This window comes from Corvus brachyrhynchos, unplaced genomic scaffold, assembly GCF_000691975.1.
Source record: "Corvus brachyrhynchos isolate BGI_N302 unplaced genomic scaffold, ASM69197v1 scaffold315, whole genome shotgun sequence".
NCBI classification, from domain to species: domain Eukaryota; kingdom Metazoa; phylum Chordata; class Aves; order Passeriformes; family Corvidae; genus Corvus; species Corvus brachyrhynchos.
Genome location: NW_008237903.1, coordinates 1,001,476 through 1,063,785, shown reverse-complemented (window position 1 = coordinate 1,063,785; position 62,310 = coordinate 1,001,476). Strand labels below are relative to the sequence as shown.

The following is a 62,310-nucleotide window of genomic DNA, read 5'->3' as shown; positions in this document are numbered from 1 at the left end:
ACAAGACCTGCTGCTGCTGGGGTGGCCCTCTGAGCCTGCCCGGCACTTGCCTTGTTTGTCCAGGGGTTTTGGCCTCCAAATCTGACGGCCTTGGAGTATATCAGGAGGTGGGGCAAGAAAAAGGGGAAGCGATAGGCGAGTCACTTGTGAGGATGACTTTTTTGCTTCTGAGGATTAACCTCTAACTCGGAATTTGGGGGATACGGGAGGTGGAGAACTGGGTGAGAACGTGCTGAAGGAGGATCCTGCTGCTAGGGGGCAATATGTAGCAAGCAAAACCCCACTGAAGGCGTTTTATCTCAGTATCTTATCAAACTTTTTCTTCAAGAGCTTAAATCCAAAAGCTATCCAACATATTGCACACGCCAACGTTCTTTTCTGCAGAAAGATCATATTATAAACAAATAATCAACCTTTACCTACAGACTGTGTGTGTTTCTTTTAGAATATGTATAAATATGTGTGTGTGTGCATGGTTTTCTTTATACACATCCTCATTACCTGCATGATTCTATCCTAGTTTTGGATTCTATCCTAGTTTTTATAAAGAAAAAAGATAAGGGCGTGGACATTTAAAAGCCTTGAATCACATGGTCTTGTAACTCTCCTGCTGCTTCCCTTTTGGGAACAGCTGGGACAGCTATCTCAGAGGTCTTTGTGACTTTTTTTTGTTCTCCCACTTTCTTAAACATACTCCCTAAAAAGGAAAAGAAGAGGAAACAAGAAAAAAGAAAAACAAAACAAGGGAAGGCAGTTTCAGTGACATTACTGGTTTCAGGTTGAGCAGGGAAATAGCTCTTCATTTGTTTAGATATACTCGTGCTGACTTGATGATGCTCATTTTAGAACTAGTGCAGGGTGTTTCTCTAAGAGTTGGGCTGTGTGAGTGCAATTTTTAAATTCATTTTAATGATAAAAATAATTTTTGCTGGGGAATATTCAGTGGCTATGCATAATTATGATTATAATGGTAATGGCTGATTGAGTCATGGAGAAAATACATCGGCTTCCACAGCAGGTTTTTGGTTCTGTTTCACCTGGTCTTCAACATCCAATGAAGAAGCATTGTCTGAGTGAGGGAAGGTTACAGCACAGCATGCCAAATTTCAGTGGTGGAAAAGCTGTCATTAATTAATTAGTGTTAATTTTTGCAAGATGAGGTTGGGAATTTTAACAGCTGCGACTGAAATTTGAACAGGGGAGGAAGTGGTTTCGAGTTTGAGGGATTTCTTTTTATTAGTTCAGTCTTGTCTCCCATATTGTTCAGAGTGAGAGCCTCAAGCATGGGTTTGACTCCGTGTCCCAGGAATATTAGGGACTTCTGCTGACTCTAAGTCAGTGGGGTTTTGAACAACATCAGCTGTGGATGCAGAGGAGAAAGGGTGGATTGGTTTTATGGCTGTGTTGAAACACATTGAGTGCTTCTTCAAGTCTTTGTTGTAGTGTCTTCTGCTTAATAAATAGAAGAGAGTGGGTTAGTCAGCATTAGAAGGCAGCAAAGGCAGCGTTTTCACAATGCTCTCCTCTTTCAGCTCCCAGCAAAGAGATTAGGATGTCAGACTAGCTGAATTAGGACATTATTGCTCTTTGCACGCCTCACCTTACCTCTGCTATCTTGCCATAAATAATTCTGAACATGAATTTATTTTGTGATTAAATTATTGTCCTTGTTTAATACGATTAACATAAAATATTCATGGTTTTAAGTCTTCGAAATGCTCTACTCCATGTAAAAAAGAGGTTTTGTGTTCTGCAACAGAAGGCTTTGACCTCTGCCAAATCAGCACAAGTGAATTGGTTGTAATCCCTGGGTGTTTGTAATTACCAAAGTGGTTTGGATGGCTTTACTTGGTATTAAATCCTGACATCATCCTTTAGTGCAGAAATCAAATCTGGTGTAATTAAGATTATATCAAGAAAGCTCTCCCAATTCACGTATTTTCCAGTGTGATCATAATAAACCAAAATGGTATGATTCACTGCCTACCTGAAGCACTTGTTCTTTCCAATATTGCCAGGCTACTGATGTGTAAACACAAATGTAAATATCTGCTTGTGTCGGGGGAGGGAGGGGCGATTGTTTGGGCTTGCACAATGGTGCTGAATCATCTGAGCAGGTCTCCTTGCTCTGTGCTGGGACTTCACAAACACTGCTTGGAAGTGCAGCCCCAGAGCACAGGGAGGTCCTTCGGGCTCAATGAAGCTTGTGATTTTCTCCTCGGAGCCTATTCTGTCCCTAAACAAGCACTTTTCAGTTCACAGGTCCATTATTCAGCTTCACAGTCACTAAAAGGCGCTTCTCTTCTAATACCCTCTGCAAAATGCTGACGTAACTGGGCTTTACTTAGTACACGTGTGAAAAAAGAGGGGAAAAAAGGAGAGGACTTTTACAGCACTTAATCCATTGTTTCTACAAAGTTGTTTCTGGCCTCCTTCCGAATAAAAATGCAGGTTGTTATGCTTATGAAGTTCCAGAAGCTGTATTATTTTATGAGTATTTTGCAGCCACAGAATAAAGGCTTGAGTACAGAGGATACAGCAGCTGACCACACTTGTTTCAGTTGCCCTTGTTCAGGGAGCCTGCCCGTGTGTGTCTGTGTGTTGGGAAAAAGAGACCATACATAGGTAGGGAATTACTACAAACATTCCAGCTGCTGCCATGAGCCAGCGGATTTTTGGCTGCATCTCTGTATTACCCCCAAAATATCCTCTTTAACTGTTACAAATTGCTGTTCAAGCAGCTCGCTGCGTTTGGTGGTGCTGCCCCAAGATCTCACGAGTGGTATCTGTTCTGGTGAGAATTATTGGAGAGTTTTGAAGGAAAGCCAAGGAGAGCAGCCCAGATCTGCAAAGGTGTGGGTGTTAGATGCTGTGCACATGAATGTGTAAAGGGCGCTTGCTGCCCAGGTTTTACGGTAAGGTGACGATGTTAATGAGCACTGGAGTTCCTATGAAAGCAGCTTGGGGCGGCAGATTGCCCAGAACTGAAATGAGCAACAAGCTCGTGGCGTCGGCAAGTTCCAGAGAAGCACAACTGCAGATTCCACAGAAGCATGGCTTTCATAACAGTAATGTTTACCTTTCTCTGGCTGATAAGCTCAGGAGGTGTGCCGGGGCTTCGCTTGCATCTTCCTCCTCTGCCTGCTGCGGGTGTCCGTGCTGGCTCCTGCCTCGTCCCCGCGAAGAGCCTGATCACCAGTGCAGGGATTAGTGCAGTGCCCTCCCAACACTCACATTGGGTGAGGTTGCTTGAGGCCAGGTGTGGTCAAGCTCTGACCTTCTCCAGGGATGGACGGAGATTTGTAGCTTCACTGGTTTCCTTCCCCATCGTGTGATCACTCTTGTTGTTAGAGAACTGAGATTTTTTTAATGTTTGGTCATAATCTCCCTCGTTGCAACTTATGTCTGTAGCCCCCCACCCTTTCCTCATGCACCTGTGAGAAGAATCTGATGCCTTAGGTTTTAACTTTAATATTTTTCAAATCCTGTACTGCCCAGTGTGTAACTCTGGAGTTCCTTGTAGCTGTTCACTTCTGCTCTCTCATGCTTGGTTAAACATAACAAAGCCTCTCCAGGCCTGCTCTCCAAGGACACCCAGACTGTCCTAGGCCCAAAAAGTATAAACCAAAAGCCTTTGAGAGGGGGGCAAGCTGAGGGGAATTACATCATAGAACTGAAGCTTTAATTGGAGAATTAACCCTGCTATGCAAATGAACCAAACCTATAAAGGTGTGAAGAACTCATGACCTGCTGTCCATCTTGGGGTCCATCTTGGCAGTGGCCTCTGGCTCCCCAGGGGTACCTCTGAAGGCCTTTCAAATAAATACCCACCTTTATTCCCTTGTTCTTGTCCAGTCTCTGTTTTTAGGTGGCGTCTCAAGGCATCAGTTCTTTCTGGGGTGCTAAAGAAATAAAAAATATGAAAGTTGAAACCTAAGGCATCAAATCTGGTCCTGCTGTGTCTCTGCCTACTCAGCTGGTAGGTGAAGGCAGGAATGGGAACCCCTCATTTGCCTTCCTTTCTTTGGCCTGCAGAAGTGGGGGACTTTTTTTGGGTTTGCATTTTTCCAGCCTGTCAAGACCCCTTGAAGTGGCAGCCTTGTCCTCCACCTTATCAGTCCTGCTCCTCAGTTTCACATCATCTGCAAACTTGCTGGGGAGTGAGATTTTCCTTGTTTCTTTCCTCAACATTATCCCTGAACTTCAGCCAGACCCAGACAGGGAACTTGGTTGCATGTTTTTGTTGTTTGGGAAAGCTAATTTAGTGTCCATAACCTCTACAATACTTGCTTTATCTTCACTCTTCAGACGAGCAAGCCCCGCTCCTGTGTGGTTTAAAAAAAAAAGGGTACAATGCTGCAGTCTTTTATTTCAATGTCAAAATTAATAAAATCTTGGAATACTTTGCCTCCTGTTGCTTGTATAAGTGCCCATATGCAATCAACAGTTTGCATTCTGTCACTTATCTGGTCGCTCAGTTCGTAATGAAACTCTTATATTAAATCCTTTAGCCTATCTGTGTACTTAAACAGTAAGTGGAAACAGTTCTGTCTTCATCAGAAGCAGTTTGAGAGGGAGAACCCCCCCAGATTTTCAAAACTGCTTAAATAAGAATGGTTCAGTAAATCAGATGCAGAATGTAGGTACTTGAGGGGAAACCCTTGACTTAGTTCTTCAGCATGAACAAGTTAAAGGAGAAAACGCCTTCTGAAAAGGGGAAAGAACTGTGGCACCTATCCTCATCAGCAGTTTTCCTCTTTCCCCCTGCTTTTTTCCTTCTCTTGCCAAGAAATACAATCATTCCATGAGCCCACAGAGTGAAAACATCCTGAGACACCAGTGCAGGATAAAAGTTAACTGAACACTCTTCCTCTGGAGGAGGAGGAGACCCAGGTAGGGCTGAAGAGGGCTGAAGAAAGCTGAGAAGGGAGGCAGGGAGAAGGGGTGGGAGCCCTGCCCAAGGGCTCATTGGCAGGAGAAGGCAGGCACAGGATACATTTCAGCTTTTGGGTGGCTCTGGGAGGAGCAAGTGTTGGGATTAAAGTGTCTTGATAAAATTGTTCCCTTTCTTCTCAGACGCAGACAGCGAGTTTCATGGGGTGGATTTTCTGCCAGAAGATCTCAGTGAGGCTCCAGTGGAGACAGGAATGAGGGTGAACAAGAAATACTCCTGCCTACCTGCTGAGGAGAAGGGCATCCACATCATCAACATCCGAGCGATCGAGGACATCGGCTATGACCAGCACGAGAGCACAGTGAGTAATCACGGGCCTGCTGGGCCAGAACAGGCACGCTGCACTTCACCCCTCAGCTCATTTCTCATCCTCTCCACTCCCAGGATGCTCTGAAATCCCCTCCCTCCGTTTTCCCAAGGTGCTGGGAAGGATTGCCACCGGGCACTGTCCATGCTGGTGTGCTGGGGGTTGTTCTTGGCTGTGTGAGAAAGGGAACCTGGTTTCACCTGTAGCATAAAAAGGGGCTGACTCTTCTCAGAGTAAGGAATCTGGCAACAAGGCTGTGCCAACCTTCACATCTTCTTGCCAGTGCAGAGGAGAACAGAAGAGAATGCCTAAAATTTTATGCAAAAGCCATTGTTGACATAGGTAACATTAAACTGATCCTCTGCAGCACACAACAGAGATCAGATTTCCAGTGTCATTTACTGCTCCTCAGTTAAATTCCTTAACGCAGATTTTAGAGGAAGTCAGTAATATGAATACCCATTGTGATTACGAGTTGGTTATGTAATAACCAACCTAAAAACGAGTTTATTAAGGTGGAGTGGGCTATACAAGAGATTCACTGGGGAAGGAGGAACCTGAAAAAGCAGCATGTGATTTATTGTGCTTGTGCTTAAAATTAGGATGGAGCATGGAGGAATGATTCTGTCAGGGTGTTAAAATCCTCCTGCTGTGGTGAAACTGAAATGTCTTTTCTCTGTCTCATTCACAGCTGAAGGGACATGGCCTAAGTCAATGCAACTCCATTTAAGCACAGCAGCACTGCAAGAGAACAGGGGGCCCATGAGTACCTTTCAGCATTTATACCCCATCCTTAAAATAATCTGACCATTAATTTCTTTAAAACAGAACCAAGTTTTTCGGCTGCTTCCTGTTTGCAGTGGGATATAGCTATTCTCACGTATTAATGAATCTGTTGAGGCTTTAGTAGCCACAGTGGTGGTTCAGCCAGGTTTTTCAGAAGCTGCTGTTTAACTAATTAGTAAGATTGACACATCTTAAAGAAAAATTAAACACAATCCAGTTGGTTGCCATTTGTTAATGTTTTGTTTCTGTAGAAATTTGCGTAAGTGAGTTGCCTGCCACAAGCAGACTGTCAGCTTGCTTTGAAAAAAGTGTTCTGAATTCACAGGTACGTGCCATTAATCACAAAGCAATTGGAAAGCAAGAGTTATCAATGGTCTTTTACATCAAAGTTATGCTTAAGAACTAAATGACAATATCTAGAGAGGGCACGAACATGAACAGCCTGTGCCCTGAAGAGTTTGGCATGGCTAAATAACCTTCCCTGTTTTCATGGAACAGGAAATAGAGGCAAGAGGACAAAGAGTGAACTCCAAGGTGGCACCAAATGCTGTACTATTTTATTATATATTTATTAACTTGATGCAAAGGGTTTAGGTTAAATGGGAAAGAGGAGCAAGATCCTAAAGGAGAGAGAAGCAGAGAGAGAAGCAGAGAGCAAAGGCTATCTAGAATAACTTACATTCCCGTTGTATGTATGAAGTAAGCAGGTGTGCACATCCCAAATAGATGTTAGCATTTTGCAACTGATGGCCTCTTGCTCTCTTTTGGAGCACAAGTCCTTTTCCTTTCACTGAGGATGGACATTCTTCTATAGACTTAAAAGCCAGAAAATTTCCTTGGTTGCTGAAAAGCCACTCCTGTGATGAGCCTTTTTTGTAAAAACAAAGGCCAGTAACTAGTGAATTTTCTTTCTTTTCTTTTTTTTAATAGTACGTGGATCTCCAAGGGTAGAATTGTGGATTATGCATGAGAAGTGTTATACAAGTAGAAATAAATTAATTGTTAGTACCTTTTTGTTTGCTTGCTTGTTTGTTTCTACACTTGGCCTGTGCAGTTTTCAGATAAATGCTTGGAAATGAAATTATGTTTTGAGTCTTACCTTTCATGTATCTTGCAATGCTTACCCAGCATTTACTCAGGCTGGGAATAAAGCCATTGCCACCAAGAGATTGCATAGTGACATGGGTTTTATAAGTGGGAAAAAGAAGTGGTGAACTCAATAAGCAGTGACCCCACTTCCCTGGCTACTTTCCATGCGCGTTTTTGGCCGTGCTGCAGGACCAGCTGGCTCCCTTCAGTCTGTATCTAAGATGATCTCTTTCTCAGATGATACAGACTTGCAATGATAGATAAGAGAAGTGAGAAATGTTTCCACACGATATTAATCTATTTGTCAGAATTGCAACATTGCACATGTCATGGGTGGAAAAGGACAGATGATCTTAGTGGCGATTAACCCCCGAAGGAGAAGCTCAAACCCACCAAGTAGCTGACTTATGAACCAGTGTGCTGCTGATTAGATTAAATCCCAGTCATTTAATCTATTTATTCCAGACCAATAAAACCCCAGCTGGCTATCAGTAAAATTAAAGGTGTTAACTTGCAAAAATTTTTGGAGTAAGTAGCATGGGGGGACTCCTCCCACCTGCTGCCTGTCTGGAGAGAGGGCATCGTGTGCTCCAGGGAAGGAGCTTTGAGAGGAGAGGATGGTCTGTCTGGTGCTTGTGCTGGGGTGTGCAATCATTATTTTTCTCTCTCCTTCTCTCCACACCCCCATTCCCCACTTCCAGTTATTAAATTCCCTATCCAAAAATCCGGATGCTGACTGCAAATACGGGCTCTACTTCAGAGATGGCAAGAGGAAAGTGGACTACATCCTGGTTTACCACTACAAGAAGTCCTCAGCCGGGAAGACTCTGGCCAGGAGGGCTCAGCAGAATGATGCCAGTGTCCGAAGCACCAAGCAGGACCAGCCCCTTCCAGGGAAGGGCGTGCAGCTGGAGATGGGGGAGAGTGAGACTCACATGGATTACCACGAGGACGACAAGAGGTTCCGCAGGGAGGAGTATGAAGGGAACCTCGTGGAGGCTGGGCTGGAGCTGGAACGTGATGAAGATGTAAGGATCCATTTAAAAGGGTTAAAGATAGAGAGGGTAATTGGTGGCCAGGCCCTGGGGGGTGCTGAGCCGTCCCTGCGAACCTGGCTCTGATCAAGGTTGCACAAGCTCAGCTCCTGCAGGATTTGATTGCAGTTCTGGCAGTCAATGCCATCCTCACCCAGTGATTTAGTTGGCTGCACAGGAGTGTGACATGGTATTGTAAATGCCCCACTGAGGTGAAGTTCCTGGCTTTTCTTGGCCAGGATTTGTGGCACATCCGCCATTGCAACACAGCTGTGTTGTGCTATCTGGAAGTGAGGCTTAAATTGCTCTGAACACTGATCCCAGTTTGGTGGGTTTACAGTATGCAGTGATTTGGATCCCCTGGTAATTCCAGTTCTGAGAAAAAAAAAATCTGATACAGGCAGCATCATCTTTATTCCTCAATATAGGCTCGAGGAGAATTAAATTTGTTCAGGAGGCTCTGGTCCACGCTCCTGCTGGGGCACGTGGGTCTGCCTTACAGTTTGCTCTTTCCATTCCTAGACGTGAACAGTACAGCTTGTAACGTCTTCCACCTGCACCCTGAAAACAGGATATTCTATTAAAAGCCCATTAGACGGTATAAAAAATGATGTATGTGAAGTGCTGCCAGTGTGTGATTAGCAGAAATAGACACAGCAGTATTAATTTCAAAGAAAGCTGCTACAATTATCTGACCCAACCAATGTGCCTCAGACTCCTGAGAGAGAGGGTAAACATTTATGCTGGTTTTATTTACAGGATCCAAAAGCTGAGGTAAACATTTCAACCTGGGAACAGCCTGCTAAAAAATAAATCTGTCACCTATTCCTCACAAATTGCAGACATTTATATCTTTTATATATTATGTGTATGTCATATATATATTTAACATGGTTCAATGCAACAAAACCCCAAAACCTTTCCCTGCTCTGTCTTCCAGTGAAAATCAGACTTGCTTTCTGTCCAGCTTGCAGGTTCCTGTAGGAAACTGGGAGTTGGCAGGTGCCAAGTCATGGATATTTAAACCCTTTGCCAGATGGGAGATTCCACCTATGACATGTAATATGATTTCAAATGATGCAGAAGGGCACAGGGGTCAAGCCAGGACACTGTAAAAGAGAGGGAACCCTGTCCTTTCAGTGCAAGACACCAAACCACATGAGGAAAGTCTAGCGATGAAAGCAAGACTCGGGGATTTACATCAGCTTCCACATCCAGCACATCCATGCAGGGGGAAAGATCTGCAGTCAGTTGGGCCTGAAAAGCCACAAAGCTGCTTTGGAGACCTCACTGATTCCAAAAGAGCAAAGGCTTCTTAAACAGATGGTGTTTAATAAATCACTTAAGCTCTCTTCAGTGAAATGGCTGGATGGTCACACACAAAGAATTGCGGTCAGCGGCTCGATGTCCACAAATAATTGATTAAAACAAGGCCAGGTTGGACAGGGCTTGGGGCAGCCTGGCCTGTCCATGGCAGGAGTGTTGGAACTGGATGATCCCTAAGCTCCCTTCCAACCCAAACCATTCCATGGTCCTCTGAGTAACCAGTTTCTAGAAAGCTGGTGAGGATATAGATGTGTGAAAGCTAGTTATTGCAATAACTGAATTGGTGCAGCAGCAAGATTAGAAAGATTCATTAAAGTTCATTTCTCTTCTGTTTGCTGAATGCCTCCTGGTTGGAAATTGTTTGTCCAGGGCCTTTGGAACGGTTGCTCCAGGGGGAGCAAACATGGGCGTATGTGGGAGTGCCAGGAGCAAACATCCATGTCCGGCCCTCTAGAACGCAGCTCAGAGAATTACTGGGCTGCAGGCAAACCACCAATGTTGCCATTAACTTCTATCCTCCTTTTTCTTTGTTCTGTGGAGTTATTCCTGCCAGTTTTCCTAATTACAATGCTTTAATGGAGATACTCACATTTGATTCTGAGGCTGTTGCTCTGAGGTATGAGCAGCTCTCAGGAGGCAGCAGGGGCTCTCTCAGCAATTACAACACACTCACCAAATCACACCATTTTGGCTGGATGCCTCTGCTTCAAATTTAACTAGCTCAGCCTGTATTTGTGTCCACAGTCATCAGCTTTTATTTCCCAAACAGTTTTTATCTGTTTAACCTTGTGGTAATTACTCTGGGAGACAATAGTGTTTTTTGAGTCACGTTCCATAGCAGTTCAGCACAGTGAGGTGTTCAATGGTTGTCCTGTTGTTAGAAACCAACTCTCTCAAACAAATGAGATTTATCATGGTGGCACTGATGGACTGTTTGTTCCTTAACTATGTATGAATCACAAGGGGTAATATATTTAATTTCCTCTCATCAGTAACATTTTCCCCTGCTTTTTTTTTTTTCCTGTTAAGACTAAAATCCATGGAATTGGATTTGTAAAAATACATGCACCGTGGAATGTATTGTGTCGAGAGGCGGAATTCCTTAAGCTCAAGATGCCCACAAAAAAGGTCAGTCCTGGTCTTCTTGTTTTCCTCAAGAAGGCATAGTTTAAACATTTGTTCCTCTCAGAGCACCTTGCAAATGCAGACTTCTCTTTACACGAGTACTTTAAAAACAATTAACTAATGTGCACCAAAAATGAAAGTCACAAATGTACTTGCTTGGGGCAGCAGAGAGAAAAAGTGAAAGGAGGAATGGAAATGAAGAATTTCTGGCTGCTACCACTGTCTGTACATGATGAGAGTGATTTCATCCTCAGTCTGTTTTAAAAGAAGAGGTTGCAATTGATGGTGACATTTGTGTGTGCATTTTGGACACTTTTCTCTCACCTGAAGACTGCTGAAAATGAACACAAGGATAAGAATTTGTCTCGCCGGGTTTAGTGACTATTCCTATACACAGTCAGTCATGTTTGCAGGAGCTGGGGCCACTCTACCACAAAATAAATTACCTTTCAGAATATTTGAAATATCATTAAAGGAATGACAGTGTATTTTCATCAATTCTAAATCACCCATGATTGATAGATAGATAGATCGATAACTACCTGCTCAGTGAGCACAGCTCATAGATGGATTAATATTTAAACACAGACTAAGTGCAGGTCCCAGACTGCACAGGGAAGTCCATAATGGAGCAAGAGACAGTCTCCAAGCCCAGCATCATTTATTACAACACTAAAACCACACTTTCGGTTTGGATTTCATATTAATCCCCATTATTGCTTCACTTACCAGGGATTTTAATCAGAAGCACAATTAGATAAAAAAGTCTGTAGCAATCCTGTGGTTCCCTAACCCTTGGTTTGACTTTCCCATCCCTGTCTTTCTGGATGATTTCAAGAATGTAAACCCCACTCCTCAACAGTTTATTGTGATACATTTATCTAATTGCTGGTTTATTCCTTGCAGTCCACTCTGACCTATGGATAACCAAAAAGCAGTGAAGTTTTACTGGTTTCTTGGGGTTTTTTCTCTCTTTGCCCCCTCAGATGTATCAGATCAACCAGACCCACGGTCTCCTGAAAAAGATTAATTCTGTAATTCAAAAAATAACAGAGCCCATCCAGCCAAAAGTAGCAGAACACAAACCTCAGACAGTGAAGCGCCTCTCCTACCCCTTCTCCAGAGAGAAGCAGCACTTGTAAGTGAATTTCCCTAAATATCCATGTCTACAGGTTCCAGCCTCCCTGAGAGCAGCTCAGGCACCAGGGGGTGAACGGGAACATGAACACCAACACTTTGGTGGGCATTGCTGCAAAGAATATTTCCATTTTGCAGTAAATGTACTTCTTGGGGGATTTTGGGGCTTGCTGTTGAGGAATGAGTCTTTGTAGAGAAATCTCTGTGTGTTGTAGCTGCTGTTGTGGCACATAATGCACATCTGTATAACTGTACACTTTATCTGTCAGGCTGCCAAAGGGGATTTATAATGTGGTTTATAATAGTGTGGTTTATAATGCTTGGTAAAACTTGCAGCCAGAGATGTGGGTTGATGAATTTCAGAATAATTTAATTTATCTGGTGTGGGCAGCTGACACAGGTAGTGCCAACCAAGCCTTGCCTTTGAAGTGCTGTGAAGTCAGAGGTGGCTTTGCCATCGATCCCAGATCAGCAAGAACAGCTGTAAATGTGGGTGTAGGGGAAAAAATCATGAGGCAAAGCCCCGCCAAAGCTTCTCCTGCCCTGGATTGCTCTGCTGCTGCTCTTCCCTGGCCAGCATCCCAGAGGAGTCACTTTGAAGGCCGTGTTAATGGATGTGCCAGCTGGAACAAACAACAATCCCAGGGCAGGATCCCTTCCCTGCACACGCAGGGATTTTAGTGCTTCATCCAGAGATGCAGAGCACTGGTGGGGTTGGGCCAGTCAATGTGTGTGACATCTTGGCCTGGCCTTGGGCTTGCAGGAAATGTGTTTGTGTGTTTGCTGAGTGTGGGGTGTTCCTGGAGGCTCAGAGAAGGTCCAAAAGATGCTCCTGAGTGTAGACATGGATGGGCCTCACACTGTTTGCAGGTGGCTTTTCCAGTGAGACCACCTGTGTCTCTGCTGAATAAGGGAGAAAACAGCAGCCTCACAAGGAAAATTAAAGATTATGAGGGGAAATTCAAGGCCAGCAGTGGTCAGGGATTCAACTTAAAATGAGCACCAACATTCTCTTTTGTGCTGAGAAACCTATAAAGACATAAAAACAGTGAAATGTGTAAGCAGCCTCTTTAAACTGTATGAGCTGGGTTGGACTTGCTTTTTAACAGGGTTTCTACAAGCTGTTCTTTAATGTGAGCTCTGAGACATCCCCAGGAGAAATGAAAATATTGAAGGGGTCAACAAGAACAGGAAATTACTGACTACTTTTTTTTTTTCCTGACCTAATGGGCTTCCTTCTAATCTTTTAACAGATTTGATTTGTCTGACAAAGATTCCTTCTTCGACAGTAAAACGAGAAGCACTATAGTAAGTTCTGCCTATAAATAATTTATGGTGGTTATTGCCTCAGTGGTGGTGTTAACAGCTTTAGAACAATGCCTGTTCAAGTTTATCTTTCTTAACCAAATGCCAAGGATCTCCTGTGCCATCAGGTACTGAAATTATAAAGAAAGCACTTCCAGATTTAGCACTTCCAGAGTAGTGTTTGATGCTAACAGGTCGCTGCCTTTTGGAAAATAATTTGGATCTTCTTTCTAGTTCACAGGTAATTTTCTTAGTAGAGATATCACCAGCTGGGAATATTTAGATGTTACCACTGGTTCTGCCCACCAGCTGCCTGCACCCATGACTGGTTTAACTTTTTGTAGCTGTACATTGTTCTTTTTGCAAAATGCTGGGAAATATCCCGAGACAAATTCCAACGAAACAGCCGGGTATTCACAGGGAGTATTATTTATAGTTTTAGGGGGAAATTCTCTGTAATGGTATTGAAAGTGTTGAGGTTGATGGCTTTTATCTGACTTCCAGAACATAAAATAGAGCTGGGGAAGAAGGTGTAGCCTCATTTGTAGCCACCAAGGAGGAATGGAAAGGCCAGCTCATGTGACATGCAGGGCAGCTGGAAGGGGCTGTGCCAAGCAGGCCTGGCTGCAACACATTTCAAAGGATAACGGGGACTCTTTGCCCCATTCCCGTGCTCCTAACTGGTGCCTTGGAATGTGACTGCCAGCGTGCTTTTATCTTATACTTAACATCAGCCTTTTGGGATGCCAAGTGGTTTCCAAAAGAGCTTATATCCCAGTCATAGCTGCCTTTCATTGCTGTGGTGATAAGGGGTGTGAGATACCCCACTTCCCTTTCCTGCTCTGAAATTCCAGTGTATTCCACAGGGCAGTTCCCCTCCAGCTTGAAGTGCAGGGGTTTGATGTGAGCACAGGTTATGGTGGCAAGGTGAGCTGGACCAGGGGAGGCAGATGCAGGAGCACAGAAACGGGGAAGGAAAAGGCAAACATTGATTCAGTTTATTTGCAAATAAAACATTCAACTTGAGATTGGGAAACCAAAAAAAAAAAAGCCTGGGTTTTGTTTGTAGGCTTTCTTTTATATGTCCGGATGTATGGTAAAAAATCCTTGTAAGTGCAAGGAACTTAACAAATGAAGAGTTAAATTTCATGGCAGGCTGAGCAAGGCAGCAAGACAAAATGGCTCCATGGGACAAGAGGATGAGCAAGACTGACTGAAAAATGGACTGAAACGGGAGCTCAGAGCAGAGGCTGAGAGGAAAGGGAGGGACAGGGGTTTTTTAAACGACTGGAGGAACACTGGGCATATAACAATAGTGCTGCTGCTGTGCTGCTTTGTGTGAAATCCCTGTAAATCACCCAGTAATGAAGAACATATTGAATGTTTCCCAACACCATTTTATTCTGTGTGCACTGCTGTTTGTATTCTTCTTTCTTAAAGTTCTCCCCTGCCTTTCTCATATGTATTTTTGAACCGCAGTGCAAATATTGACCCTCCCGCCTACTGCAAAATGAACAGGAATCTAGTCACTACCCGTGAGTCTTTGATGAATAGAAACTAAGCCAAAGACCTTTTAGTTATTAAAAAAGAAAATAAAAAAAAATATTATATAACTGGAAATCTCTCTGTGACAGCCCTTTAACTCACTGGGGTTACAAGACGACAGACGGACGAGCTGTGGGACTTGCCCTGGATGCCCTCACTTGCTTCCTCCAGTGAATTGAGCAAGAGTCGAGTTAGCACACGGATTAGGGAGCTGGGAAACAGCCCCCAGCTCCCCGGACAGGCCAGGCACTGGGCAGGAGGTGCCTTTGCTCCAGGTTTCCCTGTGCTGCCTGCTTGCCTCGCCCCAGAGCATCGCTGCACGGCAGCAGCCGAAAGCTGAACCTCGCGGGCAGCCTGCTGAGCTGTGCAAAGGTTACTCGACAATAAATGCAATAAATCCCAAAATAAATACATCTGTTTTGCCACCGGGGTCAGGCAGGCTCAGAGATGTTAAGGTCAGCCTGTGTTAGCCCAGTTTGATAAACGGCTGCGTGCTGTGTACACGCTGTGAGCCCGGAGCTCTGCTCGGGTCCTTGGGATGGAGCCAGCCTGCGCCCTCGGAGGCGAGGGAAGAGCTGCTCCAGGTGGAAGAACACCCCTGAGCTTTGATCAGTGGCTAACATGAGCAAAAATAGCATTTCTGTTACACCAGGGGGTAGATGTAACCCTGTTTGCCCCCATCAATTCCCTCGGTGGCTGACTATTTAGCTAAGCTTTTCTCTCCTGTACAGAAAGCACAGTACAGAGAGCTCCGAGCCCTGCTCTCCTGAATACCATGACTTTTATTAAAGAATGATGACTTCATCGACATCTTGGTTTGGCCAATATTTGAGCTGTACACAAAAAGATCGTGCTTTTCACTGGCAGTGTCTGAAGTAACCCTTTCCTCTCTTTGCTTCTGCTTCTGTAGGTTTATGAAATATTGAAAAGAACGACGTGTACCAAAGCAAAATATAGCATGGGTAAGGAACTTTATTTAGCTTTAAGATCAATATCTTTTTCAGGTATTGAAAATAATTGCATGTCGTAAATGGCTGTGGAGTTTAGGTTTTTCCCCTGCTCTCTAATTTGATGTATGTGGATGTAATTGTTTTATTTGGAAATTTAATGTAATTTATGTAGCTGTTTGACATTTTTTCAAATGTGAATTTATAGATTTGACTCTAAATTAAATGGTAAGTGAGCACATAGCCCCTGCAGGGCTGGAAGGTGACATAAACCAGCAGATGAGATGTGCTCTGTGTCCTACACTCCCTAAAATGCATGAGGGTATTTCCATGAATTCCAACTGCAGTGGAAGTCTGTGGCTTGGCCCATTCCTTTCAAGCAGGAACCCCACGTTTTATGGTGCCATGGTTTTCCAGTGACTTGAGTGAAATGGTCTTGACCGATGACCATCCTGAGTGGAACTGAGATGAGCCCCATGGAACAGCCAGGGGTCAAAGCTTGCACTGGAACTGGGCACCTCAGCCCTCAGAACAGGTGCTGCAAGTCAGGGGATGTGAAGTTTGTACTGCCACGACCAAGAGCTTTAGGATTTCAGCCTTAGAGTTTGTGCTGTAAGAATTAAACTCATAAGAAAGATGAACTGCAAATCAGGCCACCTTAAAGATTTGTTGGCAGCTGATCGTGCTCAGCTGTTATATACTTTATTTTCTACATCTCATGATGCACAGGTATACACTTGGCTGTGGGACCAAAGCTAACAAATAGTTAATTGTAAATCCAAACAAATAAGGTGGAAGAGTGAATTCCCAAACAAAGCGAGAAAAGTGCATGAACATGGAAGAAAATGTTTGGTGACTGTTGAAATCTGTTACAGCGTTTATTTGCCTACAAGCAGTTCAATAAAACAATGGGAACTTGAATTACAGGTAGTTCTGTTCAATATTGACCCATCAGCTGCTTAGAAAGACATCAAATAATAGATGAACAATTATGCCACAAATTATTTCCATGCTTTGCCTTTTGTGTCGAAGTTGCAACACACAATGCACAATTGTTGACTCCTTATATACACTAAAATTTGGTGTCCAGCCAGTATTAACAGAAGTGCTGTTCTCTGTAGCATGGGAAATCCAAATTATTGTGTGACTTTCAAGACCCTTTCCGAGTCTGGTGCTGGATCATTTTCACTGGAAATTACGTCTTTGGACTCTTGAAAGGGGAAGGTCACACAGCTCAGTTTGAATTCTTCCCTTGGAACTGGTTTCTCAGTTGAGTATTTTTTTTTCCCCAGAAAATGGGAAATACAGCAGGGATTAGTTGAATAGGGAAGACACTAATGGATGGTAGTGTGTTGGGATTCCTGGATGGTTCTTCTACCTGAGACTGGCAAGGCCACACAATATTGCTAATGAAAATGCCATCAGGCCAGCCCAGCATAACTCAATCAGCTCCTTTGTGTTCCAGGGCTGGAATGCTGGGTTACAACCCAGCAGAGGTGGCAAACAGATTTAAACAAACACAGATAATGCTGCAGCACTGCTGCCCAGCAGGAAAAAGGCAGCTGCCCAGGGGAACACTGCAGCCTTTGTTATTTATTAGGAAAATTTGTGAAAATGTGGATCTGTCTTCACTGTTAAATCCAGATCTGAAGAAGGGGACTATGTAGCTCTTCTCACAGCCCTGGGAAAATAATTTATCTGCTCACCAGTTGTTTCTGCCAGGAGTGTGGAAACATTTGCAGACAATTCATAGACCTGTATAATCTTAAATAGGGCTTTGAAAATTAATGATACCGCAAGATACTGAGCACTCCTGGAGCTGCTCCTGCAGCAGGTGATTAGTATCTCGAAAATGTTAATGAACTTGAACAATCCTCGTTTGAAGAGCAATCAAAAATGACTCTACAGTGAGCTGGTTCCAGGTTCATAGTCGTTGTTCCTTCAAATCCAGTCCCACACTCTTTTCTTAGCCATGAACTGATGGGCAGCGTGGAGCACACTGTACACCTCATTTTTCTTTTCTTTTTTTAAGTCCTTTCAAATCCTCCCCAATGCCAGTGGCCAGATTTATAGATATATATTTTTTTTTCAGTTGGCATTAATCACTGTCGCCCTGCACAAAGACAAGTGCTTGACTTAGCTCTGACTCAGCACCCAAAACTGGTTCATTCCATCCCCAAATGTGTGTTCATGGGCGACATGGCACCTCCAGACGTGGTGAACAGAATTGGAAGTAGCTCTATTAAAGCCAGCAGCTGCTGGAGGAGAGAACATTAGGGAATTAATGAGCTACAGCCCTCCAAAGGTCCAGGTCCAGCCACCTTTGGGAATGGTGCAGTGCTCCTCCAAACTTCCACACCAACTCCTCCCTCTGACCCCTGGTTAAGGAGCGACACCACCCCTGGGAAAGGCAGGACTCCTCCCAGTCCCTTGTGCCACAGACATTTAATAGATGAAGCACTAATTGCTTTCAGCCTCATGCATGTCACTAATAAACGGATGTGTAAACAGGGAAAGGAGAGGGAAGAAAGAAGGAAACTGCCCTTTTAAATAAAAGACGAAAATGTGGTAAATATGGTAAGTATTACGCCAAGGTCTTCGCAAAGGCTAAAACCTGAATTCAAAACTTTGCGTGGGTGATGCGTGTGGATGTGTGTTCCCCTGTGCCATCAATTCCAGCCACATTCTCCTTGTGATCCAGCCTTCTGCTGCACTTTCAAATCTTCAGGCTTGCCTTTAAATCAAACTGACTTTTCAGAAAATGTAATTTATTTTAATGACTAATTTCAAGTCATTGGCTTCTAATTCTTGATTCTCAAATATATATGACTTCCTCTTGCTCTCTGCAGTTCTCCATTTCATAAAATGAGTCATGTATAATAACCTATATGATTAAAAATGAAACTACCTGGAAAGGAATGAGATGGCAGCAAAATCATTATCTGATCAAATGGCTGTTATTTTGAGGGAAATCTCCTGGAAGGATGATGAAGTGAGGCTGTCTAACCTTGAAATTATAAATAACTATTATGTCTTTATTTTTCAAGGGATCACCAGCCTGCTTGCCAATGGAGTTTACAGTGCTGCATATCCTCTGCATGACGTAAGTGATCTCGCGCTGTATTTTACACGTCTGCTGTCTGTCACCAAGAAATCCCTTGTGTGTGACGTGTTGGTGGCATCATCCCAAACATGACTGACTTCCTTCTCCCTTATGTCAGGACTGCAGTAACTTCTGCAGGTTGTTTCCATCCCTCTGCTCTCTTTTAAGGAATTCCACACCTCTGTTCTCTGTCTGATGATCATAAATTTGAACGTCAGAAGAGTTGTTTCAGTGTTTTAGCAAATGAAATTCCTCTGTTGTTTCCTGACCTTCTGCCTCCAAGATCTCTGGCACCAATTCCAGGAACCACATTCATTCCCAGGGCGCCAAGGAGCTGGTTCTCTTGGCCACATCCCCCTGCAGAGGTGTCAGTAGCTGTGTGTCTGTGCAACCAGGAAAAACCATAAGCAAGGATCTGAAGTCCCATATTCCATGGGGCTGGATGTGATTGCAGACCTTCCTACTGATGAAATCTGCTTCTGAGCAGCTCAGTGAGATGTCAAGAGTATGTTCAGCTGTGGTGCTCATCGAGCTCAGGAATTCTGGTGGCACTCACAGCCAAGCGGGGACCCTCATCCTGTCAGAGGTGCACACAGCTGGGTGCTGGTGTCCTTCTGATTTAGAGGTTCAGGGTACAACTAGAACTGACAAACACATGCTCTTAACCTACAGAAAAGCTTGGCAGATGTCAGGGGGACGTGGCAGTCATGCTGCTCCCTCCTCATGTACAGCCTGTGTGAGTGTCCAAGGGCTGTTGAGCCCAGTGCCCGTTTTCTGGCCTGGGATGTGAGGGTGAAGTGCGTCTTCCTGGCTTTCTGCTCCCCACACTCACACTGGTTTTAGGTGGGACTGTGAGAGCTTTATCTTGGAGCACCCAAGAACAGAGCTGCCTCTTTTTCTGCCTGATGTTTGTCGTACATGTCAGGGCTCAAAAACTACAGCAGTGCCATGTAGAAATCGAGAAAGAAAGGTTGAATAAACTTCTCGTCGTGTTCTTGCCTCACATCTTTAGACAGCTACTGATAGTCTTGTATAGAAGTTACTTATTGCCTTCGTTTACTCCTTTATCATATCAAAAAATAGCTGCAAATTAAAACCTCAGCTCTAATCAGCCCTGAGTGTTTGGAGAGTCTGGAGAGGGAGCAGCTCTCTCAGCTGGTTTCTTCTCTTTCCAGCGGACTGAGCTGAACCCCAAATACCACGGCAACACCGCATCCTTTCCCTTGACATTTTTAGGCCACCTTTATCACTTATTCATTCCTTTTCCCCCCATGACAGACACTATTGCTCTTTCCTAATGTGCCCGACGACAGAAGACAAAGTGCGCCGTGACAAATGGGCTCCTAAAATACAGTGTTATTTTACAGATTGCTTTTTCTGGTTTTGATGCATTAAGTGAGTGGGAGACGTGGGTATGCAGGATGCAGAGCAGTTCTTGGCACAACCTGCTGGATGACACAGATTTTCTCTCTTTTTAAAGGGTGACTATGAAGGTGAAAACGTGGAGCCCAATGACAGAAAAGTAAGTTGATGCATGGAGGGGTTTAACATATTCACAAGAGTCCCAGCCTGAAGAGTCACCTGTTGCAATCTGGATGTTTTTGCCAAAATCTCACAGAAAATGCTGCAAAAAGACACTAAATTCCAAGCAGTTTAAGAGAAAAAGTGTTTTCCAGTAGTGTGGATAGGTATAAAGCACCCAGCTCAGTAATGACACATTTCATGCCACATTGGCAAGAATACTGACATACAACTCCTCTCAAAGTTCAGATGATGTCATTTTGGGCCCGCTCTGATGAGAAAATGCTCAGCCATCTTCTGGTGTCTGTATTGGGCATAAATCCTGCTTCAGGATCAGAACTAGAGGAGTGGGAGGGAGTGGCAATTGAAAACATAAGCATAAAAGTGATGGGGAAAGATAAATATTGAATATTTATCAGGAATAAGAGGTCCTCAGCAACATTTGATGTGTTCTCTGCAGCTAGAAGCTGCCCTGTGGATGTACACACTGAGGCATTGCGTCACTTTCTGCTGAAGTTATGCTTTAAAATGTGGTTTTATTGTCTGTATAGTGAAAGACATAACGTTCATTGTGGTGAAACAAGTTATTAAAACAAGGAATAATACAAGTTATAAAACAAGGAATTCTCCCAAGGAAGAACTCTTCCTAAGGAAGTAGGAAGTACTACTTTATGCTAAGGAAGTATGAGGAAGAAAACCAAATTTTTCAGCCTTTGTGGCAATGCTGATTTCTTAAATTCAAAGCTCAGTTACTGCATCCTCCCCATCACACTTCCCCAAAGAAGGGTGGCTTTTGTCTGTGCATCAGACAAAAACTGGAGAGGTGACAACCAGTTCTCTCAGGAGGAGCTACTAAATTTGGGTGTTGTATATGCTGGGCTTTCAGACCTGAAACTTTGCCTTCCCTGTTTGTTTCATGATATTTTTTTTCTCCAGAGAAATGCTCTGGTCATTCAGGTCGTAGGAAGAGCAGATTTAAAGAGCTTCAGGCTTTATATATAAAAATAGGTTCCCAAAATGGACAGTCTGCTAGTCCTTCAGGTGCAAATGGCTCATCAAAAGGCAGTGGATGTTATTTCCCTCCCTCTATTGATTCGTGTTAAAAATACCACACATCTGTCTTTTCATTATTAAGCAACACTTCGCTCAACTAAAAATAGCATGTAAGTCCATGTTTTCTGAAAGAGTCCAGGTCATCTTCTTCATTGCTATTACTTCAAACCTCACAAATTCATTAATTTCTCGAGTTCATTGGGTGTTTGGAAGTGTTTACCTTGGCTTCTGACTTTCAGTTCCATCAAGTAATCTTTTGGTGCGTTTTGGCATGTCTCTCTGGTTTCTTGAAGCTTTCTTTAATCTTATCCAGTGCTAGGCTCAGCCTGTGCCTTTTTTTAACAAGAAAATTAAAGATTTGAGGCCTAGAAATGAAGTAAATATTTAGGTCTAGTATGCTGATCTCCTCTAATCATGTCTTTGAAGCTGTGCTTTGAATATCAGGCTGATAAATGTCAGGATAAATGAGATAATTCATTTGTACTTTAGACACAAATCTGGTTTCGAGTTGCACTAAACTAAAACATGGCACTGATGCAAAACCTCCTCAGCTTAGTGTTTTCCTGATACGTCTGGCCAGCTTAGATCACAGAAAAGGAATCTAATTTCCACCATAAACTTAGTTTTAAAAATGAAATCTTACAAAAATATATATAAAACAAAGGGGCTTAGCTAGTGCTGCATGTGTATGTTGAGGTGTCCCAGATCATTGCCTCCGAGACACAGGCAGTTGGCCTTAAACTTTTGGAAAATGTGGTTGAAAGAAACCTAAAGCAGAATAAAAATAAAGTTTGCAAGAATGTTGCTGTTTAATAAAGGCCTGCTGTTAAGTTTCAGTTCCTGCTCTTACTGTTGTAAGGAAATTATTAATGGCTAATGACTTTGGGTTGCAGAGGGGAAAACCCACAGCCAGCTTATATTTTTGATGTCATATTTCTGTAAAAGCTGAGAAGTTTCTTGGTGTTTTTTGTTGGTTTTTTTTTTTTTTTTTTTTTTTTAATGAGCCAAGCCATTTGTATAAGTACAGCTTGGAAATTCTCTGTTAGTGGTTTGGCAGGAGAATTCCAAAATTGCTCTAGGAACGTTGTTTGCTGTGGGACTTCTCTGTGATCAAATGTGACCAGGAGGAATGGGCATGGGCCGTGTCTCTGGTCTACCCTTCTTTTCTCCGCTGCATTTCACTGGAGACATGTAGGAGTTTGACATCTGTCAAGTTTCCCATGATAAAATAGCCTGGAGTTCAGGGAATAACATCCTGTTTGGTCTAGGAACAAGATTAATCCTGTTGTCCTCCCTATACTGCTACTGGTTTTGGTCTTGGTTCCCCATTGAGTTTGATTTCTTGTTCACTCTGTTGGCTGAATTGAATAAGGGAAAAAAATCAGGTTTGAGAAGCACTATTTATATATTTTACAGAATAAAGGATAAGTTGAAGGTCTCAGAGGAACCTGTTTTTGTGAGGGATTCAGTTTTGCAAATCAGTAACGGGGATCATTGTTTCCCTTGGCCCATATCCTGACAAAAAGGAAGACTGGAAATCATTGTCTTCTTGTGGTTTAAAGCTGAAAAAAATCTTAAATGCAGCCTTTGAGGCACCTCAGCCCCGCACCTCTTGCTGGATGCTGAATTATATATTTGTTGTAGCAAAATGGCCTGAAGTTGTGTCAGGGGAGGCTGAGGTTGGATGTGAGAAGGTTCTTCCCCCAGAGGGTGGTTGGGCCTACGGATCACAGAGCCAGCATTGCTCTCCCTGGACCAGACTGTCCATCAGTCTGGCTGCTGAAGAGCCTTTTAATGTGCTGGAATTCATCACTCTGTTGGAGCACACCAAACCATCACGTTGACTTTTAATACTTAATGCAGGCTGCATGTGTTGGCACGATTTGGGCTGAAACCCCAAGGTGGTGAGGCCGGAGCTGTGGGCCCTGCAGCCGCCCGAGGAGAACCCACTGGTGCTATAGCTCTCACCTTTCTCTTGCCCTTCTGTTTTCCAGCTGCTGTGTGAGGAGTGGGCGAGCTACGGAGTGTTTTATAAATACCAGCCCATCGACCTGGTGAGGTGAGAGTTCAGCCCTTGGGGTCGAGTTGCTCCGGGGCAGAGCTGAAGCTCTGCAGGGATGCTCGTGCCCGTGCCAGAGAGTGGGAAATTCACTGGGAGAAAAGGAGTTCTCTGGGAGTTAAAATGTGCTGATATAGCCCACACAGTGTGAAAGCTTGCGGGGGACATATTTTTAATTAATTTTGTTTGCTCATGATAAGACCTGAGGCTCTCTGATGAAAATGAGGTGCCTTTTTAAGAGGATTCACTCACAGAAGGTCCAAAGACACCAATTTGCACAGCAGAAACACAGTGGGGGGAAAAAATGACCAGTGGGACAAACTAGTTTTCAGGGTGCCTGTATCTCTGGATGGACTCCAAGCATCATGAGAAAGAGAGTCCTCTGAGAAGAAAAAAATTCCCACAGGTCATCAGATCTTCCTTTCTCCATGCCTAATACAGATGCGATTCATAATTTTAGCCACATTATATTTTAAGAAGTAGGAAACATTTCTCTCTCTCTCTCTCATTTCTTTTTCTTTTTTTTCTAAATGTATTTCAGAAAATACTTTGGAGAGAAGATCGGGCTATATTTTGCCTGGCTGGGAGTTTATACACAAATGCTCATTCCAGCTTCAATTGTAGGGATTATCGTTTTCCTGTATGGCTGTGCAACTGTGGATGAGAATATACCCAGGTAAAATGGATGAATAAATAGATTCTGTTGTTGGAGGGCACTGGAAGCTCAAAGTTGCTTTGCTTTAGAAATGTTTTGTCAGTAATATCCAGGCCGAGCACAGCTGAAATTGTGGTTTCTTGTTCCTACATCTTGTCCTGTGCCACCCACATCCTGACACCCCAATCCCTGTTCCTGAGGTCTGTCTATGTGTGCTCCTAAAACCCTCCATCCTCACGCTTTATCTTTTGGAAGCTGTGCTTAAAATTAATCCACCTCCACAGGCCCCACTGATCTCAGCTTCCAGTAAGCCATGGAGCTTTCCCAAGGGCACAGAACAGCCCATTTCTATCTCATTAGCATTTATTGCTAATATTACTTGGGGAGTTTGCATTGGTGTCCTAAAAATAATTCTTGGCCGGTTGCTCAGGTGGTTGTTTCTTTTTCCCTAACTCAGATCATTATGTTAAAACAAACCAGCAAAATTCTGCTAATGAGGGGGTTTGGTGCTTCCCAGCACAGAGTGCTGAGGAGGGCATTGTGTGACAGAGAGATGCATCAAGAATACACATCCCTCAAATAAGCTACTGTGATCACATCAACAAAATCTGGATGTCCTCCTACTTTTAATCTTTTAGCAAGTTTCGTATTAGAACATTTTTAAAGCCCTCTGATTTTGCATTATTTGCCCTGCATGCATCATCAGCTGGAGATGCAAATTACAGGGTTGTACAACGAGCACCAGCCCTGAATAACAAAGCAGATAATGGATACCAAAAAATAGATTAAATTTTTTTTTTGTTCATTAAGATTGCTTTGTAGTTCTTCCAACAGTTGAAGTTGAAGTCAAAGGGAGGGTCACTGTTGCTATTTCACAGATGGAGCACAGAGGAGATAAATTGGTTGAACTCCAGTCTCTTGATGTTCAGCACTTCCCTTGTACCTTATCTATCACTGTAGTTTGTATTTCAAAACAAGAGTGTTTTATTTTATTTTTATTTTATTTTATTTTATTTTATTTTATTCTGTAAGATCTTAGAGTAGAAAGCATAGAGCCTTATGCCTTTCTTAATGTTCCCTCTTATTCCCTGGAATGGAAATAGAGCTGGGGAAGGAGGGAGGGAGGGAGGGAGACAGCCTTACATGAGGATTTCAGCCCCTGCAGCGGTGTAGAATTGGATCCAATGATCCTACAGAAACAGCTGCTGTCCAGAGGAGAACAGATGACCAGAGCATGAAGCTGGAGCCATCCTGACCGTGCTGTTCCCTTCTCTTGTGGCTTCGTTGCAGTATGGAGATGTGTGACCAGAGCAACAACATCACCATGTGTCCCTTGTGTGACAAAACGTGCAGTTACTGGAAGATGAGCTCTGCTTGTGCCACTGCTGCTGCGAGTCATCTGTTTGATAACCCTGCAACTGTCTTCTTCTCAGTCTTCATGGCTCTCTGGGGTAAGAAGATCTATGCCTTGATGTTAAGCTTTTAATTATTTAAAATACAACAGGAAGAAACAGAGGAGATAAAGCAGTATATTTATACACAGGCAGTTAATGATAAAGCTGAAAAAAATCTTAAATGCAGCCTTTGAGGCACCTCAGCCCCGCACCTCTTGCTGGATGCTGAATTATATATTTGTTGTAGCAAAATGGCCTGAAGTTGTGTCAGGGGAGGCTGAGGTTGGATGTGAGAAGGTTCTTCCCCCAGAGGGTGGTTGGGCCTACGGATCACAGAGCCAGCATTGCTCTCCCTGGACCAGACTGTCCATCAGTCTGGCTGCTGAAGAGCCTTTTAATGTGCTGGAATTCATCACTCTGTTGGAGCACACCAAACCATCACGTTGACTTTTAATACTTAATGCAGGCTGCATGTGTTGGCACGATTTGGGCTGAAACCCCAAGGTGGTGAGGCCGGAGCTGTGGGCCCTGCAGCCGCCCGAGGAGAACCCACTGGTGCTATAGCTCTCACCTTTCTCTTGCCCTTCTGTTTTCCAGCTGCTGTGTGAGGAGTGGGCGAGCTACGGAGTGTTTTATAAATACCAGCCCATCGACCTGGTGAGGTGAGAGTTCAGCCCTTGGGGTCGAGTTGCTCCGGGGCAGAGCTGAAGCTCTGCAGGGATGCTCGTGCCCGTGCCAGAGAGTGGGAAATTCACTGGGAGAAAAGGAGTTCTCTGGGAGTTAAAATGTGCTGATATAGCCCACACAGTGTGAAAGCTTGCGGGGGACATATTTTTAATTAATTTTGTTTGCTCATGATAAGACCTGAGGCTCTCTGATGAAAATGAGGTGCCTTTTTAAGAGGATTCACTCACAGAAGGTCCAAAGACACCAATTTGCACAGCAGAAACACAGTGGGGGGAAAAAATGACCAGTGGGACAAACTAGTTTTCAGGGTGCCTGTATCTCTGGATGGACTCCAAGCATCATGAGAAAGAGAGTCCTCTGAGAAGAAAAAAATTCCCACAGGTCATCAGATCTTCCTTTCTCCATGCCTAATACAGATGCGATTCATAATTTTAGCCACATTATATTTTAAGAAGTAGGAAACATTTCTCTCTCTCTCTCTCATTTCTTTTTCTTTTTTTTCTAAATGTATTTCAGAAAATACTTTGGAGAGAAGATCGGGCTATATTTTGCCTGGCTGGGAGTTTATACACAAATGCTCATTCCAGCTTCAATTGTAGGGATTATCGTTTTCCTGTATGGCTGTGCAACTGTGGATGAGAATATACCCAGGTAAAATGGATGAATAAATAGATTCTGTTGTTGGAGGGCACTGGAAGCTCAAAGTTGCTTTGCTTTAGAAATGTTTTGTCAGTAATATCCAGGCCGAGCACAGCTGAAATTGTGGTTTCTTGTTCCTACATCTTGTCCTGTGCCACCCACATCCTGACACCCCAATCCCTGTTCCTGAGGTCTGTCTATGTGTGCTCCTAAAACCCTCCATCCTCACGCTTTATCTTTTGGAAGCTGTGCTTAAAATTAATCCACCTCCACAGGCCCCACTGATCTCAGCTTCCAGTAAGCCATGGAGCTTTCCCAAGGGCACAGAACAGCCCATTTCTATCTCATTAGCATTTATTGCTAATATTACTTGGGGAGTTTGCATTGGTGTCCTAAAAATAATTCTTGGCCGGTTGCTCAGGTGGTTGTTTCTTTTTCCCTAACTCAGATCATTATGTTAAAACAAACCAGCAAAATTCTGCTAATGAGGGGGTTTGGTGCTTCCCAGCACAGAGTGCTGAGGAGGGCATTGTGTGACAGAGAGATGCATCAAGAATACACATCCCTCAAATAAGCTACTGTGATCACATCAACAAAATCTGGATGTCCTCCTACTTTTAATCTTTTAGCAAGTTTCGTATTAGAACATTTTTAAAGCCCTCTGATTTTGCATTATTTGCCCTGCATGCATCATCAGCTGGAGATGCAAATTACAGGGTTGTACAACGAGCACCAGCCCTGAATAACAAAGCAGATAATGGATACCAAAAAATAGATTAAATTTTTTTTTTGTTCATTAAGATTGCTTTGTAGTTCTTCCAACAGTTGAAGTTGAAGTCAAAGGGAGGGTCACTGTTGCTATTTCACAGATGGAGCACAGAGGAGATAAATTGGTTGAACTCCAGTCTCTTGATGTTCAGCACTTCCCTTGTACCTTATCTATCACTGTAGTTTGTATTTCAAAACAAGAGTGTTTTATTTTATTTTTATTTTATTTTATTTTATTTTATTTTATTCTGTAAGATCTTAGAGTAGAAAGCATAGAGCCTTATGCCTTTCTTAATGTTCCCTCTTATTCCCTGGAATGGAAATAGAGCTGGGGAAGGAGGGAGGGAGGGAGGGAGACAGCCTTACATGAGGATTTCAGCCCCTGCAGCGGTGTAGAATTGGATCCAATGATCCTACAGAAACAGCTGCTGTCCAGAGGAGAACAGATGACCAGAGCATGAAGCTGGAGCCATCCTGACCGTGCTGTTCCCTTCTCTTGTGGCTTTGTTGCAGTATGGAGATGTGTGACCAGAGCAACAACATCACCATGTGTCCCTTGTGTGACAAAACGTGCAGTTACTGGAAGATGAGCTCTGCTTGTGCCACTGCCCGTGCGAGTCATCTGTTTGATAACCCTGCAACTGTCTTCTTCTCAGTCTTCATGGCTCTCTGGGGTAAGAAGATCTATGCCTTGATGTTAAGCTTTTAATTATTTAAAATACAACAGGAAGAAACAGAGGAGATAAAGCAGTATATTTATACACAGGCAGTTAATGATACAAAGAACCTCTCATTTTCTTTTTCTTCTTCCTTTTTTTTTTTTCCTTTCCCATGAAACTGTCACACCCAAATTTATATTCTGGACTGGAGGCTAAAATTCAAAAAGTTGCTCAAGCTGAATAGCAAATGAAATTGTTAAGCATCTGTCATAAAACTGCTGCGTGGTATGTCAAAATTTCATTAAAGGGATTGCACAGCTTGCCAAAAAAAAATCTCTTTGCAGAGCCAGCTTCCACTTTAGAACATTAGAGAAGAAATGTATTAATGTACTCGGGGGTTGAGGGGAGGGCTCCGAGGGGAAGTGTAATGGCCTTTAGCGTCTTCAGGACAAACCAACATTGATTCCCGAGTGTGCTCCGAGATGCAATTAGGTTTATCAGCAGGCAGACATCATGCAAGGAGACTGGGAAGAGGGAACAGTGGTGGAGAGGGATTTTTCCTGATCCTGATGCGGCCCTCGTGCTTTGAGCCCTTTCTGGGCATGTCTCTGGCACTTGGGTCAAAATATGAACCCTCTCATGAAAACTTTGTGAGGATGTCTTCAGGAATGGTTTGGAGGGCTTCTCCCCTCCCTGCTGGAGGAGGGATGGGGAACCTCCCTTCCCCAGGAATGGGCTCTGGGGGAGAGGAGCTTTGATGGCCACATATTCCCAGCAGCACTGAGAGCAGCACAACCCTGTACACCTCGTTGTGAATTAACATAACCTGTTCTGGATTATATTTCATCCCAGTAATACACCCTGAGCTTTTATCTCTTCCAGTACACTGGGAACTGTTTGTACATTACCATTCATCTGAACTGATTTAAGTACAATTGAACATAATTTAATTTAAATTCTTGGCCAAGGTCTGTGGTTGGGATAACACTGTTTTAGCTGCAGCACTGAGAGCTTATTATCAGGTACCACAAGGAAAGTCAAATGTCAGCTTTAGTCTCCCTCATTTTCCATTATCGTGAGCCCCACATGGATCTTGGCATGTTGTCCTGTTGTCCAAAAAGTAACAGTTTGTCTCACTTTCCACAGCAAGCAACTATGGGTCTCTTCATCCATTTTTTTGCACTCTTGTGCAAAGTAAGGCAGATTGGCAGAAGCCGGGTTCTGGGCCCTGCACAAAATTTGAGAGGGTTTTGAAGTGGGATGTGAAACTCCTCAAGCTCTTTGGAGTCAACACAAAGCTTTGTTGTGGTACAATACCATATAAAACAAATGTTGTTTCAAAGAAGTCTTTTTCAGCTGGAAAACGAAGAACTTTCTCCACCTAGTTTTGAATTTGTATTTTTAAATTCATGTGGAGTTGAAGTAGGAGAGTGCAGGTGCTTGTGGCAGAGCGGGGGTGCAGCTCCCTGGCATCTTCCCCCAGGGCTCCTGAAACAACCCAGCATTCCAGACACTGTCCTCTCTCTCCTTTTGCCCTGTTGTAAACCAGTGCCACGGGAGGCTTTCCAGCAGCCTCTCATTCGTTTTCCATCTTTCTGGCTGTAAATGGGAGCCGCAGCCCCCAGCCAGTGTGAGAACTGCCGGCGGCGGCGAGGAGAGGGGAGGCAATTCCAGATCCCTGACAGGGACCCTCTCAAGACACAGCTCTGGCCATCCTGATTCACAGGAAGCCTGTGGCTTGTGAAGGGCCTCAGCTGTAGCTTTTCCACGTGAGAGTTTCGCTTGGAAGGCGAATGAATGTCATGGCCCCAGCCTGGCTCCAGTCAAGAGGGTGTCCTTTCCTCTCTGTTCAACTTTGTTACCCTCTCCCTGCCTCTGTTTTTTCTGGATATGAACGTTTCTGAGCACATCTGTTAATACTCACTGTGGGAAGCTCCCCTGGGAGCACCATTTCTTGGTAGACTTGCCTCTTTCATAATCACTTATTTATTATACAACGCTGGTGTATTCCCAGCATCTAAATATGTCCTCTGAGAACTCGCTCGGTCTCAGGGGCAGATAGACTGATATAGACTGGGATCATTCATTGGGACTCAAGAACAGCTTTAGTGAGGTTTTTTTTTCTCTGAGCCTTCTCCATCAAATAGAAAATAGCCAGGTTTTTAATGACTGAAACTCTTAAAGGCTTCCTCTTTCACAGCCTGCCCACATGCAGCTTTCACAGGAGTGTTTGGGTTTGGGTGTGATGTTTAGAGGCAACCACACTATTGTGACCACTAGATGGATGTGATTATAATGACATTAAATTGCTCTATCTTGATATCTTTGAGGGAATAACTCTACCATCAGTACAAGTGAAATCATTCCTATTTTGTACAGGTAAGACTCAGGTTTTCTGGACTCACAGATGAAACGATATGCAGTTGAAGACCAACAATATCATTAGTCACAAGTACAAATATTTAAATAAGTTTGGCTGCCTGACTTTCTTAGACCCCTTAAAAATTACAGGCATCTTCCTACCTGAAGCTGTGGATGTAACAAACACCCTTTTTTCAGCTTACCTGGATAAAACATTTGGCTCTTGGCACATCAGTGTTTCCCAGCCAGACATGACTGCTGAATAAAAGAGAGCAGAAATGAAGTTATGTGGTAATATGTGTTATATGTTAAACTGTTGTTTCAGCTGCCACCTTTATGGAGCACTGGAAGAGAAAACAGATGCGCCTCAACTACAGGTGGGACCTGACTGGGTTTGAAGAGGAGGAGGTTTGTCCCTTCAGTTCTGACTCTTTGCTTTCCACTGTGCTGTTGCCCTGACCTTGCAGACTTTGCCTCATGTTCCTGGGAGGGTACCATCCTTTAGAAGGAAGGAAAATCCCTATACATGAACTATTTGAGGTTTTTGTTGCAAGAGCATGACTAGTCCAGCCCTGTTGCCATGGGAACATAATTGTATAGCCACAAAATGTGGGTTGTTTTTTTTTTTTGGAAGTGTGTAGTGGGGTCACACCTAGCAGTGTAGGCATGGAATATACAGCTCAGACCTTCTGCTGGGCTGAAGTCAGGGTGCCAAGAGCCAAGGACCTCGTTCATCACACACTGCTGTAAATCAGAAATGAGTGCATTGAAGCTGATAAAGTTACAGCGCTGTAAAAAAAGCACTGAAAAATTCCTATTAACTTTAACGATGCAGGATCAAGCCCTGACTCGGAAAATACCTCAGGAAGCATTGCCAGACATGTGGGCTTGAGGCATGGGGAGGGACACGGTGTGGAGGTGGTGGAGTTTTTTGCAGTGGCTAAAAAAATGTAATATCCCTGGCCAGGTTTATGCTAAATCTGCTAAAGAGCATAAAGGAGAAAAGGGCCAAATCTGTATGAAAAAGAAGATCTTAAAAATCAATGAAGTTTTAGAAGGAAAGGAGAGAAAACCCTCAGTCAGCTGAGAAACTGTTTCCCACCTTTTTGGTTTCGATTTTGCCGCTTCGCAAAAAATAAAGGAGACACCTTCCCGGAGCAGAGCACAGTCCCAGCCCCCAGCCTTGCCCTGCTGCTGTTATTAAAAGAAGTATGAGCTCCCTTGTCACGTCCCTAGATGTCCTAAACAGATACACAACAAGCACTGCTCACGTGCAACACAAACCTCACCAGCCCTGGGTCTGACACCCTGCAGCTCGCTGAGCCTGGCACAGCCGTCGCTCCCCTCGCCCCCAAAGCCTTTCTGCTGGAATTATCTCCCCTCAATATGTTTATCTGCTCCACAACATATTTAGGTGCCCTGTGCCAGCAGCCTCTGTGCTGGTCCATACCTATTTACTGGGAGAGAATATAGGGATTTATTTCCTGGACACTATATACTCCTTTATTTTTGGTAACTTGTTAGCATACATGAAAGGGGAGAGGATTAAGTGTATCTTTCCAGTGTCTGAGTTCAGAGCTCTGCACAGCCAAACCAGCAGCTGTCAATACAGTATATTTTATTCTGTGTTTTGGGCAGTGATAAAGAATACGGTCACGGGTTTAGCACAGAATTTAAGATTCTCCTGTTTCTGATTTGGGGGGAAACTTAAGCTAGAATCATGTTGAACAGTCGGGGTTTTGAGTGAAATGCTAAAGCCCAAAGTATCTCATTTTCTGGTGGTTTTAGGGATGCCTGGTTCATACAGTACTTTCAGTAATGTTAAATAATATGGAACATGAATAGACTGGTTTTTCTCTGGTAGTGTCTAACCATCCACTGTAACTATGTTTGCTTTATGTAATTTTTAATATATAAATACAATATGACCTGCAACGGTTCAGTAATCAAATTTTTGTTTATTTGTTTTATTTGTTTTTTCTTGGTTTTCGTGGGTTTTTTCTGGTTTCCTGAAGGAGGCAGTCAAGGTTTGGAAAACATTTTTTTTTTTAAATCACTCCTACCTTTTTTATTCCATGTCTACTGATGAATGCCATCTTTTGATCTCCATTTCTCCTTTTTCAAGCATCAGATTTTCTTTAGAACTCCCACTGATTGCTTTGCCTTTACACCTTTCCCCTCTCCACTTGTTCAGACTTTTTTCAGCTCCGTTCTGTTTCCCATCCAATGCATAATTTTGAATTCTGACTCTTTTATGAATGCGTAATTATCGGGAATTCTGAATCCATGAATCTTCCTCAATCTTTTGGCTGTCTCTTACTTCCAAGTGTCTCCTGCACCTTCTCCTGCAATGCAGATGGAGAATCTGTGGATGCTGTCCAGGACAGAATTAGGGGAACACCCCACCTGACAATTTTATGGGATCCCAAAGCCAAGTATTTTGCATACTTACAGCAGAAAAATAATCCCCTCATGAGCTGAGGATCACTGAAATTAGTAACTGACATTTAACTTTTATCAAAAAAAGAGGTAATAAAATCCAAGCATCATGAGCCATTCTGTCTGCAGGTTGCGCTGCATATCTCATATAGTAAATTTAATCTGCACATTGCTGTCCAAATCATTCTGCAGTTGCTGCTGTAGACACAGGATTCAACATTTTTTTCGTTATAGTCAACTATCAATTGACATGAATGACATACCAAGTGAATTGGAATTCAGTTAGAAAACCCAGAAATTACCAGGAAATCGACCTGCAGAGAGTTCATCTGTAGCTGATAGAGAAAATAAGTAATGTTGCTTTTTAATTAAATATGACTTCTTTCACAGGATCATCCAAGAGCAGAATACGAAGCGAAAGTTTTGGAAAAATCCCTGAGAAAAGAACACAAACATAAAGAGGTATGGTAAAAGTATTCATTTATTTCACTTATGAAAAAGAAGGTTGTTACAGCAGGCAGTGACCCAAGACTAAGAAATAGGTAAAAAATAGTCAATGCTCACTGTGTTTAAATTCCAGGTGTCTTCATCTATGCATGAGATGCTCGGGGTGTGCCAGGCACGAGACCTGATTAAATCTAGAAATGCCTTTACTAATTAGATTCAGGAGTGTGGCTCAGGGAAACTGATTGAGCCTCATCAAAGAGGTGCTCCTCTAATGCTAATAAATCAAGTTTGAGAAAACTATGACAAACCATCTTGTTCCGTGCAGTAAAAGTACCTAAAGCCTCTCAGGAGAAGTCCTCTCTCTTGCTGAACTTTCCCTGCAAATAAAAATATTAATGAAGAGTACTGCCTTTTGAAAACACAGCTTCCCTTTTATCCCACTGAGCGAGGCAGTGCTCACTTACACTTGGAATTTGCTCTTTACACCAGTGTGACAAAGGGGCTGCCACTCATCCCAGGAGCACCTGCCTCTTGCCAAGGGATGGTGCAATCCCTACAAGCAGCTTCCCTGCCCTTTCACTGGGGCTGGAATTCCTTTCCTGTCAGCAGCAGAAAGATTTGGAAAAGCTCCTTTTCTCTTGGCCGGTCCTACCTGAGGTTATTTCCCCTTCACTGCAAGGATTGAGCCATTTGTGTGCTGTGACTTTAATGACAGAAGTAGAAGCTCCAGCATAAAACCAAACCTGTTGGCAGAATTTCCTCTCATGTCTGTTGCCAGCGGCACCACAGCGTGGAACCATTCCCTAAATTGGGATTTTATGACAACCCTGTGAAAATACAACTGCAATAACAAAGCTTACATGATACACTCTTCAGGGGCAGCACGTAGAGATGGGTGTTAAAGTAAATTTATACTTGAGTACCACTGGGCTCCTCTTAAAAGATGCTACAGAGCTGCTGGTGGTGTGTTCCCATTAATCTATAGGATGCTGTGTGTCAGTGGTTTGGGGCCATATGCAAATCAAATCCCTTTTTAAGTCCCTTGCAGAAGAGAAACAATTTGGGTTGCTGCCCAGTGATAGGCTGGGTAAATGATTTTGAATACAGACTTCACTGTATTCTGCAAAAAACCTGTAACTTGCTGTACTTTTGAGTATAATCAGAATTCGGGTCTTAAATGTGGAAGGCTAATCAGACAATTAATGAATGGTGGCCCTCTAATATTGTAGAATGAAAGTTGAGCAATTAAGAAAGGATTTTTTTTTATTTTTTTTTTTTACCAGACTATTTATAAGTTTTTGGGCTGTGTTCAATTTGGATGTTACTAATTTGAGAAACATGAGAAAAGGAGTTTTTTTTTCTGAAAGACTTGATGGTTATCTTTCATTGGGATCTAGTGTATTAAAGTTCAAATTCAACAGTTGTAAGATGACTTGGAAACCTTCTTAAAGAAAAAATATCTAAAGCTAAACCAAAATTGCTTATAGCTTTTCCAAAAGAAGCTCAATTTAAAACAAAATTAAAGGGAAAAGAAAATTTGGACACTGTTTATACATCATAAAAGAGAAAGCAGAGCACAATCCTGTATTTAAAAGGGAATATCCTTTTAGGATTGCCTGATGTTCCCTAGGATTTGGGGCAAGCGTTTGTCTTTTGTTGCTGTTAGGCTTTATTAACTTAAAGCTGAAACACCAAGCCCTAAGCAAACTAACAGAGCATTCACTTGTGCTAAAGTGCTGTGCCAGTAGAGAATATGGAATTAATTGATGGAATTAATTGAGCAGTGCTTTGTAATGCCATATTGCCCGACCCTTTTCTGTTTCCTTTGACTGCCATCAGAAGCACCGATATTTTCCAGAAGAGACAGCAAACAAATGGAGACAAAGAGTTAAGACAGTCATGGCTGGGGTGAAATTGGTTCTTTTTATTCAAACTTATGAAGAAACTCAAATTATGAGTAATTATGGAAGACACAAATCAATTTGTTTTTGGCTGTTGAACCTTTGTTTAATATTCACATTCAGTTCTGGGTTTCTTCCCCTTCCTCCCCTTGTTCCTTCAGCACTTTTTGGGACGCTGTTCTATGAGTTGGGAATGGCACTGCATGGCTAATCTTAGATTTCCCATCCTGGATGTTCTGTTTTGCAGTGGAGCATGGGCCATGTGTTGAAAAGAGTCTCTTGCACTTCCCTGAGACAATGTGCATGTCCTAAAAATAGAATTTGAGCAGTATTTTTATGTGCATTAAAACGTGTGCATCATCTTCTGCCATGTTTCTTTTGTTGTTGATTTTCTGGTGTTTCGAAACAATTCCGGGCATCCAAGTTTGTGAAGGACTCCAGAGGAGCAATGCTCTTGTAAATGAATTTCTGGAAGCCAAATTCAGGCAGGGGCTGATTGGCTGGATCAAGGGAATTCAGAGAATATAGACTTGTTATATAGAAAATCACAAAATGGTTTGGGTTGGAAGGGACCTTAAAGATCACTTCATTCCAGCCCCCCTTCCATAATTCCTCTTAGTGTAGTCCATTGAATACTGTGGGAATAGCCAGGTAAAATTAAAAATCACTCATATCAAAGGAATTTCAAGTCTTACCACCCACCAAAACTAGATCTTCCCTGTCAACTGAGTATTCACCTTGGAGCTACTCCATAGCATGAATTAATTTAATACCTAAATCTGTATTTCAGTGGAGCCAGCTGTGCAACATCAGAGCTGCAAATATTAACTGTGGAGGAAGAGAGGAAGGAGGGGGATTTTTCTAGGGAAAGCAAAAGAAAATATTTAACAGCAAGAGAGACCTTACTTCATGGTTTATGACAGCCTATTTGCATGTTTCCTTCAAAAAGTACACAGAAAAATCTGATTTATTTATCCTCCCAGCGCAGGCGCTTGACCAGTCTGAACCTGGATACGGAGTAAACAATTTGCCTCTGTGGAATTGTGGCTGTAAACACTGTGTCTGCATCCTCTAACTGGTTGTGGTTTTGCCAGCCTTTTCTTCCCCCTTTCTGTTTTCATCACATGTGCAAAATCACACTCTCCTTCTTTATTAAATGTACGTTTTTTTCCCCCCTCAAAAAAAATTTTAGACGGATAAAGAGAAGCTGACATGGAAGGACCGTTTTCCAGCCTATTTAACCAATTTTGTTGGCATCATCTTCATGGTAAGCATCACCTGGCAAAACCTGAAATTTTTATTACTGAGTCGTTGTAAGGAAGGGAAGTGATAGAAAATTTATCAGGTGGACGTGGTTCCCAATGGCTTTCTCCCAGTGAAAAAATTCAAACATTTTATTGGTTTGTGATCTAAAATATTTTCTAGAGCTTGAATTTCTACTTTGCTGTCTCTTTCCAATAAAGAAAAAAGAATACTAAAATAGGGTGGGGGAAAACAAGGTGACAGAAATGGAAATTCCCACCACCACTGATGGGATGAAACTTAAAAAGCACAGAGAGGCCTCTCAGAGAGTGGTCGGGAAGTAGAGACCAACATAATTTTTATAATCAAACTTTTGGAAAGAAATGACGTTGCCAGTTGCAATCATAATTGCAAGGATTTTTAATTAATCATTCAAATTTGGAGCTATACCATCTAACAGGAGAATTGCAAACAGAGCACTTAATTCAAGGAAAAGGTAAAATAATGATGAGAACAGCCTTCTTCCATTTGCTGATAAAGCATCAGCATTTAAAACAAATGTTGACAGAAATAATAATAATTCAAGTCATGGAACAGATTGGCAGGGAGATAAAAAGAAGCTTAAACCCTTTCCAAAGGTAAAATTCACCAGAGTAAGTCAATTAATTTGATTCCTTGGGATAGGGATTTTGGTTTAGGGTTGGGATTTTTTAATTTTTGTGTTTTCAGACATCGGAAATGCAACAAATCTCATATTTTCAGCTGAAGAATCAATACCTTTTGAGAACCATGCTTTAAAATCATTCCTCTATTTAAGCACTGAAAAGTTGAGAGGGATTTTACTGTGCCAGGAGGTGTGTTGATTTAATCAGATTTAATTTCAGTTTGTGATTATGAAAGCACAGCGAGCCTGAGTAAGGGATTTGAAGGCTGGTGTGTAGAGTGCAGCTGAACTACTCCTCTTTGTTTCAAATTTGGCTTTTTTGGTATATCAAAGAGGAAATTCCGTGTGTATATGCCGCTGGTGTTGGGGCCGAAAACAAGCACACTAATACTTCTAATATTAGTATTTATATTAATTACAATTATTATTTATATTCATTAGCAATATACAGTATTTTAGAATTTATTTATTAGCAATATGCAGTATTTTTTAATACTGCTAAGCAAGGAGTTTACATTTAGGTGCCTTAAAAAAAAAAAAAGCCTTTTGCCTGTGATTGTGGCATCATGGTGTCTTTTTTTTTCATGTGATCTTCAAGTAACAAAAGAGGATCCTTTCCCACAGTTCCTCAAAGCCTTAAAGCAGAAATGGGGGGGCTTGGGGTGTGGCCCAGAGGTCCCCTTTGTAAGGTTATTTCTAAATCCCAAAGCAAGCGTTGAAAGGTACATCTTTGGTAAGGTTTTGGGCGGTCCTTCCTCGCAGGTCGGGCTGACATTCGCCATCGTGTTCGGAGTGATCATCTACAGGATCTCCACGGCCGCTGCCCTGGCCATCAGCTCCACGCCCTCAGGGCGCTCCAGTGTTCGCGTCACCGTCACCGCCACCGCCGTCATCATCAACCTGGTGGTCATCATCATCCTGGACGAGGTGTATGGCTGCATCGCCCGGTGGCTCACGCAGATCGGTGCGTTGGAGCCCTCAGCTTGCTGAAAGGGGTTTAAATCAGAGCACCCAGATGACTGGGGCTCATGAGCAGAGGCAGGGACGTTCAAATTTGTGGCTAAAATGCCACTGTAGAACTCTTTTTTTTTTTTTCATTATTTCCAAAAAATTATCCATAACAAAAAGGTCCGGAAATCTTTTCAGGTTAAGTTTTCGCCCATCTACAAATGATTGTCATGAAGGTCAGGCAGGTGTGGAATGCAACTGGAATTGCTGCTGTAATGTGTCTGACTGGTGGGATCCTCAGCAAATTGACCACTGACCTCAGTATAGCCACAGCTTTTATATATATATACCTTTATAAATATATACCTTTGTTTAAAAGGTGGCTGATGTTGTCCAAAACCCACATTTATAAGATCTTGAAATGTTTCCAGGTAGGATAATTCCTTAACATTTCTCTTCCATGCCCCATTGGTTCCAGAGGTACCAAAGACCGACAAGAACTTCGAGGAGCGGCTGTACACCCCCATTTTTTACGTGGCTTTCTTCAAGGGCCGGTGAGTCATGAAAGGGCTGCTCGGGGTTTCAGCTTGTTGGAGGCCTTTTCAGGCCTCAGCTTTAGGTGGTCCCACTCCAAGGCATCAGGAATCAAATATGGAAAGTATAAAATCCATCTGATGTTTATAACTCTAACCATTGTGCCCTAGATTTGTTGGACGTCCAGGAGACTACGTCTACATTTTCCATTCCTTCCGAATGGAAGAGGTAATTGAATTTCTATCCTGTCTGGGATCGTGTTGGATGGATGGGAGCACCCTCTGCCCCTGCCACAGGGGTGGAGGAGGTGCTCTGAATGACCTCTCCTCTGTCCACCCCAGTGTGCCCCAGGAGGTTGCCTCATGGAGTTGTGTATCCAGCTCAGTATTATCATGTTGGGCAAGCAGCTGATCCAGAACAATTTGTTTGAGATCGGCATCCCGTAAGTAGCAGCTTCTGTTCGATTTTTTTTTTTCCAAATTATTGTGCCTGTTAATGTAAAATAAGTGGGAAATGAGCACTGAGTGAGCAGAACGGAGTGCTCAGCAAATGATCTCCATTTCCCTCAGAAAAATGAAGAAGTTTATAAGATACTTGAAATTGAAGCGCCGGCGTTCTCTTGACCATGAAGAGCACATGAAGAAAAAGCAGCGTTACGAAGTGGACTATAACCTGGAGCCCTTTGCTGGACTCACCCCTGAGTACATGGAAATGAGTGAGTGGAGGTGGAAAGAAGGTGTTTTAAACCGTAATTATCGTGACTAATTGGGGTGGAGAGCTGAGCTTTTTGAGCTGTACATTTCAGCAGACAGTGGATATGAGATAACTGAATTATTAACATGTGCAGTCTTGGACTGGAGCGTGTTTCAGCCAACCCTGGCTGCTGGAGGGCTGAACTGTGCTCTCTGCTGTTCACAAGCCCTTACTTTAGCACGAGATTTTAGATATTTTCTTTGGAGCCATGTGACATGTCACTGTCAAGTTTCAAATGCAAATGATTAAGTGGCATCTACTCAGGATTGTGAGGCATATTTCACCATCAGTTGAACCCTGCACTGGAAATAAGTTAGTTCAGATTTGATCATTTCCACACCTTTCTTTTTTTTCCCTGATATCTGAACTGAATCTGAGAGCCATGCAAGTCTATAGACCAGGTTCTACTTGACAGATCACACAGAACTTTTTTTTTCAAGTAATATCTTATGTTGAGTGAGACAAATTAGAATATCTGGTGACCTTGATGTTCAGAGTATTTGAAGCAGATGGGAATTCAGTGGTACAAACTACAAGGCCATGCTGCTAGTTCCTAAAAATAAGAAAAAGTGCAGTTACTGAGATCAGCATGTGGAAGTAACAGGAGAAAGATGGGCACTGGCAGTACCAGGATGAGCATGGCATCCACGCAAAAAGCAAATATGATCCCAGGTTATAGGAAGCAAGTTATTCCTGGCAGAGGCACAGAATCAGCCATGTCCTTTCCAAAGCTTCCAGTGGGATTGGTGAAGGCCAAAAACCTGCCGGGGGAACATGGCAAGTTGAGGTAGAGCCAACACAGAGGTCACTGCCATAATCTCACTCCTTCAGGTGACTCCTGTGCCAGCCTTGACCATGGAAAAAATGTTTTAGGAGCTTCCCCATCCTTCTGGTTACTCTTGCCTTGCTTTTTGCAAGGTGGCAACTGGCCCTTCCGTGCCCAAATGGAGCAGCCATCAAGCAAACTGTGCCTGACACAGAAAATGGGATTGAGTCTCCCAGAACTTGCCACCTTGTCAGAATTTGGGGGCTGGCACTGACGTGGCGATGGCTGCATTTGGTAAATACTGGCAACAGGCACTGAAATGTTTTGTTTTTTCTTTCCAGTTATCCAGTTTGGGTTTGTAACTTTGTTCGTTGCCTCCTTCCCCCTGGCACCTCTGTTTGCTTTATTGAACAACATCATTGAAATCCGTCTGGATGCCAAGAAATTTGTTACTGAGCTGAGGAGACCGGTAGCTGTGAGAGCAAAGGATATCGGTAAGTGGATATAGCTATTGTACCCCTGTTTGTTTATTCCTGGATTGATGGCAGGATGTTGTTATGCTGAGCTGGTTTCAACAACAGGGAGATATTTATAGGAAAAGTCAAAACATTCGACTGTGGCTTACCCGTGAATTGTCATAATTTATTGGGGCTTTACCTTTAAAATAGGAAGACCAGAGCTTTAAATTCAGATGAATATTTCATTAAGTAAGCATTATCACTTTTGAAATTAAAATGATCAATGCTATAGAAAAATATCTCACACGGTTCTGACAACACCAGCCCTTCCTGGCAATGCAGTTTTCGTGCAGAAGCAAAAATTTCCGCATTTAAAAACTCTGGACTGGCCTCAGAAATACCGTTGGGAATGAGAGGAGACTCAGAAGTCTGTGGGTAAATGTATCCCTTTGTCCCTACTCGGCAGGAATGTCAGAAGGGTGAAAACTGCAGTGGATGGAGCTGGAACTGGGCCCTGTGGCTGTGTGGGGACAAGAGCACAGTCCTGCCCTTACAGGGGGGCCAACACCTATGGGTGCTTGTCATGAGGGAGCTGCTGCTCCCAAATGGTGGTTATTTATAACTAAAAAGCTCATTAAAATAAAAATAAAAGTAGAAATAAAATAATTGTCCTTGTTACAGAGCCAGGCAGCAAGAGCAGAGAGATTTGTCTGTTAGTAAACTCTATGTTCACCCTACTGCTGTACAGGCAGAGTCTTTCTTTTTTCCCTTGGGCTCATCCTTGTGCCCTAGGATCATCCTAGACTTGAAGAACATGCCCTGTTTTGCCATGGCTTTGTTTTGGAGGTGTTTTGTGGCTCCCTGATTTGATGCAGCAGGTTCAGGTTGCTGGTGGAGATGATAGGGAGGGTGATGTTGATTTTTTTGATTGTGATGGACGTTTGATTGTTTTTTTAAATTTGTTTCTGAGAACGTATTCATTGCAATTCGTTGCAGTTCAATCCCATTCTTCAAACCTCAAAAATATAGGTGCCAAAACACAGTTGGGCTCCCTTTGCTTACAAGCCATTAAATTGATTTTTTATGATTTGTTATTTTTCTATTTAAAATATCATTCTAGCTCAGCACAATCACGCACACTCCTAACTGTGTGAGCTGAAGATGTAATTAATCTAATTTCAGGAACTAGAACAGCATTGACATGCTTGTCTCCTTCCTTAGGAATCTGGTATAATATCCTCAGAGGTATTGGAAAGCTTGCTGTCATCATAAACGTAAGTAAATCAGCATGAATTAAATTTGAATTCAATAGGCTGGCTTTTCCATTCTGCTCCATTAGTTTTACTTCAGCACAAATCCCTTAAATCAATTGAAAGGATAAGATTTAGAAACTTTTGGAAGTATTAGAGGATGAGTTGCTGTGTTTATTTTCAAGCTGTGATAGCAGTAGCAATAATGTAAAATAGTAACTAGTCACTGCTGCTTTTTTCCAGAATGTTTTCGTGAAACAGTTTTGCCCTTCAAACAAACACGACCACAGCGGCTTACTTTTACTCTTGTGAAGTACTATCAGTAGGATGAGATGTATTTTTTCATTTCAGCACTGTTTTGGTTAAGATGAGAGTCAGTTCAGCTCCTCAGAGTGCAGAATCCCTCCATCGAAAATCTGCCCTCGAGCTGCTTTGCCCCCACTCAGAGAGCTTGGAAAATCCTGAAAAAAATTGAATTCAACATCTTACACAAATTTAGCAGGCCTTAATGTATTAATGCATGTACTTCTGTGCTATTCTATATGAATAGACACCCACAATGATCATCCTCCTCACACCCCAGCTGGGGAAAGATGAAAACAAAGTCCAGCTGAAGTTCAACACGTTTGCAATGCAGCAAAGCAGGGGCTCTGTAGCGCTTATGGCCACATGGCCATGGACTCCTGTGGGGTTTTTTATGTTATCCAGACTTGCAATCCCTTCATTTTGTCCCCAGGGTTCTGCTGTGCTATGGCAAACTCATTCTTTTGGTTGTTTCATATGCTGCCTTAGCTTGTCTTCCCCATTTCTCTTCTTTTCCTTTGGAAATAATTTCTCTCTGTTTTCCTCTTTCGGTCTGTGTAGTCTCTCTTCATCAATACCCTGTGTTATTTTTCCCTCTTTGATCAGTGTACTGCTCCTCTTTACCATAAAATAAGTAAAACATTTTGTACTGTGTTTGTTCCACATGTACATGAGATTTATGCCAGGGGCAATGTTTCATAATGATGATAAACGAGGAAGGCTAAAGTCATGAGGAACTCAGCCCAATTGGCTGTCGTGCCTTTTCTCCACGATCTTTTTTAGAAAATTTTAAATAACTGGATGAAATGCAGCTTTTGTGACCATAAAAATACAACTGGGCTCAGTCTCCTCATGCTTTTATCCTGATGAAGTTAAGAACCACATGCAATTAATGTCCTTTTGCAATGCAATGAGACTTGGAAGAGTCAAATCACCGTCGGTTGTTTGCAGGATGGAAAAGCAGCTGGAAATCAATCAATTAGACCTTGTGCAAGGCACCAGGGAGAGGCTGTGATGGGGACACGGGGAAGCAGAGCTGTGGTAGCTCTCCCCTGGTGCTGGGGGGTACAGATGCTCCATTTTTGGGGGGCTCAGGTTGTCACCCACGCAGACACCTCAGCTGGTGTGGCACTGCTCCGGGGAATACGCTGCACCTCGGGAGAGTGGGCAGTGAATAATCCCTTGCTGGTGCAGTGGATGCTCCACTTTCAGGGCCCCCAGGCTCCCCTGAGTTGTGTGAGTTGTTTGGGCGAGTCATGGTTGAGGATGTGATGAACTTAAGCTCTGCCTGGGTACTGCGCTCACTCTCTACTCTTGTGGCTCAGGCATTTGTGATCTCATTCACATCCGACTTCATTCCACGCCTCGTGTACCTGTACATGTACAGTGAGAATGGCACCATGCATGGCTTCGTCAACCATACACTATCCTCTTTTAATGTCAGCGATTTCCAAGCAGGAACAGCTCCCAACGACCCCCTGGATCTTGGCTACGAGGTTCAGATATGCAGGTACTCTCTTGAATGATCACTAACGTGAAGGGTTTTCACGGCTGGCTAAGAGTGGGGCAAATTCTGACATTCCTGGGGCAGGGTCCTTGTATTTTCAATGCCTTTTTTAGCACCTTGCTAGCCTTTTGTATCAGATGGATCCACTGCCTTGAACATCTTGCCTACATATCAAGTAATCACAAGCCTGAATATGATTTACTGCTTATTTGGGGAAATGGAGATTAGCATTAGTTAAATTCAGTGCTTGTCCATGCAAAGATTTTTATTATTATGGATTCCCTTTTCCAGGAACGGAGACAAATAATGATAAACAGCACAATGATGCTTTAAGGGAAGAAAATGATGTCACTCTGATGTCATGTCATGATATAATGGCCATGACCTCTTTTTTTTTGTCCAGTTTCCAATTCCTGATGAGAGCAGTAGCATCCTTATCTGCACTGGAACTTAGGATTTATTTAAAGTGTCATCACACAGGAGAAATTTGCATGGCTGTGACAATTTCTGTGTGTTCTTTTCATGTTTAAAGGAAAATTATGGTTACCTATTTCAGCTTCTGAATTCTTAAAACTGGGGGCCAAAGCCAAATCTTACAGTGAAAGCGCTTAGACCAGCAGAGCTGAAAGGGGGACAATGGAGGGAGGAAAAGGGAGAGGAGAGCAAGGAAGGACGAGATATTCCAGAGAAGAAAAAACCAAAGATGACTTTGATCCACACATACTAAGAAAATCACACAAACTGACCAAGTACAAAACCTTGCCTTTGAATGGTATTATTTTATATTACATTCTTCATGCATTTGAATAGTGCAAGTTAATATGCTGAAATGACCTCTAAACAGAAAATTCGCTCTGAGATGAAAGCAAAACCAACCCAAACTGCATTTGTAGTAGCTTTGCTTGTTTTTACTTTCTCCTGGTTTCCTCCTGCCGCTCTCTGGGCAGAGGTTAAGCAAGGTTGGCAAACACGTTTCAGCACAGAATGGAAGTGTTGGCATCGTGGTCCAATACCAAAAGGCCAAATTTATTTGCTTTCCAGTCCCAGCCTCTGCCTTCTTCCAAGCCCATCCGTATCCCAAGGATTTTAAAATCATTTGAAAATGCAGAGCCCTATTTCTTTCAAAATATTGACAGGATGCTGTGGTTTTGAATTTAATGTATTTTTGTTTGGTCCTGTTAATCAACACATAGATTTTCTGTTAGCCATAAATAAGGAAAAACTCTCTTCTCTCCACATGGCAAAATTTAGCTTCAATCTTTTGCTAATCATGTGTTAAACATTTTCTATGAATCTGAGGTCAGTATTTTTGTCTTTAAAATTAGTTTGAAAAATATATGTTGTCTTTATACCTATCTTAAAATAAAATACATCACCTGGGCTGTGTAGTTTACTCTGTCTTATGCAAAATTGATGTTATTTGTAGTAATCAGAGGGTATTAAGATGTATTAAGCTTTAATTTTTGAGTAAAACTGGAAGGCTAAGGGAGACTTTCAGCTGTGTCTCGTTTCTGAAAGGTTAATACAGTGAACTTTCTTTTAGACAGTTCCATTTATTGTTTGACTGTTTGTTGATAATTCCTTCTGGTGCTAACATTTCTGAATTGCACCCCTGATTTACTGAGTCTTGTTTCGCAGGTACAAAGATTATAGAGAACCCCCCTGGTCTGAAAACAAATACGACATTTCTAAGGATTTCTGGGCTGTCCTAGCAGCAAGATTGGCATTTGTGATAGTTTTCCAGGTAGGTTACACTGCAGGCACTTGGAAATAAGTTACTGGGCCAAAGAATTATCTTCTTTCTCAGTTGTTTCATGGAAAAGGCAAAGAAATTTGCCCGTCTTCATCACCCTCTTTGTCCCACCCACCCAGCCAGGCATTGCTATATCCTCAGGGGAACAATTCATCCCCAGGGATTCCCTGAACTGGTTTGATGCAGAACTTAATGACCTTAGAGAACAGCAAAGCACCAGGCTGATACTAATTAGGTCCCACCAATTTCTCCCATAGGACATCAACAGTTTCACTGAAGCAGCATAAATTTAATCCAAAATCATTTTCAGAACTAGCCAAGAAATGAGATTTTCAAAATTTTCCCAGTTAAACTTGCATCTGAATAAGAAGCCAAAATCTTGTCATTTGTCCTTAAAAGACATTATTTAATCACAACAGTGATGCTGCTTATTGTGACAAAAGTGTTTTAAGTCTGCCTTATCTGAATAACTTGTTTCAAAACTTTTATTGGGTTTTTTGATTAAAAATTATCTTTTTGGGAAAGACCTCCCTTTCCTTGAATCATGGTTTTCCAATCAGAAGAGTTTAATTGGAACGTATTTTACCAATTTTTGCCATTTTACCTCTTGTACTTGTTTCTGCCTTCCTGATGTAAACCTCATGAGCCACTCACCAATGACAAATTCCTTTGGATTTCTACAAGGCTGTGTCAGGATTGGTTCATAAATCATGGAGGTCTATGATGTATTTCTCTACTTCTAGCACACACAAAGCAGTTGAGGGGAATTTGGTCAAGTATTCCAGATCAAATATTGTACTCTCTTCATTTTTCCTTCCTAAGCCCACCAAAATCAGCCCCTTTCCTTTCCCTACAGCCTCCCTTTCATTTACGCTCACTGACACTTTCTCACAATTTCATTTTCAGAACTTGGTCATGTTCATGAGTGAATTTGTTGATTGGATTATCCCAGACATTCCCAAGGACATTAGTCAGCAGATTCACAAGGAGAAAGTTCTCATGGTGGAGGTCTTCATGAGGGAAGAGCAAGGGAAGCTGCAGATGCTGGAAACCTGGAAAGACAAGAAAAAAGGGGAAAACTGTAACAACCACAGCCCCAGGCTCTCCAGGAGCCGCAGTGGGAGCTTGTCCTCCTGCCATTCCTATCCTCTGGACGTCTAGAAGAGGAGGGAGCTGAGTCTGTCAGGGCATTCCAGAGACAAAAGCCATGGCGCCAAGGGCAGGACTCCAGTCATGGACACCCCGGTGCATGCTGAAGGATGTGCTGCCATTTCGCTCCCATCTTTGTGAGAAATGCCCTTCTTGCAAACACGGAGGACCACGTTCTATTTCTGACAATGTTGGGTTTCTGTTGGTTTGGTTTTTTTCCTTTTGCACAAGCAGTAATGCAGGGAGTTTTTATATTTCATCCGTAGGTAACACTATCGATGTTGGCGTGCATTGAGAAATGCAGGTACTTAGGACATCTTGCTAGAGATATTCTCTGGGAATCTGATCTTAGCCTATCAATTATCTAACAAAATAAAGGTGAATTTGAAGTCATAATAATAATAATAATAATGCTAACTTGAACTATTTTTTGGAAACCCAGGTTTGAAGGTCCATGGGGTAACTCGATAAATTATATGCAAAATCAGTATTCCCTAGTATTCCATAAAGCCTACCAGGCTGACTTGCTTCCCAAGGCTGGCTTTAGCTCAGTGAATCTGAGCTTTGGAGTCCCACTGGAGTGACAGGGGGCACTTGTGGCAGCCTGCTGTGTCCCCCAGGCCCTCCCCGGGGCACCGCTGCCTCCGGAAACATCAGCGCAGGGAACAGCAGCAGCAGCAGCAGCACCATCCCAGAGATCCCCCAGCAGGTCCGCGGTCACGGAGCATTTTGTTAAATGAGCACACGGAGAGCTCCAGTGACTCTCACTGCCCTGCCAAGCACTCGGACACTGCTGTTGCTGAGGAAATTCCCTGTTTTCCCCCTTGTTTCAGCACATCCCTGTCCCAGCCAGGCTTTTCCCTGTAGCCCTCTGGAGCAGGAGAAGGGAGTACTTGCACCCGTGTTTCACAGCCAGTGCTTCCCACAGACTTTCTGCTGTTGGCTGGCATTTCCCAGAGGCTGTGCCAGAGGAGTAAATCCCAAATGCATCCCACTCACTGTCTTCAGTGGAAGCTTTGCCTGCACTGGGGCTGCAGGACCAGACCTTCAGTCAGTTACAGGACTTTTCTTTTGTCTTAAAATCCTCTATCTTTTGTACAAGGAGCTTTTCCTTAAAGTATAAGTCTGAAATCCTTACCTACCACAACTAGTTAAATCCCACCAGTACAGCTCTTTTTAAGCATAATATGTTTTAGTTTTGCTTTGTCGACCGATGAACTGCACTTCCAAATAACATTGGTGCAATTAACCTAATTTCTTTTTATTGCTTTGTCTTGTCCATGGCACTTGCATTACAAAACTGAAAAAGAAAATAAAAAGGAAAGATTTCTTTAAAGTCTAACTACTGTATGGTTTGTTACAAAACCAAGCTGTTTTCAAGAGGAGTTAGTTATTTCTTTTGTTCTTTTCTTTTTTCTTTGCCAAACTAATTTAAAGATTAATGCTAGAAGTCTAAAAAGAATGCCATATATAGCTTTTGATATATTTATTTGTTTTAAAGTATGTGATAAACTTGATATTTTTCTGTAGTCTGTCCAAAGAAGGTACCAGAAGAGAAATTATGTGGAAGAAAGATAAATGGTATTAACCAAATATTCTTGAAGCTTATTTAAAATACTGATCCAACCAAAGATTTTTATTAATAAAGGGCTTATATTTTGTTAAATCTTGTTTCTGTTGTATTTTGACTTGCAGGAATGTCACTATTTTTAAAATTTGTAACTTAGGGTAGAGTGTTGCTGCAGGGCCAAATCCTGCCTGATTTATTCCCACATAAACACAATGCCTGGCAGTAAATGTCAGGTCCAGGTCAGTCCCAGTGACTGCAATAGGACTGGGAGTGGGGATAAATCAAGCAGAATTCTGTCCACACATTTTGTTGGAAACCTGTTCTTCCTCTCATTCCTCGGTAGCCCAAAAGATCCAGGAGAAAGCCAAACTACCTATTCTGAAGAGAAATCTTAGGGATCGTCCTTGAAGGGGATTTAATCTGTAAATACTGACGTGAAGGTATTCCCAACTTAATACTGACATTCCTGTAAATGGTGGAACTATATCCTGAACACATACTTAGCCGAATTTTTCATCATTTGCTGAAATCATGGAATAGTAACAGTAATGCTTATACTTTCTTTTGTACAGTAAATTGTTTGAAATGGAATTTTGTATATAAAAATCTGTATTACTACTTAGATATCTATAAAATTCTTTCATGGAATCATTTTTTAAAGAAAAGCAAATATATACTAAATCTGTTTTATTTCGGGTATTTTTTTTTTTTCCTTTTCTTTGAACACTTATTTGAAATAAACTTAAATATCCAAGAGTTTCTCCTGTGGGACAGGTTCTGTTCCCAACCCTCCTTGTGCTCTGAGCATACAGACATCTTCCTAAAAATGTCCCAGCTAGATCTGGTGTTTGAGCCACTTTAGAGGCCCCCTTGGAGATGAGTGAATCCCACCTGAAATCCATCTCCAAGAGCACAAAGGGAGTTTTTGGCTGCTTTGGACCTACAGACACGGAATATGAAATGATGGGCCTTAGCCTGGGAGCTTTCCTTTTCTTCTGATTTAATCCTAGGCATTTAGGAGAAAACAATGTGGAGGAGCTTTTGCTAAGATATTTGCAATGAGGAAGAATGCTATTGGCTTTGTTTCTTTTTTCGTTGGAAACTGTACTCATTATCAAGAATGAAGTGGTGAAACTACAGGAGTGAAACTCGGGGAGCCTTTTGACCACGCCTTGCTGGATTCAGCTCTGAAGGGAAGCAAAACGGCCCCACGGTGGCTGTCACACTTTCACTGCCCTGAGGGACCTGTCCAAGCAAAGCTGGGCTCAGAACCTCACCTGCTGGTTGCATTTTTTTTTTCTCCTTCTCCCATTTAACTGTTCTATGAGAAGGTGAAGCAGGAGGCTTCATGCCAATCCTCCTTTCCCTGATGGAAAATAATGGTCCAAGCCAGGAAATTTAGTTAGAAGGTGGGAATTGTGTGCTGAGAGAATGGACATGGACACTAGAAGCAGGTAAATCATGGTCTAGCTGGTAACTGCGTGGGATTGTGAGTTCTTAAAGACAAAATAGTACATATGAGCTTATTAGATACAAGGTAATGCCTTCCAGAAAAAGATCTGCACTGTGGTTGTGGTACTTCTCCTGAAAGTTTTTTCATATTTGGGACACACCAAAAAAAAAAAGGTTTGCTTTTATCAATAGCAAATTTGGGGCAGGATAATGCTAATAAGGATTTACTGGAATAGAGGGGGAAAAAAAATAAAGCAGGGAAGCAGGGATCTGGAAGTGATCAAAGAATACCCGGCCATGCCTTGATGTGACTCCCAGTCACCGTGTGGGCCAGGTTTGATGAAAGGTAGCAAACCAAATATTTCATTTGTGCAAATACAAAGCTGAATTCTGTGTTGGTATGACAGCATGCCCATGACATGCATTCACCCTGTTCCTGGCATGCTTCTGCCCCAAAACCACGAGTACAAAACCACTTCCCAGCCGTGATTTGAGCAAAGAAAAAGAGTCCCAAAAGCAATGTCTTAACAAATTGAAGAGGAAAGTCACAACAGAAAATGCTCCAAGGACCATTTCTGAACCACTCCTGAATCACTGTTTGCTTTTTGCCGTCCGAAGCTCGCGGCAAAGACACGACGTCAGTCGCTGCGTCCGAGGAGGAAGTTGTTCCCACCCCACAGTGCTGCCAGAGCGAGTCTGGAGCTCCTGGATTTCCATGTCATTGTGTTTCCAAGATACTGTCCTACAAATATTTTGCAGTCTTAAATAGCTTAAGGGTGAATAAGTCTCATGTCAAGGCACAGACACATTTCTATTTTTAACCCCCCCACGCTCCCTGGTCCTGAGCTGTTAATGATCTTTTTGGCTGTTGTGATTTCCAATAAGCAATAATAATTTACTTTTCATCTTGATACCTCAGGAGTCTGACCTCTCTGAGAGTTCCATACATCACTTGAGTGCATTTATATTTTCCTATGAAGCTTTCAGAGTAAACAACTTCTTTTCCTCTTGCCACTGGAAAAAAACCCCCATTTTAAAATTTATATGAATTCCATTCAAACTCTGGTTCAATTCTTTGCACATTCGAGCACTATTTATTCCATGACCAAACACAACGTGCCATTTTTAGTATAGCAGAGAAAAACCAAAGTTCTTTTTTTAACCTTCTTTTTTTAGCCCAACAGGCCTTTCTGAAGAAAAAACTAACTATGGTTTGTTTTGAATTTTAACTCTATCCTTAGTTTTTAAGGCCATGCAGGCCACCTGAAGCCAAAGAAAATATTTCCACTGATTCCCTTGGACTTCAGCGTGCTTTGCATGAGGTTAAGCATTACTTATTGAGTGATTGGTTTCACTTTGGATAAAACAAAAACTCCTGACAGTTATTGCAGGTTACTTTTCTAACCCTCAGTGTCAGCTAAAGCCAAAATAAATCGATGCAGATGCGTTGTGAGAGCAGTAAAGAGTTGGGTGCACCACTGTGCTGGTTTCCGTGAGGCAAAGGCCTTGGAAAATCCAAGAGGATTGAAGATTTTGAGGTCAAAGCTTTCATCTTGCCTCCATCTTGGGAAAAAAATTCATGCCAAAACAGGAAACGGATCTGTTCTGATGACCATGAGAAAAAAGAATCAAAATACAAAATATATAGCAGAGTGTTTGTGCTGAACAAGCTTAGAAGTGTAATAAAGTCCATTTTTCAGAGCGAGAGGCATGTGGTTAAGCAATCTTAGAAGAGAAGAAAAGGTTATTCCCTACTTTTACTGCTAAATGAAAAAATCGTGGTTATCTTCTCCAGCTGAAATATGAGATGGAGCTACAGGAAAGGTGCGAAATAGGGAAGGGAGGAAGAAAAGGCTTTTGCCTGCTGTTCTCAGAGCCCAGGTAGCTGACAGATCAGCCACAGGAATGGTTTTTTTCTGGAAAGAGGATGGATTCCTAAGGCAAGGACACCTTGTAGGTCGTTATGGGGCAGCCTTTGCCAGGTTCCCACAGCCATGTGCCATCCCAAGCGTGCCAAGCCAGGCAATGCTGTGGGTCTGGTGTGGAGATGGAAGCTGGAAGGCTTGGCTCCTGTGGGAGGGACGTCGCTCACGAGCCTGGAATTCCCATCTGTCCTGGCAGCAGCGTGTAATTACAGGAGCAGCTCACACTTCTCATGGTATTAATCTCTGAAATACATCTCCAGGTAAGGAAGGAAGGTAGTCGCAAGTAACTAGCCATCAAGTGGGAGGGCAACAAATCTCAGCAGGCCAGACTGCTCCGGGTGTGCTGCAGGAGACGGTGTGTGTGCACTGTGTGTCTGCAGGCTGGTGGGCTCTGACTCCTGGAGGTGTTTGGGCATTTTACTCTCCCCAGGCCCTGCTGGAAAAGAGGAGCTGTGAGCAGGGGAGGAACAGTGAAATTCCTCCAAATCAACGTGAACTTCAGCACCATCTTTATCCTGCCTTCAAAGAGTGAAATGGGTAAAACTGAGAGGTAGCTCTGAACTTCTACTGAACCTCTTCCCTTCTGCCTCTCTGAGTTTGACTTCTGAACCCAAGTTTCTCCACCTCTTTACAAGACTTGCCTCTTAGAGCTGGTGAGCTAAGCTGGTAATCACCTCTGGGGCTTCTTGGGTATAAGAAGTGACAATGAATTAATCACAGGCAGGTTTAGGTGCTTGGCAAAGATGTGGTACAGGCTCCTTTCGAAAGCCTCACTCCAAAACTGGTGAAGAACAGCCAAGGATGGTTAAATGTGTATTTGACTGACCAGAGAGGGTGAGCTTGGGGCTGATCTTATGCTACAGGTCTTTTAATTTGGGTTATATCTACAAAAGGAAAAAATGAAAACTCCCTCTGTGGCTTTTTTGGCTCCAAGCTGTGGCACATGTAACTTCCTCACTTCTTGTAAAGGGTACAGACTGTGAGGAAAATGCATAAATGCTATATATTGTATTAGATTAATCCAGCCTTCTCTCAGGAAGCCACGCTCCCTTCCGAGACTTTTCATCTCTGGGAACAAATGCAACAAGTTTCCCACATGTCTGTGTATGAAAATGGATTCCAAACTGTGGTTTAGGACCAGCTGGTATCTGGTTCTGACCACAGCACTGTGGGCTAGCTCAAATTACAGCATTTCTTCAGAGAGCAGAAAATAATACTTCCTCCCCAAAGAACTGAGGGAGAGGGATGATGAAATCAGATTTGCTTTCTTATTTATTATATCTAAATCCCTGTGAGCAACTCGCCCAGTCACATCCTGTATCACTTAGTGGCTACACAAAACTATTCATGTTCTGAAAGGAAATAACTGGGTAATAACTGCACTGTGTTTGAGCAGGCGAGGCACTCCCTCTCTAATCGGAATTGAGTCGAAAACTTGCACCTTCCAACTTCCAGGACAGTGACTCAGATGGAAAATACTGCATTGGCACATCCTGAAAAGAATGAAAGTCGGGTATCTAAGGCAATACTGTTTCTAGGAAATAACCCCCACCTCTCTCAGCTTGTCATCATCTCCAGTCACAGCAGTGAGTTCACAATACCTGAGTTTAACCCAAAAACCAAGCAAGTGTGACCAGGCTCACTGATTTTTCTTTATTAAAGCAAAATTTCAGTACCTCTGAGAGACATTTCGATATTCCCTGGTCTCTGAAGAGGCTGCTCTGCAGGCTGGATGCTGGCTGGGAAAAAGTTTACATTTTTCACCAGGTCCAAAGCAGAGTCTGTTAGTGCAGAAGAGATAAGAGCTGAATATTCACAGGTACACCCACAAGTAAAAATTGCTGCTGCCATTATTTCAACTGCAGTGCTCTCCAGCAGGCAATGGAGTGCTGCTCCTCAGTAAGTAAAGGGGAAAAAAAACCTTTCCTTGGGTGGGAGGAGGAAGTCCGATGGCACAGGACTAATTACATGCTTGTAAGAAATACTTCCAAGTGGTGCAAAATGGATCAGTTTTCTGCAAAATAATTATTTTTGTTATCCTAACCTTTATTTTATAGCTGCTCACAATATTGTATTTTCTATTACAATGATGGAGAGTGAAGAAAAACACCTCAATTTACAGAAAATAAATGTTATTGTGGTAAGTATTTACCTTTTCATGGTTTCATCTGGTTTAGGAACTGGCAATACAGCAGCTCAGGAAAATAAAGAACAAATTATACATACTCTGCAGAAATTAATTAGTATTAGCTTCCAAGCCTGGCAATCAAAGCTGCTGGATTATTTCCCTGGATGAACAGCAACTTCCAGTTTGGATCTTAACTTGCTTTGCTTCACCCTTAGTTACAGAGCAGGAACTGAACTGAATAGAGACAGAAAGGGCCTCAAAAGAGATCTAATGATCATTCACTGTTACTCGGGGGTGTTTTGTCACTTCACAACAATGTTCCTCTGCAAACAGCCCTTGCTGTCTGTTTTCTCTCTTCTCCTGTTTTTCCAAGTGCCAAATTGATGTCACAGGGCTTAAGTAATAAATATGGTTTATAGGAATGAGATGTGCTGGGCTAACATATACACACAGCTTTATTGACATGTGAAATGTTTGTCTGAATGATTTCATACTTCCATGGTATGATGAAAATTCACTACAAAAATAGGTAAAAAGTCAAGTCAGAGGTTTTTAGCCGGAGCAAATAAACAAAAGTCTACAATTTACCCTTCCCCTAAAGTTAAACTAACTTCTTCTGCCAACAATAACACAACAGAACTGTATCAACAGAATTATATCAACACTTCTGCTGTTTCAATATTAAGTTCAAGCATCTGTTAACAACTTCTTGCTTGTTGTTGTTGTTACTTGGCCAGATCTTTTATCTGTATACAACCTAGTCATGCCAGAGTTCACTTTCTTTTCAGTACTTATTTACTTTTCCCACACTCTGCTTCTAATTTACTCTCTCAACCCACAATAATTTGACATTTCTTACAGGCCCTTTTGTCAGGGACAGTTTTCTCCTAAGATCCTTAGTCTCTTCACAAATGAGTTTCTTTACCAGAGCACTTCTTTCTACATTGGCTGTTATAGCAACAGAGAGGTGATAGCTGACAAAAGAAACATGTGCAGATCAATTCATTCACAAAAGAAAACACAGAAACTGTCTTCTCTTTGCTGAAAATGTGCATTTTGGGGTTTTGCAAAAAAAAAAAGAAAAAACGGGTGAGAGGCATCGAATAAATACATTAAGAAATGTTATGGAGATCAGTTTATTCACCATGGGAGTGAAAAAGCAAGCAAGCAAACTACAAACCTCTTGCAGCCCAGTTCTGCTAGTAGGGAGGGGGTTGTTCTTTCAATGCAAAATCCCCTCTTATCTTGGAGACAGCAAAGAAAAAGAGGAGGTGCTATTAATTCCCTTGGGAGACAAGAGCAGGCATAGTAAAAGATATATATGCAATCAACTGGGCCTCAAAAGAGAAACAGTTCCTCAGCACTGCCTCTGCCAAGGTGCTCGCCCAACCCGTGTGGAGGATTTGAAATCCCCCCTGGGTTATCTGCTATCGAATTGCCTGGTAAATTAAAGAAATTATCAACGCTGCTTCACTTAAAAACCCGGCAGCTCCTAAATACTCCAGTTTCTCTGGAGCAGCAGAATGTCAGTGGCCTTGGCTGGAAATCACGATGCGTCTTCCCACACAAACACACCTCAGTCACCCAAAGCTCAGGACAGCCCCACACTTTGCCATTTTTGCAGTCCCCAAATGGGCGGGTTCTGCCGGAATGTCCCGGTGTCCGACACCCCCCTGAGGGCTCTGCTGAAATTAATCTTTTCAGGCTCTCTTTGCCCTGCTCCTCCAGCGAGGACCGTGAAGTCAAAGCTAAGCCTGAAACACTCCCAGGCTTCGAGCTCCCTCTGCAGTATTGTGCAAGGACTCATCTTGCCTCGAGAATCCCGAGGATTACTTGGTTAGGAACGGGATCATTCACAGCACTTAAATTTCTGGGAAGCTTCCACTGAAATCTGAGCTGCTCCAATAAATCATTTCTATTAAGTTTTATTCCGATGCGGAAGCGCTTACGATGTGTTAGGCTCGCCTAATCCTTCCTTTGCCAAAGCCCCACGGACTGCTTCCAAAGGAAATCCCTGGAATACAGCAAGTTGCTGGGGTACTTTCATCAGTGAATGTGTCCAAGTCAGGTTCAGACAGAATAAAAGACCCTACTCAATCACTCTGCCTTCGGTTAGGAGTGAGTTTAAAAGCACTTAAGAGTCTTAATTAAATACTGATTTCTGTCTTTTAGTTTCGTGTCTGTTACAAATTTAAACACCTTTGGAATCACATAAACGTGCGGCATCACTTCCACACTCCTCCTACCTCAGTGCTGAATCCGGCCACTAGGTTTGCATGAGCTGATTAAAATCTCGGTGATGTTCTCAATTGCATGCCAAGGTATAGAGAGTAAAGCCATTAATTTTACTGATTTAGATTTCTCTCACATAGATTTGTCTCTGAATTCAGCTGGCTGCCATCACCAGGCACATTGAGATTTGGTCCCTGCTGTTTTGTAGAGTCACCTTCTGTCATAAAATTAATAACAGATTTTATTTAACTGGATTTTATACTTCTTACATCAGTAAAAGCATTGCTCCTGCTTCATAAATTAATACACACACAGCAAATATATTTCTCCTACGCTACCCTTTTTGTTAATGTCTTTCCTTGAGTTTAAGGTATATTCAGCGCTGCAGAAAGAAACCAAATCTCTTAAATCGGGCACATCTCATCCCAGCTCAGGTTCTCTGCGGCGATTCCTCTCACTCTTTGCTCCACCACGAGACCCTGCAACAAGTTAATTCCCTCCAGTTTGCAGCATTTAGGGAATAAACAAAAATATCTAGTGGGTTTATCTAAGGAGGGCTTGTGCCTGTGGGAGTTTTAGAAATGTTTGGGGGGTAGGAGTTCCCGTTGGAATGTGAGAGTGGAGACGGATATGAGGAAGACGATAGTGTTTAAGTCCATTTATCAGATGGAAATCTTTTTATGATGAGGGAACACAGGCCTGTGAGTGTAACAATAATAAATTAAAGTGTGCTGGAAACAACTTAGGAATGGGGCAGCTTGGGGAATCAACATGCCAGTGCTCACAGAAGGAGCAAGGAAATCTCTGAACTATCTACATGTGCTGAGAAGGAAAGCCAAAAGGCACCTACAAACAATGGGATGAACATGATCTTTCCCATTTAAGAAAAGTTCACAACCTTCCACCTTGTGTAAGAGTCACCTCTAAAATACAGGGACTTAACATTTGCCCTGTTTCTTCCCTTTTAAAGGTCAGGAGGTACTTTGTGTCACAATCTTTGTGAGGAACAAAGGCCAGGCTGCATGCCCTGCGTTTCCAGGGAAAGGCTGGGGGTCTCTGGGGGCAGCCGAGGCCGCACAGGGAGGGCAGAGGCTGCTTCCCTGGGCAGCTGTCAGGCAGGGAAACCATGGGAATGGCATCTCTTTGGGAGCAGGGCTCTGTTGTGGCCTTTCTTGCTCTTGGTGTAGAAAGCCCTCTATAGAATCATAGAGCCATTGAACAATTAAGCTTGGAAAAGACCTCTAAGATCATTGAGTCTGACCATTAACCCAGCACTGCCAAGTCCACCACCATGTCTCAAAGCACCGCATCTGTACGTCTTTTAAATCCCTCCAAGGATGGTGACTCTACCAATCCCCTGGGCAGCCTGTTCCAATGGCTGTCCACCCTTTCAGTGAAGAAATTTCTCCTAATATCCCGCCTAAACCTCCCCTGATGATTTTCTTCTTGTCCAGCCCCTTTTCCTCGGGAAAAGAGATCAAACCCACACTCTACATGCTCCTCTCAGGGAGTTGAGGAGAGCAAGAAGGTACCCCCAGAACCTCCTCCTCCCCAGTTTGGACCTTTCATCCCTGTACTGTTTTTCTTTCCATCTTTTGAAAAAAACCCCACAGAGATTAACCCTCATAAGGGTAGATGTTTGCAAGAAGTCCAATGATTGAGTACTAAACAAGGAAGCTACAGTTCCCCCAGCTTCAGGCTTAGACTGGCAAAGTCACTCCATGAGTCTCGTGTCCAGTTCTGGGCTCCGTGACTCAGGAAGGTCATCGAGGGGCATGTCCAGAGGAGGGAACGGAGCTGGGAAGGGTCTGGAGCCCCAGGAGCGGCTGAGGGAGCTGGAAAGGGGCTCAGCCTGGAGCAAAGGAGGCTCCGGGGGGACCTTGTGGCTCTGCACAAGTCCCTGACAGGAGGGGCAGCCGGGGGGGGAAATCGGGCTCTGCTGCCAGGGAACAGGGACAGGAGGAGAGGACATGGTCTAAGCTGCACCAGGAGAGGCTTAGGTTGGACATTAGGAAGAATTCCTTTGCAGAAAGGGTGATCAGACTTTGGAATGGGCTGCCCAGGGAGGCGGCGGAGTCACCGTCCCTGGTGGTGCTTAACGATGAGTGTGGCTCTCAGGGCCACGGTCTGGTTGACACGGTGGTGTTCGCTCATAGACTGGACTCCATGGTCTCCGAGGTCTTTTCCAACCGAATTGGTTCTGCGATTCTGTGATTCTGGGACCTGGCCAGGGCTGAGGCGCTGAGGCACGGGGGGCTCTGCTGCAGCCGGACACGGACCGGGCCGAGCTCGGCTCCAACACACGCTCTGCATTCAGCAGCACCAAACAAGCCCGTTCGCCTCGCGGGGAGGTCGGGGCAGCGGGTCCCCAACCCCGGGGTAGGCGGCGGCGAGGGCACGAACACCCACCCTCCCCGGCCTCGGTCTCCGTCTCCGTCTCCGTCTCCGTCTCCGTCTCCGTCTCCGCCTTCCCGGTGTCGTCTCCCCGCTGTCTCTCCGTGTTCCCAGGAAGTCGCTCTGCGCAGGCAGCAATGGATTTCCCCTCGGGAGGGTGGGGACGGGACGCCGAAGTGCCCCCCGCGCGGCCTGTGCCCGGCGCCGGCCCGGGCGCCGTGAATCCTTTCCTGAGCCTACTGCACTCCATCTCCTCGGGCCTGTCGGACACGGAGCTCTCCGCCATGAAGTTCCTCTGCCGCGACAAAATTAGGAAGCGAAAGCTTGAGACGGTGCAAAGCGGCCGGGAACTCTTCAGCATCCTGATGGAGCAGCAGGAGATCTCGAGCGGCAGCCTGGAATTCCTGAGAAAGCTGCTGCAGCACATCGATAGGGACGACTTGGTGGCACAGCTGGTGCAGTTCGAAGAGGAAGAACCTCATGCTCCTGATGGTCAGCCAGATGTGCATGAAAAAGGTAGGTGGATTATTATATGTATGTGGTTATAAACAGTTACATCCCCGTGTATATCGCTGCCCAGCAGCCCCAGTAAATGTGTACACAAACGGCTTTCCGGCGTGGAATTATTTCCCCTCTTTTTATCTTCCTTTTGTGTTGTCTTTTGGGATTCCAATTCTATCTATTCTATTCTTTAGAACTCTCAGTATGTGCAGTGCAACAAGAGTAGTGGCATTTTGCTGAAACAGGACCAAAAAACCGACAACTTCTAAACATTGTCTTATATTTCTTAATAAATCCATGGCTGACTTGATCTGCGTCTGCTGTTTCAGGTCTCCTGAAGGCAGCTAGTGCTGTCATATGTGACAACGTTGGGAAAGATTGGAAGAAGCTGATGCGAGAACTTGGAATGCCGGAGGTGAAGCTGGACAGGATAGAGGCAGCCCATCGATTTAATTTGTATGAACAGCTTGTTCAGGCACTTCGGGAGTGGCAGAGGTGGAAGGGGAAGGATGCAAAGGTGGCTGACTTAATTAAAGCCCTGCGGGGCTGCAGCCTGAATTTGGTGGCAGACATGGTTGAAGAGAAGATCTCACAGCTGAACACTGGAGCCAGATGAAATCAGTGTAAAAATATGAATGAAAAAAGTCAAAGTGCCTTCTCTTGTGAACCAAAATAATTACCACTGTTTGCTTGCCATGCCATTAATTTATGTGCCTTAATAAGTTAATTTGTGCTCAGATGAAAATTGACATTGAAACAGATTCCTTTCAGGGAACACTTTGTAGTTTGATGCTTCCTTCAAGATACTTTAACTTTCACAAGACCTGAACTCCATTTTGTAGAAAATTCTTACACTTTTGTTCTGCCACCTACCTGGAAAGATTTGCTTTGCTGCAAGGCCCTTTTCAGATACATCTCCATGAAAATACATCCATGGGACACTTCTGAGGCAACTGGAATTTAAAATTTCATGGAGAGGTTGGATTTTTTTTTTTTTTTTGGTGGCCTATTATACATTTAGTGTGAAAGGGAGAAGGAGTAAACTTCTCAGCTGGGTGCTGGCTTTTCTTTTGGAGTAGCATAAGATAATATCTTAGGTAATTTGTCAAATATATTTGCTCTCCATCAAGGGATATTAAGACAACTGTAACCTCAGACTGCGGTGCAAGAGGGCCATTAAATATTGTGGTGGCTCTTTCTTGGAACAAAAAAAAAATTTAGTTTGAAAACTAAATCCAATGTCTGCACCAAGTGCCTTCAGCATCCTGAAGGAAGTGTTCTCCTGAACCTATTGTGTCTCACAGATGTTTGCAGCAGCCTCTTTTCAAAGCTGTGAATGCTTTGGGGTTCCTTGCTGGGAATCCTCCCATGCCCTCTGTCACAGAGAGGCTGCTCGTGGGTGCTGGAAGGTGTGAGGGAACAGGATGTATGAGCCAGACCAGGTGCAGTTCTCAGCTTTAATCTGGAACAAACTTCAGTCCATGGCCTTCCTGCCTGACCTAAGGCTGGAGAAACTGCACAATGGCTCAGTCCAGGACGTGCAGGGCTGTAGAGGCCTCTGGGGACCATCCCCTGTGCCAGGGGGGAGAATCCTCTGAAATCATTCTTGCTTGAACAGTTGTAGCATCGTGTGTTTCTGCAAACATCCTGCCAAGTGCCTGGCTAGAGACTGGAAGAGGTTTTACTGCTGCTGCACCTGTGGGACTTCAGCTCCTTCCAAGTTGTTTTTGTGTGGTGCCATTGCTGTGAAAGCCGGGTGTCAGCAGGTAACTTGTCAGTGCTCTGCAGAAGCGTCATGACACTGACAGTTGTCAGGTTTTCATTGCACTTGGTGCCTCTTGCTCAAACACTGAGGCTTGAATACTTAATTGTAGTGAATGGAAACTGCTGTAAGTTTGATAGAAAAATCATTTCAGTCAGGGCTTTTTTTTCCTCTTCAGTGATTTATCTCCACATTCCTAGAAGTGCTCAAGGCCAGGCTGGATGGGACCTGGAGCAACCTGGCCGAGTGTAAGGTGTCCCTGGTTGGAACTGGATGATCTTTAAGGTCCCTTCCAGCCCAAACCATTGGGATTGCATGTTGATTCTCAGTATCTTTCCACCTGTGGTATGTTAAATACCAGTGAGTGTATCCAAGCAAAGGGTAATACAGGAGATGCCACCTGTCTGCCTTTTGGGCAGGCAGAGTTCTCCACGTTCTTATTCCCTCTACTTGTATCAGTTGCCAGTTCCAGGCTCCCAGGAGGAGATGCTGAGCTTCAGCTGAATGACCAGCTCAAGTGTTTTGGAGGTTTTTGTTCCACAGACACCAGCAGTATCCATTCTGCAGTATGTAAAGAAAAGGATTGCTCCAGGAATTTTTCCTTCCTGCCTCTGAGCAATCCTTGGGAGCAGAGCAGAGAAGTGGAGTGAGTTATGCAAGTGCGGCAACAGCTCCAAGTTCAATCTCTCTGCTGAAGTGCCTTTCTTACCCACTTTTAATGAGTCTTCTGCTTCACAGAGGAGATTTATGTGGAATGGGAAGAGCATACTGCCTACTGCATACAACGAGGATACTTTGGGAATCAGTTGGAATAACCTGTTAGTTGTAGCCAAGGACTCATCAGCTACAAGAAATATTCTGCCTCAGAAGATAAAAACCTCGTTTCTTCAGAGATTTTGTACATCCTTTTACTGTGTATGAAAGCAATGACCTGGACTGCATCAATCTGTGCAGTACCTCAGGGCCAATTAAGACTGTTTTTATGCGAGATTAAAATGTTGTTTATGTGAGAGCAAAATCAACTGAAACGAAGGAAACAAAATATTTTTATTGGGAGGAGGGATAAGGGGAAAGTCAGTTTGTAAGGGAATGTTTTCTGATCCAGCTGGCAACCTTCTATTTTCAAATTAAACACTTTGAACTCATATACATATTTTTATAACTTGAATTAAAGCTTTATATTGTGTAATTTTTGGTACAATTCATTAAAAAGAATTCCTTAAAAACCAAGATAAATGGAACTGGGCTTTCTTCTTGTTTGATGAGATTGCTGTCTGCAGTGAGATCTCTGATTGGGAGAAGGTGGATGTTAAGGACACTTTGAAGGCAAGGAGTGGTGCTAAACAGGCATTGTGTTACCAAGTGCCCTCCTTGGGACATGAAAGAAAAAAAGCAAAGTGTTTTGTCATTGAGTTTCTCAGAAGTGCTAAACAGGCTGCACTTTTCCAGCAGCAGCAGCAGCAGCAGCAGCAGCCGCACCGGTTTAATGCTGTCACCCCGGGGGGTAGCAGCAGCAGCGTTTGAATGCTGTCACTCAGGGAGGTGTAAGGAAAAAAAGATTCTCTGCCAGCCCTCAGGAGCCTAAAATCGAGTCCCAGTGTGCTTGGGAGACAGGCTGCCTGTGGGTAGGTTTCCTTACCTTTTCCTCTAGTAGCCATGCTGTGCTGAGGATGTTATATTTGTTTTATGATTAATTGAAAGCACGGCTTCCAGTTTAGTCTAAGCTTGGTCAGGCTTTTAGAGGACGTGCTCAGAGCAAATTGTCAGAGGTTTGGGTG

The 62,310-nt window shown here is 43.2% G+C and overlaps 2 protein-coding genes across 4 annotated transcripts; both read left to right on the top strand.

Moving 5' to 3' along the window:
- The first annotated feature begins 5,046 nt into the window (after positions 1-5,046).
- ANO1 (anoctamin 1) lies at positions 5,047-48,828 on the top strand. Of its 3 annotated transcripts, XM_008632684.2 has the most exons (26): positions 5,047-5,255; positions 7,838-8,164; positions 10,526-10,624; positions 11,608-11,759; positions 13,012-13,066; positions 15,519-15,570; positions 18,603-18,658; positions 20,139-20,180; positions 23,227-23,291; positions 23,833-23,967; positions 27,948-28,108; positions 30,780-30,862; positions 32,470-32,481; positions 33,284-33,355; positions 35,180-35,257; positions 36,434-36,508; positions 37,910-38,111; positions 38,574-38,649; positions 38,800-38,857; positions 38,971-39,071; positions 39,199-39,344; positions 40,490-40,642; positions 41,828-41,880; positions 43,485-43,669; positions 45,305-45,410; positions 46,326-48,828. In XM_008632684.2, exons 1-26 carry the CDS (start codon positions 5,148-5,150, stop codon positions 46,578-46,580), a joined length of 2,907 nt encoding a protein of 968 aa, XP_008630906.1. In that variant the 5' UTR covers positions 5,047-5,147; the 3' UTR covers positions 46,581-48,828. The 3 variants fall into 3 exon arrangements, with proteins under 3 accessions (XP_008630906.1, XP_017588534.1, XP_017588533.1); XM_017733045.1 differs by lacking the exon at positions 35,180-35,257; XM_017733044.1 differs by lacking the exons at positions 32,470-32,481; positions 35,180-35,257.
- A 9,475-nt stretch (positions 48,829-58,303) lies between these two features.
- FADD (Fas associated via death domain) lies at positions 58,304-61,758 on the top strand. Its single transcript, XM_008632683.2, has 2 exons — positions 58,304-58,785; positions 59,100-61,758. The coding sequence occupies exons 1-2, from the start codon at positions 58,407-58,409 to the stop codon at positions 59,384-59,386; spliced, it is 666 nt and encodes a 221-aa protein (XP_008630905.1). The 5' UTR covers positions 58,304-58,406; the 3' UTR covers positions 59,387-61,758.
- Positions 61,759-62,310: the final 552 nt, after the last annotated feature.

What these genes read in the sequence shown, in the direction of transcription:
- ANO1 (XM_008632684.2), top strand. Translation starts at nt 5,148, where the DNA reads ATGAGGGTGAACAAGAAATACTCCTGCCTACCTGCTGAGGAGAAGGGC. An exon ending in ATGACCAGCACGAGAGCACA is followed by an intron (nt 5,256 to 7,837) that starts GTGAGTAATCAC and finishes CCCCACTTCCAG; the next exon opens with TTATTAAATTCCCTATCCAA. An exon ending in TCAAGATGCCCACAAAAAAG is followed by an intron (nt 10,625 to 11,607) that starts GTCAGTCCTGGT and finishes TTGCCCCCTCAG; the next exon opens with ATGTATCAGATCAACCAGAC.
- FADD (XM_008632683.2), top strand. Translation starts at nt 58,407, where the DNA reads ATGGATTTCCCCTCGGGAGGGTGGGGACGGGACGCCGAAGTGCCCCCC. An exon ending in GCCAGATGTGCATGAAAAAG is followed by an intron (nt 58,786 to 59,099) that starts GTAGGTGGATTA and finishes CTGCTGTTTCAG; the next exon opens with GTCTCCTGAAGGCAGCTAGT.